The sequence below is a fragment of the Hypanus sabinus genome, chromosome 9, assembly GCF_030144855.1.
Source record: "Hypanus sabinus isolate sHypSab1 chromosome 9, sHypSab1.hap1, whole genome shotgun sequence".
Taxonomy (NCBI): Eukaryota; Metazoa; Chordata; class Chondrichthyes; order Myliobatiformes; family Dasyatidae; genus Hypanus; species Hypanus sabinus.
In genome coordinates, this window is record NC_082714.1 from 76232320 (window position 1) to 76301053 (window position 68734).

At 50.8% G+C, this 68734-nt stretch overlaps 3 protein-coding genes across 4 annotated transcripts; 2 read left to right on the top strand and 1 right to left on the bottom strand.

Annotated features, from left to right (window-relative positions):
- The first annotated feature begins 1697 nt into the window (after nt 1-1697).
- rab25b (RAB25, member RAS oncogene family b) lies at nt 1698-20725 on the top strand. 2 transcript variants are annotated; one of them, XM_059979924.1, is made up of 6 exons: nt 1698-1914; nt 11246-11441; nt 13611-13804; nt 15574-15654; nt 15955-16059; nt 17519-20725. In XM_059979924.1, the coding sequence occupies exons 1-6, from the start codon at nt 1875-1877 to the stop codon at nt 17524-17526; spliced, it is 624 nt and encodes a 207-aa protein (XP_059835907.1). In that variant the 5' UTR covers nt 1698-1874; the 3' UTR covers nt 17527-20725. The 2 variants fall into 2 exon arrangements, with proteins under 2 accessions (XP_059835907.1, XP_059835906.1); XM_059979923.1 differs by lacking the exon at nt 17519-20725 and having other exon boundaries at nt 1701-1914; nt 15955-17491.
- A 7732-nt stretch (nt 20726-28457) lies between these two features.
- LOC132399497 (ras-related protein Rab-11A-like) lies at nt 28458-42204 on the top strand. The gene is made up of 5 exons (XM_059979925.1): nt 28458-28708; nt 34492-34687; nt 38511-38704; nt 41172-41252; nt 41828-42204. The coding sequence occupies exons 1-5, from the start codon at nt 28669-28671 to the stop codon at nt 41965-41967; spliced, it is 651 nt and encodes a 216-aa protein (XP_059835908.1). The 5' UTR covers nt 28458-28668; the 3' UTR covers nt 41968-42204.
- Nucleotides 42205-49687: 7483 nt separating this feature from the next.
- LOC132399498 (platelet endothelial aggregation receptor 1-like) lies at nt 49688-56753 on the bottom strand. Its single transcript, XM_059979926.1, has 5 exons — nt 56579-56753; nt 54224-54347; nt 53482-53544; nt 53106-53315; nt 49688-51236 (listed from the first exon to the last, which is right to left on the bottom strand). Exons 3-5 carry the CDS (start codon nt 53531-53533, stop codon nt 51094-51096), a joined length of 405 nt encoding a protein of 134 aa, XP_059835909.1. The 5' UTR covers nt 53534-53544; nt 54224-54347; nt 56579-56753; the 3' UTR covers nt 49688-51093.
- Nucleotides 56754-68734: the final 11981 nt, after the last annotated feature.

Sequence of the window (68734 nt, forward strand, 5' to 3'; positions counted from 1 at the left end):
TGAGCCTGGTCAGGTGTTAGATCACTTGGTGGGAGAGCATTTTGGAGATAGTGACCACAACTCTATCTCCTTCACCATAGCGCTGGGGAGGGATAGGAGCAGACAATTTGGGAAAACATTTAATTGGGTGGGGGAATATGATGCTATTAGGCAGGAACTTGGGAGGAGATGTTCTCGGGGAAATACAGGGAAGAACACAAGGTGTTCTGCATAGGGGTGTTACATCGAAACGTCAATAGGATGTAGATCTGGGCTGAGAAGAGGCAGATGAAGTTCAACCCAGATAAATGTGAGGTGGTTCATTGCGGTAGGTCAACTTTGAAGGCAGAATATAAAATAAATGTGTGGAGGATCAGTGAGTAGGTTACATGGTCGGCCCAACAAGGCCGAAGGGCCTGTAATGGGTTGTAGATTTTCTGTGTACTCCGACGATGGCCTTGTATAGAGACTGGGTTTTTAAAGCTCTTTGCCGGACCTGCACGGGAACGCTTCTGTTGTGTCTGCGCAGTACTCCAGTCAATGTCTCCCGTCAAAATAATTCCTGCTTTTTAAAGCACTTTGCTGGACCTGTGTGGGAACGCTTGTTGCTGAGAGGGACGGACACAGGGATCATTTTACACTTGTAGTTTCTTAACTCAACCCATAAGGATTCAACATCTTCTGATCGTATGTCACATCTCTGTAATGATTTGATGCCATTCTTTACCAGCAGAGCCATTCCACTCCCCCTGCCTATCTTCCTATCCCCCCCCCCCCCCAATGTGTAACCTTGGACATTCAGCTCCCAAATACCATCATCCTTCAACCACGTTTCCGTGCTGGCCAAAACAACACACCTGACAACAGTGCAACAGCACCATCCACCTTATCTCTTATACTTGCATTGAGATACAACACTTTGAGTACTGTATTTGCTACCCTTTTTGACTCTGCATCCCTAATGCACTGATACTCACCCTGCTGGCTGCAATTTTGCCCTGTCATCTGCTCTTCTGGGCAGTCTGACTATCCGCCCTATCCTGAGTCCCTTCACTCCAGTGCCAAATTAGTTGAAACCCTCCCCAACAGCTGTAACAAACTTGTCCGCGGGAATATTCGCCCCCCCTCGGGTTCAGTTGCAACTCGTCACTTCTGAACAGGTCATACCTCCCCCAGAAGAGATCCCAATGATCCAAGAACCAAGCCCTGCCCTCTGCAGCAGCTTCTCGGCCACGCATTAATCTGATATGGTGGACTCCTACCCATTTCCCAGCACTTTGGCCCGCCTTCTTTTCTGCCTGGGCGAGTCAAGTGCTGTCCAGATAGTTCAACGTTATGAGGGTGTTTGCCTCCACCACCCCCTCAGGCAGTGTGTCCCAGATTCCCTCCCCAATCATTTTCCTCAGGTCCTTTCTCCATCACCCGAGTGAATGTTCTCTTGTAATGAGGCACTGCACAATGCCAGTGCGTGGAGTTTGTACAAGGACGGAACACTACCAATGCCGAATTATATTAAAACGTGCAGTGCAAGTTAAAATAGAATCACCAAGGCAGAGAAGGTTGTGGACCATGTGCTGGGAGATAGAATCGATGTCCCAGTGGGCCGAAGAGCCGGGTACCGCGCCCGCAGCCCCTCTGCGGAGGGCGGGTCCGAGAAGAGCCGAGCGAAGGGGGCGGGGCGGGGCGGGGCAAACCTGGGCTAGGTGGGAGCGGAGCCGGGCGGGGTCAGATGACCGAGGTGTGGGGACGTGGGACGCGGGACCTGGGCGGAGTCAGGTGACCGAGGGCGGTCCCGCTCCACCTGCGTCGGGAACAGGTCGGACCGGAGTTGGAGCCTGAACCAGGAAGTGGCGGCGGGTCTGGCCGCGACTGTCCCGGCACCGAGAGGCTGCAGGATGAGTTCGGCCGAGGACGATTACAGCTTTGTGTTTAAAGGTAAGGGATGGAAAGCGGAAACAGGAAGTCATGGCGGAGGGAGCTGAGCTCTTGATGTTACCTTACCTGGTAACCCCAGGACAACTTAACACTTAACCCACCTCCTTGGCTCCAGTTTAACTATTAACCCCACCCCAGGGCTCTCTTTACCCGGTAGTCCCAGGATCAATTCATTAACTCTACCCCGGGGCTCACCTTCTGTGATAGCCCTGCGATTAACTTAATTTGCTCACTTTAAACAGTAACGCCCAGTCCGCCCAGGGCTCACTTTAATCGAACACTACAAACCTGATCTAACACAGACGATTAATCCATTCACGTTTTGAATTCACCGTAACCTGAATCCAGAGCACTAACCATAACCAATATCCATTAACTAGCACTTTAATCGATAACTCGGCAGAAATTAACCAATAACTGCAGACACTAAACAGCACGCTTCAGCAACATTCGCCACTTACCCTCACCACCAACCTGAATCACATTCACTTCACTTCTAATTATGTTTTTAACCAATAACTTGAATCACTAACCATAAACCAGTCCATAACCAGCTCTCTACTATCCCTGACATGAGCCTGATCCCAAGTCCTGACCAGTAAAAGGTTTATGGGAGACCTGAGGGGCACTTTTTGGTACAGTACTGAGGGTGGTGGGTGTGTGGAATGAGTCTCCAGGTGGGTACAGTCTGGGGATAGGGCAAATGGGTCTAGCCCAGGTGGATGTCTCAATTGCTGCGAGTGGATCATAGATCACTACAACACAAAAACTGGCTCTTTGGCCCATCCAGTCTGTGCCAACCTGTTTTTCTGCTTGGCCCCATTTACCTGCGCCCAAACCGTAGCCCTTCATACCCCTCTTGTTTATGTGCCTATCCGAACTTCTCTTGAATGTTGCAGTTCCACTGGTTTATTCCACGTTCACAGCACCCTCTGAGTAAAGGAGTTCTCCCTCAGGCTCCCCTTAAATAGTTCACCTTTCACCCTAAACCTATGACCTCTAATTCTAGTCTCACCTAACCTCAGGGGTAAAAGCCTGCTTGCGTTTACGCCATCTATACCCCTCATAATTTTGTATACCTCCATCAAATCTCCTCTCACTCTCCTACACTCCAGAGAATAGTCTTTAAAGTATTTAAAAATAGTCTTTAAATTATTTAAAAACAGTATTTAAAACTTTAAATACTTAAAGATAAAGACGGAAGATGAGCTTGATTTGTCACATGTACATTGAAACATGCAGTGAACTGCATTGTTTGCACCGACGACCAACACAGTCTGAGGATGAGCAGGGGGCAGCTCGCAGCAACTGTGCTTCCAGCGCCAGTCTTAGCATGCCCGTGACTTACTAATCTTAACCCATGCACCTGTAATTGCAATGAGGGAGGACCCAGAGGAAATCCATGGAGAAAATGCACAGATTAGCAGAAACAGAGCTCCACTCGCTGGCACTGTAAAACATTACCCTATTGTGCCCTCCCTGTGGTAACCTTTGCCTGTAACTCAGGTCCCAGTATATCGTGTAAAATTTCCCTGCATTCTTCCAACCTTATTGATGTCTTCCCTGTTGGTAAATGACAAGAACTGTACACAATACCCCAACTTCTCACACAACGTCAACATCACGTCCCAACTCCTGTATTCAATGCCCTGATTTATGAAGACCACTGTGGCGAAAGCTCTCTCTATGACCTTAGGCTGAATGACCATTTCCCATGGTTCATCCCAGATCTCCCAACTGCAACCCATCATCCACTTTAGCCAGAACCCCATCACAACTCACAGGGAGTGTCAGGAGTAAGGGTGAATGTCCCACCTGCTGGCTTCACTGGCCTGTCCACCTGCTCTGCCACGTTCTAGGATCTGTGGACTTGTACACCGAGGCACCTCGGTTCCTCAGTACCTGTTGTTCATTCATTGTATAATTCCCCCCCCCCCCCCCCCCCCCAAAGGGCATCAACTCACACTCATCAGGGTGAAACTCTGCACCTTACAGGCAGGTCCATACCAGCCTCGTTACTGCTAGGTCAGTCTCCGTAGGGTTGTTGAGCTCGCTCCTGAATCTCTTCTCCCCCCCAAAGGGCATCAACTCACACTCATCAGGGTGAAACTCTGCACCTTACAGGCAGGTCCATACCAACCTCGTTACTGCTAGGTCAGTCTCCATAGGGTTGTTGAGCTCGCTCCCGAATCTCTTCTCCCCACCCTCCCCCCATGTTGAACTGAAAACCTTTTTCATGCCAGTGCTGGAGATGAAGCATATGTGATTCAGGAGTTGGTGAAAGATCTTGCCCTTCCAGTGTGACCTGGGCCTTGGTGCTGGTGCAGGCTACAGACCCTCTTTCACATATCCCACCAATGTTGTAGAGTCACATAGCTGTGAAACAGGCCCTTCAGCCCAACTCTTCCATGCTAACCATTAGCTTGATCTTGGAGTAGGATATAAGGTTAGTACAATATTGTGGGCCGAAGGGCCTGTAAGTGCCCCATGGTAGCGTAGTGGTTAACTTGATGCCATTACGGCTCAGGGTGTTGGACTTTGGAGTTTAATACCAACATCACCTGCAAGAAGTCCACATGTCCTCCCGTAGAATGCATGGGTTTTCTGTGGTCATCCAGTTTACCCCATGGCCCAAAGGTGATCCAGATAGGTCAACTGGTCATTGTAAATTGGCACATGATAAGGTTAAGGTTAAATAAATTGGTGTTGTGTTAAGGGATACTGGATGCTGTGGCTTGAAGCTGTGTCTCTAATTTAAAAATAAGTAAGTGAATCTTCTAAGGTTTCATTGATTCTATTGTGGTTATTATTCTAATATGGATTTATTGAGTATGCCCACGAGAAAATTAATCACAGCAAATGATTTCGATAACAAATTTACTTCAAACTTCAAGGTCAGGCCCATATCCCTCTGCATCTTTCCTATCCACGTACCTGTCCAAGTCTATTTTAAATATTCTTAATGTTCCTGTACCTCAGCCTCCTCTGCTTTTGGGCTGAAGGTCCCAGCCTATCTGTTCTCTCCTTAAGACTCAAGCCCTGCAGTTCCAGTTACATCCTTGTGAGTTTTTTTTTTCTCTACACCCTCAAGTTTATCATCCTTCCTATAACTGGGTGACCAGAACTAAACACGATATATCGGGAGTGGTCTCATCTTGATCCGCTGAGTAAGTGGGCTCAGGTTTGGCAAATGGCTTTCAAGTCAGGTGAGAGAGTGGTAAGAAGTCAAATCGGGGTGGGACTTTCACTGTGAACAGCAGAGCCCTGAACAATATTGTAGAACCGAGGGACAAATACATAATTCCCTGAAAGTGTGTCACAGGGAGGTAGGGTGGTGAAGAAGGCATATGGAAAAGTAGCTTTCATAAAACATTATGTTGCAATTGTACAAGACATGGGTGTGGACACACCAAGAGTATTGTGTTCGGTTTTGGTTGTCTGGTATAGAGTTGTCAGCAAACTGGAAAAGGTACAGAGAAGAGTTGCAAGTGTGATTCCTGGATTCAAGGGCCTAAGCTTTTGGGGGAGGTCGTGTAGGTTGGTACTTTATTCCTGAAGTGTAGGAGACTGAGGGGTGTGAAATTATGAGAGGGTGAATGCTCAGTTTTTTCCCAAGGCTGGGTGGTTAACAACTAGAAGGCACAGGGTTAAATTGGGATTTAAAAGGAACCTGAGGGGCAACACCTCCATCTACATGGTGGTCAGTGTGTGGAGCGAGCTGCCCATTAACAATGTTTGAAATAGACTCGGACAGGGACGTGGATAGGCAAGGTTCAGAGGAATATGGGTCCAATCTAAAAGTTTGAAGTAGGTTTATTATCTAAGTACATATATGTCGGCATAAGCAATGCTGAGATTAATTTTCTTGCAGCATACTCAATAAATCTGTGATAGAATCCATGAAAGACCACACCAAACAGGCAGACAAACAACAGATGTACAAAAGACAACAATGGTGTCGAGGCAAATACAAAAGAGAAAACTAATAAACAATAAGCATGGAGAACTTGAAATGAAGAGTCCTTGAAAGTGAGTCCATAGGTTGTGGGGACAGTTCACTGATGGGGTGAGTGAAGTTATCCCTCCCAGTGCAAGAACATGTTGGTTGAGGGGTAATAACTGTTCCTGAACCTGGTGGTGTGGTCCTGAGGATCCTGTACCATCTTCCTGGATGATGGGAGTCCTTCATGATGGATGCTGGTTTCCTGCAACAGCGCTCCATGTAGGTGGGGAGCCCTTTACCCATGATGAACTGGGCTGTAACCACTATTTCTAGAAGCATCTTGACAAATAGTACTAATTCATATTTTTTAAATTCATATAATTCATACTATTCATAATTTTGATCAGTAGGGATGAGTTCAGCAGGAAGGGCTTGCTTCCATGCTGTATTACTCTAACTCTCTGTAGTTTTAATGTGACGTTCCCACTCCTGTGCTCACAGGCAGACCGGACACCTCACCCACCACAGTGCATACCTGTGTCAGACAGCAGCACTCTGGTCTGCAATTTGCAGGAAGTTTCTGACAATATCAGCCAGTAATTCCCTCCCAGTGTTTGGTATCACCATTACAAATCATTATAACTCAGTAACCCACTCCTGGCATCTGTTAATATATATATAGAGATCCCAGATTGTAATCCACTCTTTGGGATTGGTTATTCTATATATAAACTCCCCAAACTCCCACATTAGACCCCATCTGTAAACCACTCACAGGGATCTGTTCTATTTATAAACTCCTGAATCCATTGATTAGCTCTCAGCCAGTAACCCACACTCAAAGATCTGTTAATCAATATAACCCCCAGCCCGCCCAACTCAGAAGCCCTGGATTGGATAGCAGGCTTTAACCCGGTGCCAGGGATCTGATGCATCACACACAAGACATGAGGGACTCAGCAAGTCAGGCAGCAGCTATGTGGGGAGGGGAATAAACAGCTGATGTTTCGGGCTGATACCCTTCATCAGAGCTGGAAAGGAAGGGGGAAGAAGCTGGAATAAGAAGGTGGGGTAACAAATCTGTTATTTTACATATGACCGAAGTGTAAACACACTACAGCTAAGCTTCCAATTAACGACAGCATCCTTGGCGTTCCCAATGTTTCTGCACAGCAGCCTTTAGTGTGTTAGGCGCAGATCCCTCTGTACCTCACAGCTCCACAATCCATCACCCTTTGCATTTCATAGATTAAGATTCATAGATTCATACAACAGAGAAATAGGCCAACAGTCCAAATTGTCCACGCTGTCCAAGGTGCCTTTACAAAGGATGTCATTAAGATGGAGAGGGTGCAGAAAAGATTTACGAGGATGTTACCAGGACTGGAGGGCTTGAATTACAAGGAGAGACTGGAGGTATCTGTGCTTGCCTCATTTGCCTGTATTTGGCCCACATCCCTTTAAACCTTTCCTGCACATGCATCTATCCAAGTGCCTTTTAAATGCTGCTGCCTCAAACACTTCCTCTGGCAGCTCATTCCATATGTATGTATGTATAATGAACATGTCCTCAGGTCCCCTTTAAATCTTCTCCCCTCTATCTGTCAACTTGTGCCCTCTTGTCTTAGATTCCCTGGTCCTGGGAAAAAGACTGTGACTACCCACCTTATGATTGCCCCTCACAATTTTGTAACCTCTATAAGGTCACCCTTCAGCCTTCTCTCCAGGGAAAGTGCCCTAGTCTCTCCAGTCCCTCCTTGTAATTCAAGCCCTCCAGTCCTGGTAACATCCTCGTAAATCTTTTCTGCACCCTCTCTAGCTTAATGACATCCTTCGTATAGCTGGGCGACCAGAACTGCACATGGTACTCCAAGTGTGGTCCTGTCAAGGAATTCAGCAGCCAAATGTCATCTTCACCACCCTGTTAACCTGTCTCAGCATCAGAGTTCAACATACCTGAACTCTAGGGTCTTCCTATACCGATCTTCACAGCACACCACTGGATCTGAAAGCCCTCCCCTACCACCCTCTGCCTCCTCTTACTAATTCAAATTTGTAGACACAAGACACAGAGGACTGCAGATGTTAGAATCTAGAACTAAATAAAAAAGGAACAGGAGGCACTCACCCTGGATGAGCGTTCTAACCTTCTGGACCAGCCTACCATGGGGGACTCTGTCAGAAACCCAAGTGGACATAATATATCCACCTACCTGTACTCCGTGCTGTTGTTCATCCCTTCTAATAAAAGTTCAGTCAGGGAACTGTCCCTAGTCCTTGATCACGGAGAGACAATATGCCTCTTTATCTTCTCTGTTAAACGGAAGATTTCACATTTTCCACAGATCATTTTCCATTTGCCAGATCATTGCCCTCTCACTGAACCTGTCTCTATCCCCTTTCTCCTCTTACCTATTGACCTTTGCAAATTTAGCAGCAATACTTTCAGATTCAGATTCAGTTTATTGTCATTCAGAAACCACAGATGCAATGCAGTTTAAAAAATGAGATAATGCTGCTCCAGAACGATATCACAAAAGCACATGACAAAACAGACTACACCAGAAAATCTACATAACATTTGGCAATCCCCAATCCAGAGTCCGGAGAGGCTGCTGTGTATTAATATCGTGCTACCGTCTAGCGCGTTCCCCAGAAAGGTGCTCCAAATCCACCAGACAAACCAGACTTAAAACTAAAGCCACAAGACCTGCACAAAACCACAGAGTTACAACAGTGCAAACAATAGCATAATTGATTTTTTTTTAAAAAACAGACTATGGGCACAGTAAAAATAGTCCAAAGATGTTAAAGGACTATAAGTTCAAAAGAAACCACCACACAGTTTCCACAAGTCCCCAGGGTCCCGACAGACTCGCCATCCCACGCCGGCAGCAGAAGGGAATACCCACACTATGGACTTCCACGGCACCGCCCGACTCAGCCTCGCAGACGCAGCACACAATGTAAGCTCTGTCGAAACCAGCCTCGCAGATGCAGCGCACACCAACAGTGACCTGACCGCAGTGGACTCCAAGTCCGTTGAACCTCTGAGCCTCTGACCATCCCCTCCGGCACAGCTTCTCCGAGCACCATCCTCTGCTGAGCGTATTAAGACGGCCCCGCCAACAGCCACCGGCAACGTGACCCCGAGGACTGGGGGCCTGTTCTTCCCAGCAGAGACCCGGACCTCACAGCAGCACCAGCAGCAGCAGCAACAAAGAAGGTCTTCCTGGAGATTTCCCGATGTTCCTCCATGCTCCCACGTCTGTTTTCAATCGATTATGATTGCGCACGGCACCCCACTTCACAAATAACAGATAATCAGCTCCGGAGTGGCCACTGCAAGCTGCGTCGCGCCGCCATCTTGGATCATTAATCATTGTAATTTGTACTTGTGGTGAGGATTAGAGTGCCACCACTGATCCAAGTGACAGCCCACTCGTTACACCCAGCCAGAACTGGAATTGGTGTATTATTGTCAGATAGGTACAGTGGAAAAACACGTCTGGCATACTATGTCCTCTACTGCCATGATGAAGCAGAATATAGGTTGGAGGAGCAACAACTCATTTCATATGGGTAGCCTCCAACCTGATGGCATGAACATTAATTTCTCCAACTTCTGGTAACCACTACCACCTTCCCCCTGCTCTCTTTTTCCATTTCCCATTCTGGTTATCCAAATCTCCCTTTCTCTTCTCCTCCTCCCTTCCTTTCTTCCATGATCCACTGTCCTCTCCAATTAGATTCCTCTTCCTTTCAGCCCTTCTGCCTGTCACCTCCCAGCTTCTTGCTTCATCCCTACCCACCCACTTTCATTCTCACCTATCAGCTTGTACTCCTTCCTATCTCCCTGCCTTCCTATTCCAGTATTTGCCCCCAGTACTGATAGAGACTTTCCACCCAAAACTATTCCCCTCTGTAAATGATACTTGGCCCTCTGAGTTCCTCCAGCATTTTGTGTTGTTCAAGTTTCCAGCATCTGCACAAACTCTCATTTTTATTGGCATTGCACAGAGCATCGAGGGAGGACAAGGTAAAACTAATGGTGTTACAGAGAAAGTGCAATGGAGGCAGAGGATAAGGTGCAAGGCTGTGACAAGGTAGACTGTGAGGTCAAGAGTCCATCGCATCGTACCAGGGAGCCATTCAGTAGTCATACGACACCAGGGTAAAAGCTGAGCTTGAGCCTGGTTGGTGGTACGTGCTTTAAAGCTTTTATTTCTTTTGCCCAATGGGAGGGGTGAGAAGAGAGAATGTCCAGGCTGAGTGGGGTCTCTGATTATGCTCAGAATTGGAATTACGGTAGGTTTATATTTACTAAAACCCATCACTCCAGTTGGGGCATAGACCACCAAGAGCAGCTCGCCAGAGTCCTGTCATGGGTGATCTTGGTAGTGATCCTGGATGACAGAAGGCTAACTTTCACAGACTTTCAGCTTTCACCACACAGTTTCACGTGTCTCCCAGGTGAAGATCCTTCCCCTCCCAGGAATGAGGTCTTTGGTGTTTCTGTAGCCCTGGGTTTTTACGGGATGGGGTTGCTATCCTCGTGCCCAACCCTCCTCCCCTCTCAGCCAGGCTTGGGACCATGCATGGCAGACTTATTATGTTTATTATTACTGAAATACTTTGTGAAGTTTATTCTTTTCTGACAGCAGTACATGAAAAGTCACTACAAGTTACAGTAAACAGTGCAAAAGCAGAATAGCAAAGTAGTGTTCATGGGTTCATGAGCTGTTCAGAAATCTGACAGCCAAGAGTAGGAAGCTGTTTTCAAGCCATTGAGTGTGTCTCCTCAGGCTCTTGTACCTCCTCCCTGGTGGTAGTAACGTCAAGAAGATGTGCCCTGGATGCTGCCTTTTTGAGGTGCCACCTTTTGAAGATGTCCTAATTGGTGGGAAGGGTTGTGTCTGTGATGGAGCTGGACGCATCTACGATCCTCTGCTGCCTCTCGCAAAGCTGCTTTACTGAGGTTGCACGCATTATATACAGAAAGGCAGGCAAGAGAAAATCTGCAGATACTTTAAATTCAAGCAACACACATAAAAAGCAGGAGGAACTCAGCAGGCCAGGCAGCATCTATGGAAAAGAGTGAACAGTTGACCCTTCATCAGGACTGCCCTTTTTTTTTGCCTCTCCAGTCTCTCAGTAATTCAGTAATTCTGGAAGTATTTCAGTAATCTCTGCCAAGCAATCTCTGATCCACACTAATGTGTTAAACCACCTGCAAAACTGTGCTAACTTCTGTTGTGGCACCTTATCAGATGCCTTCAAATTAACAATGTATAGTCCATCTGGGCCCTTTATCGACCCAGGTGCCTGTCCCACTGAGGACTGATGCTGGCTGCCTGTGGTGACCCTCACCCGTGTTGTTATTTCCAGTGGTGCTGATAGGAGAATCTGGGGTGGGGAAGAGCAACCTACTCTCTCGCTTCACCCGCAACGAGTTCAACCACGACAGCAGGACCACCATCGGGGTGGAGTTTTCCACACGCACCGTCACTGTGGATGGAGTGGCCGTGAAGACACAGATCTGGGACACAGCCGGGCTGGAGCGTTACCGAGCCATTACCTCCGCGTACGTATGCTGCCATGAGTTCTGCCACCATAACATCCCTCCATCACTCCTTCTTCTGGTCTCTCTTCCACCAATCACCTCCCAACTCCTCACATCATTTCCTTTCGTACACTTCCCCACCCACCCACTCACCTTCCTATTCACCAGCTTGTAATCCTTCCCCTCCCACCATCTTCTTATTCTGGCTTCCTATCCCTTCGTTTCCAGTCCTGGTGAATGGTCTTGGCCTGAAACGTTGACTGTTTATTCCTCTGCATAATGCTGCCTGACCTGTTGAGTTACCCCAGCATTTTACTCTGGATTTCCAGCATATGCAGAATCTCTTATGCCTTCATCACCCTGTTCCCTGCTTGCTGACCAATTCCAAGTCCCTGTTTGTCCTCTGTCCCACCTTCTTTAAGATTTCAGTCAGGCCTCTTACCTGGGACCCTCTACACTCCTCCCATCTACTGGATCTGCTCACCATTCATGTGTCACAACCCTAGAGCGCTCCGAGGGCGTAGTTAAGCATGATCTCTATTTTGCTAACCCGTGCAGGCCTCCTGGTCCCACACCATCCAGCCTTGCCCCTCCACAAAGAGGTGTCTTTCCTCTTTAAGAAAGGAGGAAGGCAGCAGAGAGAAAATTATAGACCAGTTAGCCTGACCTCAGTGGTTGGGAAGATATTAGAGTCAATTGTTAAGGATGAAGTCGTGAAGAACCTGGTGACACAGGACAAGATGGGACAAAGTCAGCATGGTTTCCTTCAGGGAAAATCCTGCCTGATGAACCTGTTGGAATTCTTTAAGGAGATTACAAGTAGGATAGATAAGGGGGATATAGTGAATGTTGTATATGTGGACCTTCAGAGGCCTTTGACAAGATGCCACACATGAGGCCGCTCACCAAGTTAAGAGCCCAAGGTATTACAGGAAAATTAATGGCATGGTTAGAGCATTGGCTGATTGGTAGAAGGCAGTGAGTGGGAATAAAAGGATCCTTTTCTGGTTGGCTGCCAGTGACTAGTGGTGTTCCACAGGGGTTGATGTTGGGACTGCTTCTTTTTATGCAATATATCAATGATTTAGATGATAGAGTAGATGGCTTTGTTGCCAAATTTGCAGATGATATGAAGATTGGAGGAGGGGCAGAAGGTGTTGAGGAAATGGGGAGACTGCAGACTGTTTTCTAAATGGAAGAAAATCCAAACATCTGACATGCAAAGGGTTTGGGAGTCCTTGAGCAGAACACCCTAAAGGTTAACTTGCAGGTTGGTAACGAGGAAGGCAAATACAATGTTCATTTCAAGAGGTCAAGAATACGAAGAAGAATGTGATGCTGAGGCTTTATAAGGCACTGGAAAGGCCTCACATTGAGTGTGGTGAACAATTTTGGGCTCCTCATCTAAGAAAAGATGTACTGGCATTGGAGAGGGTCCAGAGGAGATTCACAAGGATGATTCCGGGAATGTAAGAGTTATCATACGAGGAACATTTGATAGCTCTGGGTCTGTACTCACTGGAATTTTGAAGTATGAGGAGGAATGTCATTGAAACCTTTTAAATGTTGAAAGGCCTAGACAGAGTAGATGTGGAAAGGATGTTTCCCATGGTGGGGGAGTCTAGGACAAGAGGGCACAGCCTCAGGGTGGAAGAACATCCATTTAAAACAGATGCAGAGAAATTTCTCTAACCAGAGGGTGGTGAATTTGTGGAATTTGTCAGCACATGCAGCTGTGGAGGCCAGGTTGTTGGGTGTATTTAAAACAGAGCTTGATAGGTTCTTGATTGGACATGGTATCACAGGTTACAGGGAGAAGGCTGGGAGTGGGGCGGAGGATGAGAAAAAGGAATCAGCCATGATTGAATGGCAAAGCAGACTCGATGGGCCAAATGGGCCAATTCCATTCCTATGTCTTACGGTCCTTGGGATGTGGGATGGAATCAGAGCACCCAGGGAAACCCACACTCTTACTCTCTCTTGCAGACACCACACGCTGACTTAATGAATCACTTCACTTGCTCTGTGCCACGTGCTCACTGCCACTCACATTGGTCATATATACACGCTGATTCTATGAATCACTTCACTCACAGACACACAACACCGGAGGCCGGGAACAAACCCAGGTCTGGTGCTGTGAGCCAGTGGCTCTACCCGCTGCATCATTCTCGTCTTTGGGCACTACAGGTACTACCGAGGAGCAGTAGGGGCCCTGCTGGTGTACGACATCTCCAAGCACCAGACGTATGAGAACGTGGAGCGGTGGTTGACCGAGCTCCTGGACAACGCTGACAACAACCTGGTGGTGATGCTGGTGGGCAACAAGAGTGACTTGTCCGACATCCGCACTGTGCCCATCGATGAGGCTATGACCTTCGCAGGTGAGGGGCCTAAAATACTGAGAGGCACAGATCAAGCAACCAGTTCAATCCTTTCCCGAGGCTAGAGATGTCAAATACCAGAGTACCTGCATTTAGGTGAGTGGGAGGGGGGAGGGATTTTAAAGGAGATGTTCAGGACATGCTTTATAATTGCAGTCACTAGAATGCACTGCCAGAGGTAATGGTGAGGCAGATCCGATAGAGACACATAAGAGGCTCTCAGCTAAACACTTGACTGTGCTGGCCTGGCTGAATATGGACACTGGGTAGGCAGAGCGGATTACTTGGCCATTTAATTACTTTGACACTACAGTGTACTACTCTACCTTTGGGCTGGCGGGGACAGAAAGGGTACTCCTAAAAACCACACAATAAAATAGAGGGCCTCCTGTCACCACCTGTCTCTCCCATCCCCCCCACCCTGTCTCTCCCTCTCCCTGGCCGGTCTGTTCCCCACCCCCCCCACCCTGTCTCTCCCCCTCCCTGACCAGTCTTTCCCCCCACCCCCTATACTCCCACCCTGTCTCTCCCCCTCCCTGACCAGTCTTTCCCCCCACCCCCCATACTCCCACCCTGTCTCTCCCCCTCCCTGGCCAGTCTCTTCCCCCCCCCCCATAATCCCAATCTGCCTCTCCCTCTCCCTGACCATTCTCTCCCCCCCCCCAATAATCCCTCCCTGGCCACTCTCTCCCACCCCACCCTGTCTCTCCCTCTCCCTGGCCGGTCTGTTCCCCACCCCCCCCACCCTGTCTCTCCCCCTCCCTGACCAGTCTTCCCCTCTCCCATACTCCCACCCTGTCTCTCCCCCCCAACCCGGTCTCTCCCCCCCACCCTATCTCTCCCCCTCCCTGGCCAGTCTCTCTCTCCCCCTCCCTGGCCAGTCTCTCTCTCCCCCTCCCCGGCCAGTCTATACCTCCCTCCCCCACCCTGTCTCTCCCCTTCCCTGGCCAGTCTCTCTCTCCCCCTCACTGGCCGGTCTCTCTCCCCCTCCCCGGCCAGTCTATACCTCCCCCCCCCACCCTGTCTCTCCCCCTCCCTGACCAGTCTTCCCCTCTCCCATACTCCCACCCTGTCTCTCCCCCCCAACCCGGTCTCTCCCCCCCACCCTATCTCTCCCCCTCCCTGGCCAGTCTCTCTCTCCCCCTCACTGGCCGGTCTCTCTCCCCCTCCCCGGCCAGTCTATACCTCCCTCCCCCACCCTGTCTCTCCCCTTTTGATCCTGTGGTTCCTGGTGAACTCTGACTTGGGTTCAGAATCACAGCGATCGTCACTGTCTGAGATGAGACGATCTGTTGTTTCCTGGGACACGTTACTATAAAACACATGCATTAAAGAAATAAATAGTGCAGGAAGAAGGAATAATGAGGTAGCTTTCATGACCATTTTGGAAGGACACTCCGGGATCGAACTTGAGTCTCTGAACAGCTACTCTGCCCATCTGATGTATTCCAGATGTGGTTACCCAGCACCTACAGCTTCAGAGAATGCCCTGGGATTTGGGTTGGGCTCAAGAATATCCATGGGTTTGGGTCAGGGGTCAGAGTTCGGAACATCCAATAGGTTGGAGTCATGTTGGGGGGAGGGTCAGGAACTCCCATAGGTCAGGGTTGAGCAAAGGCCACTCACTCCACCGATAGTGATCCAGAGGTGGGCGAGGAATTGGCCGTGATGTCAGAGCTTGGGCAGGCAGGGCTGAGTGCATGATTGGCTGCCGACCTTCCTACTGCCACCGGGCACTCGGCTGATTGGCTGCTGCTTTGTCTCGGCAGAGAAACACCAGATGTTGTTCATGGAGACGTCTGCGCTGGACTCGACCAATGTGGAGCCGGCATTCCAGTCTGTTATCACAGGTAGGGTCACCTGGACAACCAGCCCTCATACACTCAAACCCCACCCATTTCCCTCCCCCTCACCCCGTGCCTACTCTTTCCCCTTCACCCACCTTAACTGAAAGGCCGAGGGTCAACGTGGAATTGCCAATGAGTGTGAGGGAGGGCTTGTGACAAAGATCGGCTGGTTATGCTGAATGGCCTCTTCTGGCTCAAGTCGTGAGTTGTGGCACTCGTGAGCTTGTCAGGGGCTTGGGTGGGTCGGGGTGGCCAAGCTGTGAGATCTTGCTATGCCCTAACCTTCCGTTGCCTCCCCCGCAGAGATCTTCCGTCGCCGGGCTGAGGGACGGATGAGCCAGGCATCTCGAACCACAGTCACCCTCAGCCCCAACAGCGTCTCCAACGAGGGGGCCATGGTGACCCCGAGTAAGAAACCCTGCTGTCAGAATATCTGAACTTGCCCCTCATCTCACTCTCAGGACTACACCACGCCCCTCCCCTCCCTAAACCCACACTCCCTCACCACACCACACACCGTTAACCACACCTCTATACCACCCACAGTCTCCATACCCCACAGACCTGTCAGTACTCTCCTGGTTGGGATCTCCTCAAGAATATCAAGCATGTGGTGGGACGGTGTGGAGGGGGTTTCACTCTGTGTCTGACCCTGGGAGTGTGTGATGTGATGGTGTAGAGGGAGCTTCACTCTGTGTCTGACCCTGGGAGTGTGTGATGGGACGGTGTAGAGGGAGTTTCACTCTGTGTCTAACCCTGGGAGTGTGTGATGGGATGGTGTAGAGGGAGCTTCACTGTATATCTGACCCTGGGACTGTGTGGTGGGATGGTGTAGAGGGAGCTTCACTGTGTGTCTGACCCTGGGACTGTGTGGTGGGACGGTGTAGAGGGAGTTTCACTCTGTGTCTAACCCTGGGAGTGTGTGATGGGACGGTGTAGAGGGAGCTTCACTCTGTGTCTGACCCCGGGAGTGTGTGATGGGACGGTGTAGAGGGAGTTTCACTCTGTGTCTAACCCTGGGACTGTGTGGTGGGACGGTGTAGAGGGAGTTTCACTCTGTGTCTGACCCCGGGAGTGTGTGATGGGACGGTGTAGAGGGAGTTTCACTCTGTGTCTGACCCCGGGAGTGTGTGATGGGACGGTGTAGAGGGAGCTTCACTCTGTGTCTGACCCCGGGAGTGTGTGATGGGACGGTGTAGAGGGAGTTTCACTCTGTGTCTGACCCTGGGACTGTGTGGTGGGACGGTGTAGAGGGAGTTTCACTCTGTGTCTAACCCTGGGAGTGTGTGATGGGACGGTGTAGAGGGAGCTTCACTCTGTGTCTGACCCCGGGAGTGTGTGATGTGACGGTGTGGAGGGAGCTTCACTCTGTGTCTGACCCCGGGAGTGTGTGATGGGACGGTGTAGAGGGAGTTTCACTCTGTGTCTAACCCTGGGAGTGTGTGATGGGACGGTGTAGAGGGAGCTTCACTGTATATCTGACCCTGGGACTGTGTGGTGGGATGGTGTAGAGGGAGCTTCACTGTGTGTCTGACCCTGGGACTGTGTGGTGGGACGGTGTAGAGGGAGTTTCACTCTGTGTCTAACCCTGGGAGTGTGTGATGGGACGGTGTAGAGGGAGCTTCACTGTGTGTCTGACCCTGGGAGTGTGTGATGGGACAGTGCAAGGGACCAGCTCTGCTGAAAATCCCAGATGCGAGGTGCAGAGTGAGATGTACTGTCTGGTTTTCTAGTTTTCTATTAAGGCGATGGTCATTTAAACATTAATATATGTATGTTAATATATGTGTAGTAATAAAATTTTGTGTAGCAAATGGAATAAAAACAATTTCTTCTAATTAAAAAATGTGATTTTTTTTGTATCAAGGGATCTGAACACGCCTGCCTTGAACTTGACGTGAGCAAGTGTCAGAGTCATACAGCATGGCCCTTCGACTCAACTGCTTTATGCTGGCCAACATTCCCATCTAAGCTGGTCATTTGACTCATATCTCCCTGACCTTTTGCATTGCTCCCTGTTACTGTTGATGGTGAAGAGGTTGATGTGGTGAGGACCTACCAGTACTGGGGGTGCACTGGGATGACAGACTTGAGTGAGGCACCAACACAAAGGCTGTGTACAAGAAGGGTTAGGGTCACCTCTACTTCCTGAGGAGACTGAGGTCCTTTGGAGTATGCAGGCCTCTCCTTCACATGTTCTACCAGTCTGTTGTTGGCAGTACAATCTTCCATGCTGTGGTGTGCTGGGGCAATGGCATCAACACCAACAATAAACATTAGAAAGGCTGGCTCTGTTATAGGAGTCAAACTGCACACACTGGAGGCCATGTTAGATCAAAAGACCCTAAGGACACACTGCCAATTCTGGATGATGTTTTGCACCCTCTGCATTCTACCTTGGCTGAATGGAGGAGCAATCTTAGTTATAGACTAAGACAATAGCACTGCTCCAAAAAGTGCTATATGAAGTCATTCTTGCCCTTAGCCATTAGGCTTTATAATGAGTCAACCTATATCCAATGATGACCTCCTTCTGGTAGACTGTTTGTGGTAACTTATTTTTTTCTTCTTTCTACTTCTAATATTTATGTCTGTGCACTTGTAATGCTACTGAGACTGTAACCTCCTTTGGGATCAATGTAGTATCTACCTATCTATGTGAAACACTGACCCTTTAAGATCTTGGGATCAATAACATGTCCATCCCAGTCCATCCCGACCTTTTGCTTTTAACCTCGATTTCATTCTCTTGGGAATACCTCCAGCAGTGTGAAATGGATCAGTTAAAAGCTGTGTGTGCCCGAGGGTCAAACTGCTGACTGCCAGTGTGTCTTGCTGTTGTCTGTGCTGAGTGTGTCTACCCCACTCTGAGCTCATGAATTAGAGGGACTCTTTAGTTTGTTCTCAAGTCCTGCAGCACAGGAACAGGCTCTTTGGCTCACTATATCCATTCTGACCCTCCAGTATCCATCTTCAATAATTCCAATCCCCAGCACTAAGTCAATTTCCTTCTCTGCCTCAAGTGCTTGTTCAGATACTTTACTATTGTCAGAGTCTCTGCCTCCACCACCAACTCAGACATTGCGCCCCAGATACCAACTCCAAAGTTCTTTGCATCCACTCTTGACATTGTTCTCCTTCCCCAGATTTCTGTTGGCCTCAGACACCTTAGCTTTGGGGAGGCGTTTTACACTTTGCTGACCATCTCTACTCCTCATAACTCTGTTCACATCCATTGCACCCTCTCCAGTGCAGTCACCTCCGTCCGAGAGCCTGTGACCAGAATTCCACACAGTGCTCCAGATGTGGCCTGCCCAATGGTTTCTAAAGTTGGACCATAACCTCCCTGCTCTTGTATCTTGTGGCTAATGCAGGCAAGTTTCCCGAACACCTTTCTTACCCCCTGATCTGTGCTGCCACCTTCAGGGATCCTTCGACCTGTACACCGAGGCAACTCTGTCCCTCAGTACCTACCGTTCTCAGTGTATCCTACCCTTGTACACCAAGGTCCCTCTGTCCCTCAGTACTCCCTACCATCACAGTGTGTGTCCAAGATGTGTTACAAAAAAATTTCTCTTAGTAATAATGATCAGAGAGGCACAGAGATAATCTGCATTTACCGACAAGTTCCTTTATTGTCTCAACTGAATTTACATGAATTTCCACAACTGAATATCTGTGTTCACATCCAATTTTTCCTGACCCTCTGTGAACAGTTAACAAATACAAAAAGTAAAGGAGTCTATGCTGGCCATGTGTTCCTCATTGTTCCTATCTAATCTCCACATGTCCTTGGTTATTCCCCATCTGTGATGGTTGGTCTCTGGAAAGTTGTCACTCTTTTGAAGCATTTGAAGCTCTTGGTGTTCCTCATCAGTTCAAATGATATATTTCCATCCCGTAGGCTCAAGGTCACCTGGGTTAGGTTGCTCAGTACTCCTCAAGGCCCAGTAACTGTGCATGTCTGGTTGTTATGAAAATCCATAATTGCATCACCTCACATTCATCAGTATTAAACTGCATCTGCCGTCGCTCTGCCCAATACTTTCCTGTCAACACAAGCATCTGTAGAATTGGGAAAACAGATAGTATGGAACCTTCTTCAATCCACAGGATGACAAAAGACTGCAGAAGGTTGAAGCCTGTTACTCGGGCAGAACCCTCACTGCCATCTAACGGTAGTGACTCAAGAAAGTGCCACCCATCACTCCAGTCCCTCAGCATCCACAAGACACCATCATTACTACCAGCAAGGAGGAGGTGCAAGAGGCTGAAGACCCAAACTCAATATTTCAGATTTCTGGACAGCCCATGAACTCAAATTCTCTCTTCCTCATTTTGCACTACTTATTTTTGTGACTTGTACCTGTGATGTTGTGGCTGAGTAAAACTGAGCCATATAGAAGCTGTAACCAGGAAATATGGAAGTCTTTATTCACATTCCAGTCCTTTAGGAGAGAGAAAGGCCAAGAGAGTTTCACTTTCCTGACAGGTTTTATACTTTATAAACAACGATAACAATGAACTAGTTTCACTGTCTGTAATTGCCTGTTGAACTTTAACATTTTGAATATAGTCAACAGCAGATTTCATTGGCTCTGCGCTCAATTCTGGAACATCTGAATAGCAAAGATACATACATCAAGATGGTCTTCATTAAGTCCTGGGTCTCATTACCTCCTTGAGCAACTGGATCCTTAGTTTCCTCACTTGCAGACCCCAGTTTGGATTGGCAGCAACATCTCCTCCACAGCCTCCCTTAGCGTAGAAGCACCACGAGGCTGTGCGTTTAGCCTCCTGCTCTACTTGCTTTACGCTTGTGACTGAAGTTGAACCAGTCGGTGTGGGTCCTGCGGCTCCTGCAGCACTTTATTGGTGGCAGCAGTGAGAAGAGAACATGGTCTGGATTTTGGGTGGATATTGCTTTCCAGTGCCTGCATTCCATGTAGATGTGCTCATTGGAGGGGAGGGCTTTACCCACAGACTGGGTTGTATCCATTACTTTGGTAGAATTTTCTGTACAATCTTAGCAAATTTCTAAGAAAATAAAGGTGCTGCCATGCTTTCTTTGTAATGGACTGATCTTCTGAAATGTTAACACTGAGGAATTTAAAATTGCTGACCCTCTCACCTCTGATACCCCAATGAGGATGGGCTCATCGACCTCTTGTGTCCACCTCCATGAATTAAAAAAATAATCTCCTTGGTCTTGCTGACATTGAGTGAGAGGTTGTTGTTGTGGCACCACTCAGCCAGATTTTCAATCTCCCTCCTCTATGCCGATTCGTCACCACCCTTGATTTGGTCAATGACAGTGATGTCATCAGCAAGCTTAAAATACCTATGATCAGAAGTATAACACGAGCAAAGGGAAGTTAGAAGATTGGGAAACTTACCAAAACCACCAGCAGACAACTAAAAATGCCATGGTGAGAGAAAAGATGAAACCTGAAGGGAAGCTAGCCAACAATATGAGAGCATATCAAATACATAAAGAGTGGATATCTGACCTCTGGAAAATGACATTTTAGACAGAGTATTAGAGGATAAAGAAAAGGTGGAGGAACTTAATAACTATTTGAAACTGCCTGTAAGCAAACAAATTTCAAGATTGTATAATTTATGAATTTTGATGATAAATGCACTTTGAACTATTTTGCATCAGTCTTCGCTATGTGGTATGCCAGAAATTCAAGAGTGTCAGGAGGCAGAAGTGAGTGTTATTGCTATTACTAAGGAGAAGGTGCTTGGGAAGGTGAAAGGTCTGAAGGTAGATAAGTCACCTGGACCAGTTAGACCACATTCAAGGGTTCTGAAAGAGGTAGCTGAAGAGATTGTGGAGATAATAGTAATGATAATTCAAGAATCACTAGACTTTGAGTTTTTTTAAACTTTTAAATGTTTTAATTTAGTTTTTTTTTAACTTTTTAGGTTCTAGAGGACTGGCAAACTGCAAATGTCACTCCACTCTTAAGAAGTGGGGGATTGGGGGGACAGAAGAAAGGAAATTATAGGTCAGTTAGCCTGACTTCAGCATTCAGAAAGATGTTGGAGTTGGTTAGTGAGGATGAGGTTTCCGGGTATTTGGAGGCACGTGATAAAATAGGCCAAAGTCAGCATAGTTTCTTTAAAGAGTAATCTTGTCTATTGGAACTGTTTGGGGAACCAACAAGCCAGATAGGTGAAAGGGAGTGATTGGATGTTGTTTATTTGGATTTTCAGAAGGCTTTTGACAATGTGCCACACATGAGGCTGCTTAACAGGATGAGAGCCCATGGTATTATAGGAAAGATAGCAGTACGGTTAGAAGATTCGTTTATTGGCAGGAGTCAAAGAGAGAGAATAAAGAGGGCATTTTTTGGTCAGCTGCAGTGACCAGTGGTGTTCATTATACATTATATGCCAATGACTTGGATGGTGGCTTTGTGGCCATGCTGGCTAGCTGGAGGGGCAATTAGTGTTGAGGACTCGGGGAGTCTGCAGATAGACATAGATTGGGAGAAGGGTCAGATGGAATATACTGTCAGGAAGGGTATGGTCGTGCACTTTTAGAAGGATTAGAAGCAGAGACTATTTTCTAATCGGAGAAAATTCAAAAATCAAAGGTGCACAGGAACTTGGGAGTCCTCGTGCAAGATTCCCTATAGGTTACTTAGATTAAGATTTAGATTAGTAAGGAAGGCAAATGCAGTGTTAGCAGCCCTCTTGAGAGGAAGAGAATGTAAGAGCAAGGATGTAATGCTGTGGTGTAATAAGGCAAAGGTCAGAATGCACTTGAGTATTGTGAGCAGTTTTGGGCCCCTCATCTAAGAAAGGATGTGCTGGCATTGGAGAGGGTCCAGAGGAGGTTCATGAGTTTGGCTAGCTTTGTTTGGCCAAATGGCCTTGTCAAAAAAAAAATTAACGTTCTAATGAGAATGTTTCTGGGAATGAAAGAGTTAAAGTATAAGGTGCATTTCATGACTCTGGGCCTGTACTTAAGGGAGTTTAGAAGAATGAAGGGCTCTTGTTGAAACCTATTAAATATCGAAAGGTCTGGATGTAGGGAGGATGTCTCCTGTAGTGGCTGAGTCTAGGACCAAATGTTATGGAGAGAAGGCAGGAGAATGGGGTTGAGAGGAATAATAAATCAACCATGATGAAATGGCAGACCAGACTCGATGGGCCAAATGGTCTAATTCTGCTCCTATGTCTTGTGGTCTCATGGAGTAGAGCAGGGAGCTAAGCACAAAGCCTTGTGGTGCATCTGTGCTGAGGAAGATTGTTGAGGACACACACACACACATTCTCTCTCACACACACACTCTCTCTCTCTCTCACACACACACACACACTCACACACACACTGTCTCTCACACTCTCACACACACACTCTCTCTCTCTCACACTCTCTCACACACACACACACACACACATGACTGTGTGGCTGAGCACATCTCCAATGCCATCTACAAATTCACTGACAACAGCTCTGTTGCTGGATGAACCACAAGGTGGTGATGAGTCAGGTGACCAGAGTGAGATAGGGCACTTGATTCATTGGTGAGGCAACTCTGGCTCGAGTTTGTCGTTAGTAAAACTAAGAGCTGACTTCAGCAAGGGGGAGGGAAAGCGTGCAATAGCCTACGTTGCTGCTTTAAATTGCTGGGTGTTAAGATATTGGATGACCTGTTCTGGGCACATGGATGCAACCACATGGAAGGCACACCAGCATATTTACCTTCTGAGGAGGTTAAGGAGATTCAGCTTGTTTCTGTCCACTCTAACAAACCTACAAGTGTACTAGTATCCTGACTGGTTCCATCCTACAGCAACTCGAATGCATAAGAAGCTGCAGACAGTAGAGGATTCTACCCAATACACCACGGGCTCTCCACTATTGGTTGTATCTACATCAATGATCAAGATCCTCACCATCCAGGCCAGGTCATCTTCTTGCAGATCCCATCAGGCAGAAGCTGTAACTTCCTTCCCTTCGACCATGCGGTCGTTGGGCCAGCCAGCCAGCACAACCACAACACTGACTCAGTGTGGCAACACCACGCGCACTGCAACGGAGACACATCTCTTTTGTTCTACGGGTTCCTCTTTGCATAATTTTGCGTAGCTGATGTTGTTTATAGTTTTCCTGTGATGTTGCATATCTGATCCTGTGCACCTTTGATTCTACTGCAATACACTTTAAAATCAGAATCAGGTTTATTATGTGTCATGAAATTTGTTAACTTAGCAATGCAATACATAATATAGAAAAAGCAAACTAAAAGGTGCTTGGAAGTAGGTACAGAGGAGATGTCAGGAGTGGTGAGAGTGTGGAATGGGCTACTGGCAATGCTGGTGGAGGTGGAAACGATAGGGTCTTTTAAGAAACTCCTGGATGGATTCACGGAGCTTAGAAAAATAGAGGGCTGTGGGTAAGCCTAGGTAGGGACATGTTCGGCACAGCTTTGTGGGCCGAGGGGCCTGCATTGTGCTGTAGGGTTTCTATGTTTCTAAAAATAAATAAATAAATAAACAAATAAATCGATTTCAGTATGTGTATTGAATAGATTAAAAATTGTGCAAGAATGAAATAATATATGTTAAAAATGAGGTAGTGTCAATGGGTTCAATGTCCGTTTAGCAATCAGATGGCAGAGGGGATGAAGCTGTTCCTGAATCACTGAGTGTACCTTTAGGCTTCACCTCAATAATAAGCAAACGCTTCGAGAGGCTGTTCAGAGAGCATGCTACAATCCAAACTGGACCCCCTATCGACACAACCGATTGACAGTTGACGCCATAGCCCCAGCTCTACACATCTGGAGAAGAAGGTTGCTTACGTGAGAATGCTGTTCTTGGACTACAGTTCAGTATTCAACACCATAATTCCCTCCAGGCTCGACAAGAAACTCAGAGACCTCGGCCTTCACCCTGCCTTGTGCAACTTCCTGTCAGATTGCCAGCAGCTGGTAAGTGGGCTCCCTCACTTCCAACCCTCTGACCCTCAACTCAGGAGCCCCTCAGGGCTGTGTACTAAACCCCTTCCTTTACTCTCTGTATACCGATGACTGTGTGGCCACCCACAGCTCCAATCTGCTAATTAAATTTAATGATGACACTACATTGATTGGCCTAATCTCAAGCAATAACGAGGTGGCCTACAGGGAAGAAGTCATCTCTCTGACACAGTGGTGTCCAGAAAACAACCTCTCCCTCAATGTCGCAAAAACAAAAGAGCTGGTTCTGGATTAGAGGAGGAATGGAGACAGGCTAACCCCTATTGATATCAATGGATCTGGGGTTGAGAGGGTAAACAGCTTCAAATTCCTCAGCATCCACATCACCAATGACACCATGTGGTCTGTACACACCAGCTGTGTGGTGAAAATGGCACAACAGCACCTCTTTCACCTCAGACATTTGAGGAAGTTTGGTATGGGCCCCCAAATCCTAAAAACTTTCTACAGGGGCACAATTGAGAGCATCCTGACCGGCTGCATCACTGCCTGGTATGGGAATTGTACCTCCCTCAATCGCAGGACTCTGCAGAGAGTGGTCGCACAGCCCAGCGCATCTGGAGATGTGAACTTCTCATGATTCAGGACATTTACAAGGACAGGTGTGTAAAAAGGGCCTGTAGCATAATTGGGGACCTGAGTCACCCCAACTACAGTCTATTCCAGCTGCTAACATCCAGGAAACGGTGCTGCAGCATAATGGCCAGGCTTAATAGGCTCCGGGACAGCTTCTTCCACCAGGCCATCAGACTGATTAATTCATGCTGATACAATTGTATTTCTATGTTATATTGACAGTCCTGTTGTACATATTATTTATTATAAATTACTATAAATTGCACATTGCACATTTAGACGGAGACATAATGTAAAGATCTTTACTCCTCATGTATATGAAGGATGTAAGAAATAAAATCGATACAATTCAATTCTCCTACCTGATGGTAACAGTGAGAAAAGGGCATGCCCTGGTTGCTGGGGGTCCTTAATAATGGACGCTGTTTTTCTGAGACACCACTCCCTGAAGATGTCCTGGGTACTTTGTAGGCCAGTACCCAAGAAGGAGCCGAGTAAACCTTCAACCCTTAGCAGCTTCTTCTGGTCCTGTGCAGTAGCCCTCCCCCCCCCCCCCCCCCCCACCAATACCACACGGTGATGCAGCCTCTCAGAATGCTCTCCACACTACAGCTTTGAGTGTGTTTGTTATTACGTACAATTAATCCATATATATAAGCTAGCTTATGGATTTATATTGTGCTTTTTACATTATTATTTGTTCTTTACCTCACTGCGTTGAAATGGAAGGGGGCAGAGGCCACAATAAGGTGTGGGTGGGATGAGGGGAAGTAGTACAAGCTGGCAGGTGACAGGTGAGACCAGGTAAGGGGGAAGGGGGATGAAGTGTGAAGCTGAAAGGAATGCTTTCTGGGCCATGCTACCTTCTCACAGCTCCCATCAGGCAGGAGGTACAGAAGCCTAAAGTTTTGTGCACTTTACACAGTCCTGTGTAGGTCTGTAGTTTAGTGTAGCTTTCTCTGTGTTGTTTTTTATGTAGTTCAGTCTAGTTTTTGTACTGTGTCATGTAACACCATGGTCCTGAAAAACGTTGTCTCATTTTTACTATGTACTGTACCAGCAGATATGGTTGAAATGACAATAAAAGTCACTTGACTTGACTTGACCCACACTACCAGGTTCAGGAACAGCGACCTCCCTTCAATCATTTGGTTCCTGAACCGACCGGTACAACCCCAATCACTACCTCAGTATATGCACTTTGTTTTTGTTCTAGTCCTGTTCTTTCTTGTAAAGATTGCGTATGATTTATGTTTAATTTATAGTTTTCTTATGAATGTTGTGTATTTGACACACTTTGCTTGTGATGGTGCTGCAAATAAGTTTTTCATTGCAATACACACACACCAAATGCTGGAGGGACTCAGTGGGTCAGGCAGTACCTATGGAAGGAGGTGGACAGTTGATATTTTGGGTCAGGACACTATGAGGATCCAGGTGAGGGGTTTATAGGAAAATGGGGTGGGGGGGCAGTGACAGAGGCTGGGAGGTGATTAGTGGAACTAGGTGGGAGGGGAATGGGGGGGGAACAGTGACAGGCTGGGAGGTGATTGGTGGAATATTGGGAGGGGGATGGGGGGAACAGTGACAGGCTGGGAGGTGATTGGTGGAACCAGGTGGGAGGGAGATGGGGGGACAGTGACAGGCTGGGAGGTGATTGGTGGAACAGGTGGGGGGGGGAATGAGGGAACAGTGACAGGCTGGGAGGTGATTGGGGGAACAGTGACAGGCTGGGAGGTGATTGGTGGAACAGGTGGGAGGGGGATGGGGGAACAGTGACAGGCTGGGAGGTGATTGGTGGAACAGGTGGGGGGATGGGGGAACAGTGACAGGCTGGGAGGTGATTGGTGGAACAGGTGGGGGGATGGGGGAACAGTGACAGGCTGGGAGGTGATTGGTGGAACAGGTGGGGGGATGGGGGAACAGTGACAGGCTGGGAGGTGATTGGGGAAACAGGTGGGAGGGGGATGGGGAACAGTGACAGGCTGGGAGATGATTGGTGGAAGTGATGAAGGACTGAAGATGGTGAAATCTGACAGGAAGGGAAGGAAAACACGAGGAAATCTGCAGATGCTGGAAATACAAGCAACACACACAAAATGCTGGTGGAACACAGCAGGCCAGGCAGCATCTATGGGAGGAGGTGGTGACGAGGGAGTTATTCAGCCTGGTTTGTCCAGCATTTAATGTGTAAGTGTAACTTCTCTCCTTTCATACCCATCTCCCAGTTGAGTTCTGTTCCTTAACCTAACGGTGTTGCCACAATAATTGAACAGACCTTTTAGTAATGGCTTTCACTTCGGTCTTATGCCAAGGCGCCACCACATTTATATCCTTAATTTTAAGTGATTGTTTGGCAGGAATGTCTGTCACCGCATCTTCCTTCCACCCCAGCGTGGGCAGGAACCCCTGTGAAATTTATAAGCAGGCCGGACCCTGCAGCCTCAACAGATGTTTTCCAATCTCAAGAAGACTGGCCTACAATTTCAAGTAGCTGTTTTAATTGGGAACCAATCAAAGCACTGAAGTACGTCATCAGGAGGCGCTTTCCAAGGTTAAAATGATAGCAACCATCTCAGACACCAATACTGATACTTTGATCATCTTATTAGTCACCTGAAACTTGAGAATATAAAGAGAAACACTTGAAAGACCCGTCACGGGACCTTTTCAAACACCGTGTAGATATGCAAGAATCTGCCTTGTTGCGCTTCCGGTGCCACTGAGGAACGCTCACTCCTCACCGTGACCTTTTCCCGCAGAACCAACTCAGCCACAGCGGAGAGCCGTGGGTGATTGATAGAAAGGGAACACAGTCCACATTAAACTATGCTTATTCATTTGTAATCCATCCCAAACTGGAGACTTCACCAATTCCGTCCTCCCAATTGATGACCAATTTTATAACCGGCCTCTGACTTTCAGAGTGTCTGACTACCTACGCACTTCTGTCAGTATCTTGTCCCGGGATTTGTCTGTTCTGGATTTGGTCTGTCCAAGGACTGAGTCCGGAACTGGTTGATCTCTTGCCTGCTTGTTTCCCGGATTGTACTGAGGCATTTTGTCCCGGGAAGGTTTAGACTCCAAATTTGGCACACGCCGGATTGGTTAGTCTGAGACGTTCTGTCGCGGGATTGGTCAATCAGTCCCGGGACCTCCCTCTGCACCCCCCCCCCCCCAGCTCAGGAGCACCTTCCCAACTAGTTTCGCCACCTGGTTGGGTCACGTGCCCCGGCTCCATGTCCTGGGGGGGTTTCACACCGGTTGGTCCGCTAGGCGTGTCTGAAGTGGCCGGGGCAGATTCCATATCTCGGATTGTTCACTCCGAGATGCCCGACTTCCATTGGTCGTTCGATCCAGGTCTCCGCTCATTGGTAGAGTGGAGCAGCGAGGAGAGGAGAAATTGGAGCGGAGCCTGACGGGGTGAGTCTGAGTGGCGACGATGGGAGGCAAGGAGGACGAGTATGACTACCTGTTTAAGGGTGAGTCTGTGCTCACCTGCCTATTATCAATGTCGGGATAGGGTCCCTCCCTCATCCACCGGGATAGATGCCCGCCCCAGCCATGACCAGCTTTAAGGGTAAATCACAATTCCCTCCCCGTGAGCATCTGTTCACGAGTGAGTCCCAGGACCACCTCCACCCAGACACAGGTATCCATCCTCTCGGCCATCACCCTCTTCGTGACTCCTGTTCAAGGGCGAGGAGTGGGAAGGCTGTCCCCTTTCCCGTTCGTTACCTGTTTAAGGATGAATCGGCCCGGTATGTCCCTACCTCCTGGCCCCACCCCAGGAGCAACGTACCGTCCCCCTCCTCTCCTTACTCCCACCCCGACCCCCTCTCCCAGTCACTAACTGTTCAAGGATGAGTCCGCTCGGTTTGTCCCTACCTCTTTCACCCCCCCCCCCCCCGGTTTGTTCCTATATGCTTACACCCATCTCCCGGGAAAACGTCCTGTCCCCTCACTGTTCTTAACTCTATCTCCCTCTCTCTACTCTACCCCACCATCTCTTCCCTCAGGGTTTACGGGTAAGTTTTCCCGGTCCGTCCTTACCGGTGTGTGTGTGTACACAACGACCGTAGGGTCCGAACCTCTGCCTCACTCTTCTCTTTATAGAGCTTTAGTGCGCTATAAAACAGCGAGACCCGCCCACCCCACGCTTTGCTGGTCACGGAGCCTCCGGTTGGGGAGATGGTGTAAGCGTGCGGCTGACTTTCGGGCCGTCTGCCGTACCAAGTGTGTGTTGCTCCGGCCTAACGTGTGCTGCCGTCTCCACATCCAGGATTCTCCTGCAGAGGGACTACACACCCGCTCTTCGTCTGACTTTGGCTCCCGTCGCGCCTCACCTTTCCAAGCTCCTGTCCAAGTGCCTTTAAATGTTATCATTACTACATTATCTTTCTCCCCTCCACTTACTCTGGCAATTGGATCCATGCATCCATCACCCAGTGTATGAAACCTCTCCCCTCTCACCGTAAACCTGCGGCGGTTAGTTCCAGACTCCAGTGTCCCGGGAAAGAGACTGTATGTGGAGTCAGAAAGCGCGGCTGCACAGAAACGGGTCCACTTAGTTCATACCGAACTGTTACTCTGCCTAGTCCCATCGACCCACACCTGGACCGAAAAGTTGAAATTGAATCCGCATCTCCGCATCCACCGCCCGCACCACCCTCTGAGTTCCCCTTAAATATTTCACCTTTTACCCTTAATCTATGGACCCTAGTTCTCGTCTCACCCAATCTTAGTGGCAAGACCCTACCTGTATCCCTCATGATTTTAAATCTCCCCGCAGTCTCCTCTGCTCCAGGGAATAAAGCCTGAACCTGTTCAACCTTTCTCTGCAAGACCATTAAAGATAAATATCAGTATTGTGGGCCAAAGGGCCTGTAATGTGCTGTAGACCTCCAATTCACCCCCTCTGACAGCAAACCCTGCCTGTCCAGTCTCTCTGATCAGCAAAGACATGGTGAATCTCTCCTGCTCCCATATTCTGCAGAGTGGTAACCAGAATTGCAGAGTGCTCCATGTGTTTTTGTGACTGGGGTGTCCCAGAGTGATCAGTTTCTTGGGGGGGGGGGGGTCTCGCTGTTTTGTAGAGCACTAAAGCACAGAAATATGGTCCATGCCCAATTATTATCTGCCTGGTCCCATCTACCTGCACCTAGACAACAGCCCTCCATATCACTCCCATCCATATACCTATCTAAACTTCTGTTAACTGAACCACCTCTACCACCTCCATTGGCACCTTATTCCATGCTTGCACCTCCCTCCAAGTCAGGGCTTCTCAACTTGCAGCCCACTCTGTAGGAAGAATATGGGAGTGATAGAGTGTGGGACAGATTCATGGGGGTCTTTCCTGGAATGGACGGCAGTGGTTATAAGGAGAGACTGGACAGTCTGGGTTTGTTCTCAGTGGCACATAGTGAAAGGTTGAGTAGGTTAGGACTTTGTTCCCTGCACCAGAGGTCCTCAGTTAATGGTAGGGGTCCATAGCATAAAGGTTGGGAACTCCTGCTCTAAGTGGAGAAATTCTCCCTCAGGTTCCCCCTAATTAATTCACCTCACACTCTAAGCCTATGATGATTAGGTACTATTTTCATCCAATTTGAGGGGAGGGGTGAAAGTCTGCTTGCATGACCCCTCATGATTTTGTACACCTCTATAAGAAACCCTTTCCTTCAGTCCCCTGATCTCCAAGGAATAAAGTCCTGACCTATTCAATGTTTCCCTGTATCTCCATGTCTTTGAGTCCCATCAACATCCTTGTAAATTTTATTATTAATATCTTTCCTACAGGAAGGTGATCAGATCTACACACAATACTCTTAAATTTGTCCCCAGCAATGTCTTCCACAGCTGCAAAGTAACAGTCCATCTCCTGTACTAAATGCCCTGGTTCAGGAAGGCCAATGTTAGATCCATCTGTGATCCCACTTGCAAGTAATTATGGATCCATATTCCCAAATTGTTTAGTTCTATTGTGGCCCTCAGAGTTGCATCGTTCACTGTCTTGCCCTGGTTTGCCCTACCAAAGTGCAACACCTCACTCTTTGATTCCACCTTCCATTTCTTAGCCCATTTTTCCATCTGGTCTAGATCACTTTGCAAAATTTGATAGCATTCCTTGACACCTTCAGTCTTGGTGTCTTCCACAAACTTGCTCATCTAGTTTACCACGTTATTAATATTGACAACAAACAATGATAGACCCAGCACTGATCCCTGCCACACACCAGTAGACATTGGCCTCCAGTCAGGGTAATAATCGTCTGGTACCATTCTCTGAAGCCAATGTTGAATCAAATATGGTGAATGTGATTTGGAAGTTTGCAGGTGATGTGAAAGTTAGTGTTGGGAGTTGGGGGGGGGGGTGCAGTGCAGTGCAGGTTATTGCAGTTTATAGGGCATTAATAATGGAGAACGATTGAGAAAGTTTGCCTAAGAACAGGCCCCTCATCACACACAGTCCGTGCTGACCCCAAACCACCTATTTACACCGATTCCCTTATTCCCACTAATTCCTCAAGATTCTCCACCTCACCCTCGCACCAAGGGGGAGGAGGCATTTTACAGCAGCCAATTTACCTACTGACCCTGCACATCTTTGGGATGTGCGAGGGAACTGGAGCACCCTGGGAGAAACCCACATGGCCACAAGGAGAAGGTGCAAAGTCCACACACAGAGTAGCAGAGGTCAGGATTGAACCATCTCTCTGAGCGGTGATGCAGCGGCATTACCTGCCGTGTCACTGACCAGATTAGTCAGCAGAGCAATGCCGGGTTGAATCTGTACTGGCAAAGTGATGCACTGAGTAAAATTATGGGTGGGACTCACAATGAGGTGTTCTGAGAAATAGGGAGATCTTCTGTTCAATTCTACGGATCCTTGAAAATGGTGATACAGGTAGACAACAGCGAAGCTGGCATTTGGTATCATCAGTCAAGGCACTGAGTACAAGAGTGGGAGTTGGGATGCCATGTTATGAGTGTAGAAAACTTTTGCGTAGCTTGGGTCACCCGACTAGAGAAAGGATGTGACGCAGCTGGAGGAAAGATTCGCAAGGATGTTACTGGGGCTGGAGGTCTTCAGTTGTAAAGAAAAACTGAGACTGTGTTCCTTGGAGCGAAGGAGGCTGAGGGGTGACATTGCAGAATTCAAGATTGTTTCATGTACATGATCCAATGCAGCACAATAAAACACAATACTAACAAAAACATAATAAGTGGATACATAAGGGAGCTGATGTAAATTGATTGTATGCCCAGAAAGTGATGCTAGGCACAGGAGTGTCTGTACATGACGTGACTCTGACAGGAAATGGTAAAGTAGTGGTTGTGGATGGGTTGGTGAGGGGGTGTGGAGAGGTGGGTTGCTGGGTGGAGGTATTAATCAGCCTTACTGGGGAAAGTAACTGTTTTTGAGTCTGGTGATCCTGGTGGATCCTACGTAGCCTCCTCCCCGATGGGAGTGGGTCAAACAAATGAGAAGTTTCCCCTCATGTTCCCTTAAACTTTTCACCTTTCACCTTTATCCATTGTGGTCCCACCCAACCTTAGTGGAAAAAGTCTGTTTGCATTTACCCTATCTATACCCCCCCAAAGTTTTGTATACCTCCGTTAAACCTCCTCTCAATCTTCTCTGTTCTAAGGAATGAAGTCCTATCCTATTCAATCTTTCAGGTCCTCTAGTCCCAGCAACGTCCTTGTAAATTTTCTGGGCACTTTTTCAACCTTGTTTACATCCTTCCTCTGGGTAGGTGACCAAAACTGCACACAATTAGGCCTCAACAATGTCTTGGACAACTTCAACATGACATCCTGTACTCAATACTTAGATTTATGAAAGCCGAATGTGCCAAAAGTTTTCTTTATGACACTATCTACCCATGCCACAACTTTCAAGGAATTATTCCCAGATCCCTTTATTCTACCACACTCCTCAGTGCAAGGCCTGCTCTGGATGGTCCATTCAAAGTGCAACACCTCACACTTGTCTGCATTAAATTCCATCTGCCATTTTCAGCCCATTCAGATCCTGCTATAAACTCTGATGGTCACTTCATCACTGGTGGCATCCACAAATTTGCTAATCCAGTTAACTACCTTATCATCCAGATCATTGATATAGATGACAATCAGTATTGGACCCAGCCACTTACTACACTCTCTGGCTTCTCCCACAAAGCCGATGTCTAATCCAATTTACTACCCCATCTTGAATGCCAAGCAACTGAACCTTCTTGACCAGCCTCCCATGTGGAACCTTGTCAAGTGCCTTGCTAAAGTCCATGTAGGCAATATCCATTGCCTTGCCTTCATCCACTTTCCTGGTAACTTCCTTGGAAAACTCTGTAAGATTGGTTACACACAATTTGCCACAAACAAAGCCTTGTTGATTATTCCTAATCACTCCATGTCTATCGAAGTTTGAAAGGGGATGGAAGGGGTAAGTGTTACAGGGGATGTGGGGGACAAATTTTTCACCCAGAAGTTGTCGAGGCAAGTACATTAACAGCATTCAAAAGGCATTCGGTCAAATGCATGGAAAGATTGAGATGAACATGAACCAAGTGCAGGCAAATGGGACGAGTCCAGATGGGTCAGTACGTTGGACTGAAGGGCCTGTTCCTCCGAAACTGAGACGGTTCTGGGCCCCATCCTGTAGCTGCTGACCTGGCCCAGAATGTGCAGTGGGGACCCTACTCTGGTGAAGCCCAGTGTCTGAGAGCCACACCATGCCCTGTGGGACGTGGGCCTGACCCCAGCTTCTGGGGGATTGCACCGCTGATCTGGCCTGCCGCTGGGGGAGGGCACGCTCTCTGGGGTCAGGATACTGAGGGGGCGGAGAGGGTGGCATTCTGCGCACACACACCCAAGTGGACGGTGACCATAAGGTCCTCTCCCCATTTTGCACCCCCCCCCCCCCACCCAAATCCCCCACAGCAGCCAATCGAATTGCAGGCCAGCTTGGCATGGCCAGACCACACAAGCAGCCCATCAGTGTCTGGGGGAGGTAAGGGTGTTTTGGGCTATGGGAACAGGCAAACCTGCTGTTAGCGTTGGGCCTACTAGTACTAGAAAGTTGAAGAGGGTAAGGGGTTTCTCCCTCGAGGCTGAGGTCTGTGGTGGGCATTCCTCCCACTGTGGAGGGGCGGTTTCCCTTGATGGGCACACCTCTCAGGGTGAAGGTCCGGAGTGGCTGAGGGGGTGGAGGGTTGTCTGAGTGCAGCCAAGTTCCTGACCTCTTGCCCATCCACTGTAGTGGTGCTGATCGGCGATTCCGGGGTAGGGAAGAGCAACCTACTGTCCCGCTTCACCCGCAATGAGTTCAGCCTGGAGACCAAGAGCACCATCGGCGTGGAGTTCGCCACCCGCAGTGTCCGGCTCCAAAACCGGACCATCAAGGCTCAGATCTGGGACACAGCAGGGCAGGAGCGGTATCGAGCCATCACCTCAGCGTGAGTGAACAACAGAACTGCCCTCCACAAAACCAGCCCCTCCACTCTGCCTCACCCCCTCACCACAAGCCCTCGCCCCGGTCCCTCCACTCTGCCTCAGCACCACTCTCTGCCTTATCCCCAGATGGTCACAGTCATACAGCACAAAAACGTGCTCTTCAGTCCAACAGGTCCATGCTGACAAAGATTTCCATCCAGGCCAGTCCCAATGCCCACATTTAGCCCATATCCCTCTGAACCTTTCCTATCCGTGTACCCATCCGTATCCCTCTAAACCTTTCCCATCTGTGTACCTGTCCGTATCCCTCTAAACCTTTCCTATCCGTTTACCTGTCCATATCCCTCTAAACCTTTCCCATCCGTGTACCTGTCCGTATCCCTCTAAACCGTTCCTATCCGTGTACCTGTCCGTATCCCTCTGAACCTTTCCTATCCGTGTACCCATCCGTATCCCTCTAAACCTTTCCCATCTGTGTACCTGTCCGTATCCCTCTAAACCTTTCCTATCCGTGTACCTGTCCATATCCCTCTAAACCTTTCCCATCCGTGTACCTGTCCGTATCCCTCTAAACCTTTCCTATCCGTGTACCCATCCGTATCCCTCTAAACCTTTCCTATCTGTGTACCTGTCCGTATCCCTCTAAACCTTTCCTATCCGTGTACCTGTCCATATCCCTCTAAACCTTTCCTATCTGTGTACCTGTCCGTATCCCTCTAAACCTTTCCTATCTGTGTACCTGTCCAGGTGTCTTTTAAATGTGTTAATGTAGCTGCTTCAACCACTTCCCCTGGGAACTCCTTTTGGGTGAAGACATTGCCTCTTTGGGCCCCTTTCAAACCTTCCCTCTCACCTTAACCCTGTGCCCTATAGTTCTTGATTTCCGAACCCTGCAAGAACGTCTGTGTGTATCCACCCTGTCTAATCCCCTCATGAATATGTACATCACTATAAATTAACCCCTCATACAGCTGTGAGAGTGGGGTCTCTGGTAAACTGTGGCCCTCTCTCTCCCACCCTCCCCGATCAGTGCAGAATGCCAGGGTCACCTGGAGGCAGGGTTGCACACGCGGGTGTGTTCTCCCCGTATCCTGTTACTGGGCGCGGTGACAAGGGGCTCGGGTTACCTGTAGGTATCCATGGTGACCCAGTTTTCCCAGCGACAGGTTATGATGGAATAAAATTTCAACATGTCTGAGGAGATCGACTGTTCAACCCAAGTCCTTAATTCTCCTCCGTTCGTGCTCCTGATGCCCAACTCCCTCCATTCACCCTCACCGCCCTCCACTGCTCACTGGCAAGCTGAACCAGAACACGCCAGAAACACTCAGTAGGTGATACTGTGACAGGGGAGGGGGGATAAACACCAAACACTTTGGTTTGGAGGGTCTCAGCCAATGTGGAGATGCCAAGGATTGGCGAGGAAGTAGGGGGAGTCCCTGACCCCGTTGTCAGAGCTGGTGAAATGAGTGGGTTACTCGGGGGGTCCCTTTTGAGGCATCGCCTTGAAGGTGACCTTGATGGAGGGAGAGGGTTGAGCCCGCGATGGGGCTCATTGAGTCTACATCACTCTGATCCCGTTCATTGGCGCCTCCTTACCAGACAGTGATGCAACCTGTCAGAATCACCTGCCCTCTGTCACTGCTCCCCCTCTCTCCTCCCCATGAGGATCCACACGTCACTTGCCCCGTTTGCATCATCTAACTCCCCTCTTACCCTTGCAGCCTGGATGAAGCAACTTGGCCAGAAAGGATGACTTTCCATTTCCCCCTCGCAGACGCTGTCTGAGCTCCAGGTTCCAGCATGAGCACTCTCCTGCGCCTCTCAATCTGTCCCACAATCTTGCCTTGAGGAGGCATGGGGGGGTGAGGGAGGAGGGGGTGGAGACATGGGAAGTTCAGGACTGACCATGCTGTCTGCGCTGGGAGCACCGGCTGCAGTTCTGGGGCTGTGTGAACTACAAGTCCATCACTCTCAGCTCTTTGGGTCCCCGTGAGCTGACCGGCACTCTTCTCCCCCCCCCCCCCCCAATACACTCCCCCTCACTGGATGGGAAGTTTCCGAAGGGAGGTGTAGGGCGAAGCGGTCAGTGGGGATTGAAGAGCAAGTTGCCAAGACAACGGCCCTTTCACAACATAAAGGTGGTGGAGATGCCTTTCAATGTTCATCAAATTCCATTGTCTCCATTGGACAACCATTCTTTCAGCGGGTCAATCTCTTGGACAAGGGGTCTCTGCTGTGAGGGAGACCATGAGCTTAGAATGAGAGGACCCAATGGAACAGGGTAGTTGTCGCAGAAGAGCTGAGACATCCGCATCTGGACCGGGACACTGGATGTCCCAGCAGGCCAAGCAGTATTTGGGGAGTGGGGGTGTGGAGGAATATTGCTGTGTTAGTTTGGTGGTGATGTTTCCTCTGGTTGGGGTGGGAGGGGAAGGGGAGGGCAGAAGGTGATGGACCTATAGTGCTGCCTACCCTAGGTGCTCTGGGCACAGGTCACCCACTGCTTCCAAGAGGGTTGGTGGGAGACATGGTGGGGGGGGGGGGGTGGCGTGCATCGGAGGGAGGTGTCATGGAGCATTTGGGTCACAAAGCAAAACAATAGGCCCTTTGGTCCAACTGGTCCATTCTGGCCGGTACCACAGTGTCCTCCCTGCTAGTTCTGGTTGCCTGTATGTGGCCCATAAGCCTGCAAGCCCCTCCCCTCCAAATACCTATCCAAATGCCTCTTAAATGTTGCATTTGTACCCACCTCAACCTCTTCCTCTGGCAGCTCATTCCAGTACTGGAAGGAGTCGGTGCAGGGTGCTGAGGTCAAACCGTTCTCTGATTGGTCATTCTCTGGCCAATCAGAACAGCAGATGGGAGGGTCAGGTAACGAATAAGGGGCAGCAGGGAAGGATGAGAAGGCGGTCAGTCCAGCTCCTGGTGGAGTGAGAGCAGGTCGGTGGGGGACATGGTAGACATCCTTCCCAGCTGGGTAAGCCTCTGCAGCACAGAAACGGCCTCTATCCCATTGCCCACCACGATCAATCCGCCCTCTCTGTCTTGCTGAGTCAAACACTCATGCAGATACTACATTACTGTGAGCGTCGCTGCTCCCCCCCACCCTTTCAGACAGTGCATCCCAGATTCCAAACACCCTCCCCTGGGGAAAAATTCACCCTCCAGATCCCTTCCACTCTCCCCCACCTTTACCTTGCTGTCTTATCTCCTTCAGTTTCGGACCTCTCTGCAACAAGGAATCTCCTCCTCCTCCCCTTCAGGCAGCGATTCCAGATTCCACGCCCCTCTGGGGGAGAGATACAATCTTTCTTGGATCCCCACTAAAATCTCATTCCCCTTCTCTCAAAACACTGCCTGGGGAAACATTTCCCACTCTCCACCATGTCTTCTCCCCTTGTAACTCTGTCCACCTCCCTCATCAGCCTCCTCTCCAGGGAGAATGGTCCCAATTCCTCCCATTTCCACCTTCTATCGGAAACACTCTGTCCCATGCAAAGTCCTGAGGAATGTCCTCTGCACACCCTTCCTATCGTGTGGACGGGATTCAGCAAGCAGCACGAACACAGATGGCAGCAGGTGGAGGCTGTACCACCCTGTGAGCCTAGCCCAGCACTTGACTCTGCTGATTCAGTCCCTTCAATCCAGTTGTCTCCCCTCATTCCCCTGTCCCCAGGAGTGACTCCACCTCCACCCCCCCACCATAATCTCAAATAGTTTGGCTTCAGCTTCTTTGCCTGATTCCCCCGGGTTCACAGACCTCAGGAGGAAATATCTCGTGCCCTTCTTGTTCGTGATGTCTCTTCCCCCTGTCTCCACCAGATATTACCGGGGGGCAGTGGGGGCACTCCTGGTGTACGATATTGCAAAGCACCTGACGTACGAGAACATGGAGCGGTGGCTGTGGGAGCTGCGAGACCACGCTGACCCCAGCATTGTGGTCATGTTGGTCGGCAACAAGAGTGACCTGAGGCACATGCGGGCGGTGCCCACTGAGGAGGCCAGGACATTCGCAGGTGCTGTGGGCAAAGGGGGCATCATCAGAGGCAATGAGGAAGGGATGAAGGGGATGTCATCAGAGGGTATGATGAAGAGGAGGGAGGGGAGGGAGGGGATGTCATCAGAGGGAGGGATGAAGAGGAGGGAGGGGAGGGAGGGGATGTCATCGGAGGGAGGGATGAAGGGGAGGGAGGGGATGTCATCAGAGGGAATGATGAAGGGATGAAGGGGAGGGAGGGAATGTCATCAGAGGGAGGGATGAAGAGGAGGGAGGGGATGTCATCAGAGGGAATGATGAAGGGGAGGGAGGGGATGTCATCGGAGGGAATGATGAAGGGATGAAGGGGAGGGAGGGGATGTCATCAGAGGGAATGATGAAGGGGAGGGAGGGGATGTCATCGGAGGGAATGATGAAGGGATGAAGGGGAGGGAGGGGATGTCATCAGAGGGAATGATGAAGGGATGAAGGGGAGGGAGGGGATGTCATCGGAGGGAATGATGAAGGGATGAAGGGGAGAGAGGGGATGTCATCAAAGGGAATGATGAAGGGATGAAGGGGAGGGAGGGGATGTCATCAGAGGGAATGATGAAGGGAGGGAGGGGAGGGAGGGGATGTCATCAGAGGGAATGATGAAGGGATGAAGGGGAGGGAGGGGATGTCATCAGAGGGAATGATGAAGGGATGAAGGGGAGGGAGGGGATGTCATCAGAGGGAATGATGAAGGGATGAAGGGGAGGGAGGGGATGTCATCGGAGGGAGGGATGAAGGGGAGGGAGGGGATGTCATCAGAGGGAGGGATGAAGGGGAGGGAGGGGATGTCATCAGAGGGAATGATGAAGGGATGAAGGGGAGGGAGGGGATGTCATCGGAGGGAATGATGAAGGGATGAAGGGGAGGGAGGGGATGTCATCGGAGGGAATGATGAAGGGATGAAGGGGAGGGAGGGGATGTCATCAGAGGGAGGGATGAAGAGGAGGGAGGGGATGTCATCAGAGGGAATGATGAAGGGAGGGAGGGGAGGGAGGGGATGTCATCGGAGGGAGGGATGAAGGGATGAAGGGGAGGGAGGGGATGTCATCAGAGGGAATGATGAAGGGATGAAGGGGAGGGAGGGGATGTCATCAGAGGGAATGATGAAGGGATGAAGGGGAGGGAGGGGATGTCATCAGAGGGAATGATGAAGGGATGAAGGGGAGGGAGGGGATGTCATCAGAGGGAATGATGAAGGGGAGGGAGGGGATGTCATCGGAGGGAATGATGAAGGGATGAAGGGGAGGGAGGGGATGTCATCAGAGGGAATGATGAAGGGGAGGGAGGGGATGTCATCGGAGGGAATGATGAAGGGGAGGGAGGGGATGTCATCGGAGGGAATGATGAAGGGATGAAGGGGAGGGAGGGGATGTCATCAGAGGGAATGATGAAGGGATGAAGGGGAGGGAGGGGATGTCATCAGAGGGAATGATGAAGGGATGAAGGGGAGGGAGGGGATGTCATCGGAGGGAATGATGAAGGGATGAAGGGGAGAGAGGGGATGTCATCAAAGGGAATGATGAAGGGATGAAGGGGAGGGAGGGGATGTCATCAGAGGGAATGATGAAGGGATGAAGGGGAGGGAGGGGATGTCATCAGAGGGAGGGATGAAGGGGAGGGAGGGGATGTCATCGGAGGAAATGATGAAGGGATGAAGGGGAGGGAGGGGATGTCATCAGAGGGAATGATGAAGGGATGAAGGGGAGGGAGGGGATGTCTTCAGAGGGAGGGATGAAGGGGAGGGAGGGGATGTCATCAGAGGGAATGATGAAGGGATGAAGAGGAGGGAGGGGATGTCATCAGAGGGAGGGATGAAGGGGAGGGAGGGGATGTCATCAGAGGGAGGGATGAAGGGGAGGGAGTGGATGTCATCAGAGGGAGGGATGAAGGGGAGAGAGGGGATGTCATCAGAGTTAGGGATGGATGAAGTGGAGGGAGGGGATGTCATCAGAGGGAGGGATGAAGGGGAGGGAGGGGATGTCATCGGAGGGAATGATGAAGGGGAGGGAGGGGATGTCATCGGAGGCAATGATGAAGGGATGTACAGGGGAGTGGGCTCTTTGGCCCTCCCAGTTTATACCTGAACCCCCCCCATTTCAGTCCCCAGTTTCTACCTTTATGCAGGGGGAGGGACGTGATTAACCACTGACTTGGCATGTCATTGGGATGTGGGAGGGAACTGCAGCACCCCAGGGGAAATGCACGTGGTGTGGTTATCGGGAGAATGTGCGGACTCCGCATGTCACCTCTACCCTCTGCCTTGAGTCTGATCTTGGGAAATCAGCCTTGGAGTGACAGCCCAGGTCATCTAGTCTGCCCATCGTGTCTCTGCTAGCCTCCAGAAGCCCAGCACCCTGAGTGTGTGAGAGTGAGGTGGGGAGGTGGTTGTGGGAGGGGTCCTGGAGGAATGACAGCGGACTTGCAGGGCCACTAACACTTCCCCTCTCCTGCAGAGAAGAGCCGCGTGTTGTTCATTGAGACCTCGGCCCTGGATTCCACCAATGTGGAGATAGCCTTCCACACCCTTCTCAACGGTAGGAACCCTCCATTACTCCCTCTCCTCAAGACTCTTTGGCCCATCACATGTATGCTAACTCTGATCACCCGCTTAACATCCCACCCCACTTTCCTCCTTCATGTCCCCATCTGTCATCCATTTACCGTTTGACAGTTCACTGAGGCCAATTAACGCATTAACCCCAACACATTATTGGGAGGCAACTGGACACCTGGGGGCAGTCTGGCATGGTCTCAGACATGCTGCATCAGTGGTGGGGGGTTGAACCCTTGTAATCTCTTCTATCTGATGAAGGCAAGTATTCCATATGCCTTCTTTTCCATTCTGTCTACTTGTTGTTTGATGCCAGAGGGAAGAGGTGGTAAGGGGTCCACTTGTCATTTTGCCGCCTTGTCTCTGAGGCCATACTGCCCACTGATCCCCTGCTATCACCATTTGTCCCCACTACCCTGCAGTTTGCCCTGTTGATATGTCCCCCCACCCCACCAGCTGTGACTGTTAGTGAGACTGTCTTCCGGAAACCCCGGGTGGGTGGCTTGGTGGTGGAAGGGAAGCACCTGGATTAACTGACCTCCTCCTCCCTCTTCCCAGAAATCTACCGGATTGTGTCTCAGCGCCAGTTCTCCGCGGACCCAGAAGAATGGAAGTTGGGTCCCAGCCGGGACATCGTGGCCATCTCCCCACCCCCTGTGGACAAGAGTCGCAGAGTCCAGTGCTGCCAGGACATATAGATCCATGCCCTCTGCCAATCGCTCTGTTCCCTCCCTGCCTGTTCACCCCCACCTGTCTGCACTGTGGGACCACTGGGCCTAGGGAAGGATATATGATTCCAGTCGAAGAACAGGATGGGGTGGGGGTTACCATGGAAACTGGCCATCTTTAACCCAGGTCATGGCAGGAGGACCCACTGAGACCACAGGTTTACTTCCCATCATCTACCATTTTGCCACCCCCTGCCCCACCCACCCTTCTTTCTGCCTTGGATATTTTCCTTACCTCTCTGCTCTTCATGCCCGCCTCGCTCTCTGCCCTTTTTGTTTCCTCCCTCCCTCTCAACTGTAATCTCTACCTGTATCTACATGCCTCCTCTGCCCCGCTTCCCTCTCACTCTCCACTGTGATGTGTCCCTTCAGTTTCACACTCCAGTCATGCTCCTGGGGTTCGGACAATGAGCCAGAGCCAGGGTGCAGGGTTCTTGTTCCGTCAGCTGTTTCTTCTGTGCAGTACCTGTCCTGTTTGTAAAAGATGTTTATTTTATTGTAAGTAAATTATATCACATTAAAATCCAATGCAAGCAGTTCTCTCTTGGTTAGTGTGTCTGCCTGTGGGGATAGAGTTGCGAGGACATTAACTCTTTGCGTTGGAGTTTGGACAGGTTGTAAGGTTCAAGAGGGGAGGGTTCCCTTGGGTTTGATTATTGAGCTGGAAAAGGGGTAGAGAGAGAATCTGCTTCCCCTCTCTGAGGGTGAGGTGTTGGAACAGAAGGGAGGGCTAAATCCTCAATGACAAAATCCAAACCAAATGTTGGAAACACTCAGCAGGTCAGTCAGCATCTATGGAGAGAGAAATGGTTCATGTTTGTCTGACAACCTTTCCCAAAACTGGGTTGGATTTCGGTATTGAAGCAGTAATGGGGGAGGGAGACAATAGGAGAAAATATCTGCGGTATGGTGAGACCAGCTGGATTAATGTGGCCGCGAAGAGAGGATATTGCTCCCTGTGTTGCTAACAGCAGATTCTGCTGTCCTTGTTGGGGAAACAGCTTGATGATTATCAATGTGCTAGGAGGCAAAGGGGTGTGAGTATTGGAAGGGTGTGGAACTAATTAAACCAATAATCTAATCTCTCATCCCTGAATGTTAGCCATGACCTCCCCACTCTCAGCTGCCTCCCAAAGCTTCTCTTGCACACTCCTGTGCTGCTAGTTTCCACCACCTCTCCTGGCAGCACATTCCAGGCACCCACCACTGTGTAATTAAAGAAAATTTGCCCTACATATCTCCATTGAACTTTAACCCTCTCTTTTTGAATCTGATGGAGATTGTGAAAATTGCTTGGTTTATTGTGGGAGGTGAGGAGCTGGGGGACTCACCCCAAAGAGAGAAAGGAGTGACAATGGAGGAGATACAGGCCAAGGTATGGTAAAGGAACACACAGTCAATTCTGGAGGAACTCAGCAGTTTAGGCAGCATCTATGGAAGCAAATAACTATGTGAAGAGGACAGTTGTGTGCTCTTCATGCCGGATGTTGGAGACCCAGCATCTCCCAGAGAACTACATCTGCGTGAAGTACCGCAACCATGGAAAGTACCCTAACCCTAACCGCAACCATGGAAAGTACCCTAACCCTAACCCTAACCGCAACCATGGAAAGTACCCTAACCCTAACCCTAACCCTAATGCGGGGCATCTCCCAGAGAACTACATCTGCGTGAAGTACCGCAACCATGGAAAGTACCCTAACCCTAACCCTAACCCTAACCGCAACCATGGAAAGTACCCTAACCCTAACCCTAACCCTAACCCTAACAACCTAACCCTAACCCTAATGCGTGAAGTACCGCTCCTTGAAGACCCAGTTAAGGAACTGGAGCAGCTGCTGGATGACCTTCAGCTTGTACGGCTTCAGAGTTACAGGGAAGAAGTCATCCCTAAGTTGCAGGAGGAGAGTAGCTGGGGGAGTAGGAGACTCAATAGTCAGAGGAACAGACAGGAGATTCTGTGCACATGAACGGGACACCTAGATAGTATGTGACCTCCCAAGTGCCAGGGACAAAGAAGTCTAGGATTACATCCACAGCATTTTGGGTGGGGAGGGACAGCAGTCAGATTCTCAGTATATATTGGTACCAATGGCATAGGAAGGGAAAGAAAGAAGTCCTGAAGAGGGAATTTAGAGAGCTATTCAGAAAGCCGAGAAGCAGGACCTCCAGGGTAGTAATTTCTGGATTGCTGCCTGTGCCATGTGCCAGTGAGGGTAGAAACAGGATGTTTTGGCAGATGAATGTGTGGCTGAGAAGCTGGTGCAGGGGCAGGGCTTTGGTTTCTTGTGTCATTGGGATGGGGGAGTGTGACCTATACAAAAGGGACAGGTTGCACCTGAACCCCAGGGGAACCCATATTCTTGCGGGCAAGTTTGTCAGAGCTGTTGGGGAGGGTTTAAAACTCATTTTTCAGGGAGATGGGAACTGGAGTGAAGAGACTCAGGATAGGTCAGATGCTTTTTTAAAAAAAAACATAGCGTACAGCCAGGAAGGGCAGGCAGATGATAGGACAAAATTGTAGCCAACAGGGTGAGTATCAGTGCATTAGGGATGCAGAATCCAAAAGGGTGGCAAATGCAGCATTCAAAGTGTTTTATTTCAATACACAGAGAATGAGAGAGAAGGTGGATGATCTTGTTCGCCTTTACAGATTGTCAGGTATGATGTTGTGGCCATCACTGAATCATAGCTGAAGGATGGTTGTAGTTAGGAGCTGAAAGTTTAAGATTACACATCACATCGAAGGAATGTGAGGATGGGCAGAGGGGGTGGTGTGGCTCTGCTGGTAAAGAATGGCATCAAATCATCAGAAAGCTGTGACATAGGACTGGAAGATGTTGAATCATTGTGGATTGAGTTAACAAACTGCAAGGGTAAGAGAATCCTAATGGCAGTTATACACAGATCTCCAAACAGTAGCTGGGATGTGGACTACAGATTACAATGGTAAATAGTCCTATCAAAAGGGCACAATGATAGCCATGGAGATCTCAACGTGCAGGTAGATTGGGTTGGTAAAGGATCTCAAGAGTGAATTTGTTGAACGCCTATGAAATGGCTTGTTGGAGCGGTTTGTCACTGAGCCTACTGATCAGCTATTGGGTGTTATGTAGTGAACCTGGAGATGATTAAGCAACTTAAGGTGAAGGAACCCTTAAGAGGTAATAATTACAATATGGTTAAAATTTGACAGAGAGAAAGTAAAGTCTGATGTGGCAGTATTTCAGTGGAGTAAGGGAAATGACAGTGGTATGAGAGAAGCTGGCCAAAGTAAGCTAGAAGGAGCTGCTGGCAGGGATGACAGCAGAGCAGCAATGGCGTGAGTTTCTGGGAAAAATATGGAAGTGCAGGATTGATGTACTCAAAAAACAAAGATGGATGTATTACAACGTAAATGACAAAATAGTACAACCGTAACTGACAAGGGAAGTAAAAGCAAGAGAGGGCATACAACAAAGCAAAAGTTAGCAGGAAGATGGATGGTTGGGAAGCATTTTAAAAACCTATAGAAAGTAACTAAAAGAATCAGGAGGGAAAATATGAAATACAAAAGCAAGCTAGTAAATGATATCAAGGTGGATGGAAAAAGATTTTGCAAGAATATAGAAATAAGAGATGAGAGTGGATACAGGATCTCTAGAAAATGAGGCTGAAGAAATAATAGGGGACAAAGAGATAGCAGATGAACTAAATGAGTATTTTGCATCAGTCTTCACTGTGGAAGACACAAGCAGTGTGCCAGATGTTGAAGGGTGCAAGGGAAGAGAAGTGAGTGAAGTTGCTATTATAAGGGAGTAGGTGCTCAAAAAGCTGAAAGAACTAAAGATGCGTAAGTTACCCAGACCAGATGAACTGCACCCTAGGGCTCTGAAAGAGGTTGTGTTAGAGATTATGGTGGCATTTGAAGAATCTTTGGGCTCTGGCATGATGCCAGATGACTGAAAAATTGCAAATGTCACTCCACTATTTTAAGAAAGGAGGAGGGTAGCAGAAAGGAAATTGCAGACTAGTTAACCTCAGTGGTTGGAGACAAGGATGAGGTTGTGGAGTACTTGGGAACATAGGACAAGATAGGATAAAGTCAACTTGGTTTCCTTAAGGGAAAATCTTGCCTAACGAACTTGTTGTAACCTCCTCAAATAATTCCAAGTAGGATAGATAAAGGGGATGTAGTAGATGTTGTATATTTGGACTTTAAGAAGGCCTTTGAAATGGTGCCACTCAAGAAGCTGCTTACCAAGTTAAGAGCCCATGGTATTACAGGAAAGTTGCTAGCATGGTTAGAGTATTGGCTGATTGATAGGAGGCAGTGAGTGGGAATAAAAGGATCCTTTTCTGATTTGCTGCCAGTGACTAGAGGTGTTCGCAGGTGTCAGTGTTGAGAACACTTGTTTTTGTGCATATGATTTAGATGATGGAATAGATGGCTTTGTTGCAAATGATATGAAGATTAGTGGAAGGGCAGGTAGTGTTGAGGAAACAAGTAGGCTGCAGAAGGACTTGGATTAGGAGAATGGGCAAGAAAGTGGCAAATGAAATACAATTGTAAAAGGGGTTTCTTCTTTTTCTCTTTGTTACTGTGTATGTAATCAAAAGGGCTTCTTTGTTATGTTAACTAGCAGGAATGCTTCTTTGTTGCGAGAGAGTGCTGGAAGCTTGTTTGGGTTAAAATTTACTGATAACGAAAATTGTATTCCTTTGTAAACCAAATGCGGATTAATGTTGTTCTTTCTTCTGAGTCTGTAAGCGATTGTTGACGGGCTTTTGGGCAGATCGGCGTGAGGGGGTGAGAGAGAGAGGACGCAATGCTGTAAGCTGGGCGAGGAACGGACCCCAAGCAGGGGTCCGAGGCCAGGAGGTATTCCGAGGAGGGGGGGATGAAGCTAGATGTGCTTGGTTGACCACTTCGGAGGGTCCTGAGCTGAGAGTCGAGGAGTTCGGAGGGGATCGAATGGTGGCCAGAAGACTTCAGTAGTTGAGCTCCAACGGTTGTGCACGAAGTGGTTTGGACTTTGATAAGTTTGGCGCCTTTTCTTTATTTTTTTCTTCATATATACTGTATCGTTATTAATCACTTAGTTATAGTAACCTTTATAAATTGTACTGATTTAATCGCATATGGTGTACTGTCTGTTTGTGGGCGAGGCGGGGACATCACACAGCACCCACACCAGCTGATTACCCAGTTTGGCGGGGCCGAAGGCTGCTCCCCCTAGACAAGATTGAGCTGAGTGAGCCTGAGGCGACCCAGGGGGTTACACAATGTTAGAGAATGCATGGTCATGCACTTTGGTAGTAGAAATAAATGGGCTGACCATAATCTAAATGGGGAGAAAAATCAAACAGAAATGAGATGCAAAGGCACTTAGGGTTCCCTGAAGGTTAACTTACAGGTTGTGTTGGTGGTGAGGAAGGCAAATGCAATGTTGGCATTCATTTCAAGAGGTTCTGGTGAGGCCTCACCTTCAGAATAATTTTCTACTCCTTATCTAAGAAAGGATGTGTTGGCATTGCAGAGGGTTCAGAGGAGGTTCACAAGGATGATTCCGGGAATGAAAGGATTATTATCTGAGGAATGGTTGATGGCTCTGGTTCTGGACTCGCTGGAATTTAGATCTCATTGAAACCTTTCGAATGTTGAAAGGCTTAGACAGAGTAGATGCAGAAAGGATGGTTCCCATGGTGGGAGTGTCTAGTCCAAGAGGGCTCAGCCTTGGGGTAGAGGGGTGTCCATTTAAAATAGAGATGCAGAGAAATTTCTTTAGCTAACGGGTGGTGAACTTGTGGAATTTGTTACCACAGGCAGCTAGGGAGGCTAGGTCGTTGGGTGTATTTAAGGTAGAGCTTGATAAGTTCTTGATTGGGTGTAGTGTCAAAGGTTATAGAGAGAAGGCCGGGGAATGGGGCTGAGGAGGGGAAAAAAGGATCAGCCATGATTGAGTGGCAGAACAAACTCAATGGGCCAAATGGCCTAATCCTGCTCCTAAGTCTTATGGTCTTGCAAACAGTCAATGTTTCAGGCCATGACCCTTCTACAGGACTGGAAAGGAAGGGAAAGAGGCCAGAATAAAAAAAGGTTGGGTGGGGGCAGAAGGAGGATAGCAAGGTGATAGATGAAGCCAGGTGGGTGGGAAAGGTAAAAGGCTGGAGAAGAAGGAATCTGATAGAGGAGAGTGGACTGTGGGAGAAAGGGAAGAAGGAAAGGCAACAGGGAGGTGATAGGCAGTTGAGGAGGTAAGTGAGCAGAGTGGAAAATAAGAAGGAAGGGGAGGGGGAAACAATGAGGAATCAACATTCATGTCATCAGTTTGGAGGTTACCCAGACGAGTATAGGGTATTACTCCTCCTTGAGAGTAGCCTGATTGTGGCAGAAGAGGAGGCTAAGGACTGACATGCCAACGCACAAATAGGGATAGGAATTAAAATATTTGGCCACCGGGAAATTCCGATCTTAGCCGATGGAGCAGAGGTGCTCAACAAAGCAGAGTCCCCAGTTACGTCAGGTCTCACTAATAGACGACCCTGACTGATTTGCAGGTTAAGTGTTGCCTCAGCTGGAAAGATTGTTTGGGGCCCTGAATTGGGGCGAGGGAAGGGGTGAATGGGCAGGATGTCTTTTGTTGAGATTCAGTGGAGAGCCTTAAGGTCTCCTTGATGGTGCCTATAAGTGTATAGGGACTGGACATCCACGGTCAGGGCTAGGAAATTGAAAGTCATTGAGGAGGGCGAGCATGAGAAGTGTTGTGGATGTAAGTTGGAAGGGATTGAAGCAAGAGGGAAAGAATGGAGTCGGGGTATGCACACACGAGTCCCGTGGGGCAGGAGGTAGAAACGAGCAGTTTGTGGTAAGGACACTCGGAGACGAGGCAACTGAAGAGTTTGGCATCGTAGGACTCTGAGGTACGGGAGAAGCGGGGGGACAAAGGTGAGGGTTGGGGTACTCAGGGAAAAGAGGATGGGAGGAAGGTGTATGGTCCGACTACCCAAGAGATGACAGGGCAGCCTGAGAGACCAGCATTGCAGAGTGCTTGTCCGGGGGCCCAGCGGCAGCGAGGAGGTTCTCAGCCGGGACGTGGTGACGGCCGAGTCCGAGCTGGACCCGGAGCTAGAGGCCTAAGGCGTCCGGGGTCGTTGGACCCGGAGTTCGGGACGGTGGGATCCATGGTCTGGAGCCGCCCGCCAAAAGACCACATTTCCCAGGATATTCTCCAGGTTGGAATAAATACGACAGAGTTGTTGTGTTCCGAAGAATGCTGGAGGAACGCAGATCAGGCAGCATCTGTGGAGGGAATAAACAGTCGAAGTTTCGGGCTTTGAAAGGAAGAGAACAAGATAGAAACTGATCGGAGAAGCCCACCTGGGTAAGAGGGAATGAAGTGAGAAGCTATGCTGTGACAGGTAGGAAAGGTAAAGGGCTGAAGGGGAAGGAATCTAATTGGAGAGAACAGTGGACCACGCGAGAAGGGGAAGGGGAAGGGACAGGTGAGGTGAAAAGAAAGGGTAAGAAGAAAGCAAGGATGGTTTTAAACTGCTCCAAAGCTGTTTTCCAGCTGGGAAGTTCGCCATCTTCGTGAAGGCGATTTCTGAAGAACCCCAGCCACTGGGGACATGCCCACTTTGGGAGGAGATACAGGAGCCTCAACGATTCTTCCCCTCGGCCACCAGTTTTCCACACGGTCCATGAACACAGGAACATTACCCAGTTATTCTATTTTTTTCTCGCACTATTTATTCATTTTCGGTAATTTTGACATATACGTCCGTGCTTATAAACCTTATTGTGAGAGTTGGGATCGAGGCCGCAGGCCGGACCACACCTCATCCCATCACACAGGAATCGAGAAGCAGGCTGGAAGCGTTTAATTACATACTGTCACGGTTCCAACTCGAGTCAGGGCTCGGAGCAGTAACAGAAGGAAAATCGCTAGTGTGGTGGCATCAGCACTGACAATAATTCAATACACCACGGAAGATGACAATTCAGCCCCTCTCACGGTGCGATGTTCCCTCCCTCAGTACCGCCCCTCCCGCGCTGTGACGTTCCCCAGTATTGCCCCTCAGCGAGACGCTCCCTCAGTACCGCTCCTCCCGCGCTGTGACGTTTCCCAGTATTGCCCCTCTCACGGTGCGATGTTCCCTCCCTCAGTACCACCCCTCCCACGCTGTGACGTTTCCCGTATTGCCCCCCATAGCGAGACGCTCCCTCAGTACCGCCCCTCCCACGCTGTGACTTTTCCCCAGTATTGCCCCACAGCGAGACGCTCCCTCAGTACCGCCCCTCCCGCGCTGTGACGTTTCCCCAGTATTGCCCCTCCCATAGCGAGACGCTCCCTCAGTACCGCCCCTCCCACGCTGTGACTTTTCCCCAGTATTGCCCCACAGCGAGACGCTCCCTCAGTACCGCCCCTCCCACGCTGTGACTTTTCCCCAGTATTGCCCCACAGCGAGACGCTCCCTCAGTACCTCCCCTCCCACGAAGTGACGATACTATTCAATGGGAGCCAAGCAAGCGTACCTTCCCATCCCCGCGCAACAATAAACCCGCAATTGACGAGCGGAATCAAACATCTGTACTTGGGCCGCTCAGGGTTGCGTGCCCTGTTTCCCCGTGATCTATGTTGCAGCCTGCGTTTTCCGTCATCTCCACCGCCCCCACCCCACACAGTCTGCATGCTTGCGGGGGCGGGGGGCATTTGAATTGCTCTCTGTCCCCGCTGGCTGTTCGCGTTACCCAGTGGCCGGTGTTTTCTTCTGTCTTGTGTTAGTTACCCAGTGGCCCGCATTCCCCAGTGTCCTGCATTTCCTTATGACGTGCGTTTGTCCCGTTCTCCGTTGAATGGAAATGCCATCCGCAACCCAAGGGAATTCCCCACAATTCCAGCCGTTGGGTCACCCCTCGCTGCGACATTGGACAGCAGCCTAGTAACCAGCTCGGGAATATTTGGCAGATATTTGGGGAGATAGGTCCGTCGGCGGCTCCTCAGATCCAGGGAACAGTGGCCGGCAAATGATGGTTTCAATATTTGAGTGACGCGGCCGAGGGGCAATCAGCAGGTAGCGCTGGGGTTGCCCCAGTCCGTCCCCTCCCAGACTCTACCTCTGCTGACGTGGGGAGGGGCAATGGGGGTGGCTGTTGGGAAGGTCGTAGTGGCTGGGGATGTGGCTGTTCCTGGGCCAGGAGTAGTGGCCGGGATTGTCCCGGGACACCGGAACGATCTCTCCTCGCACAGATGGCCCTGAGCGGAGAAAAGGGAAAACGCGGGTCAAGGAAAGATTTCCGATCGAATCCCACCTGCCCGTGGAGGGGTAGGGGTAGGGTGAAGACAGAGGGAGCAGACGGGGATAGTGGATGAAGAAGAATGGGGTAGGGATTTAGGAAGGCGGGAGAGGGAGATGGGGACAAGGAGAAAGGGATTTTGAGGGGGATAGAGAGGGGTGATAGGGAGACAGCAAGGGGACAGAATATGGGAGGGAGGGTTCAGGGTGAGGTGAGGGAAAGGGAATGAGGTGAGTGAAGAGGCAGAAGAGGTTGGACAGGAGACTGGGAGGATGGGAGGGGTGAGGTTAAAAGTGGAGAAGTTGAAGGGGAGTGGGTGAAGTGGAGGGGACAAGGGGAAGAAAGGAAGTTAGGACTGGAGAGGAGGGAGAAGGAAGGAGGGTATGGATGGGGAAGCGGAGGAGTGAGAGGGGTTAGAAGAGGGAAGGGAGAGTGGGTGGGGGAGTAGTGTGGTTGTAAGGGCAAGGGCAAAAAGAGGAAGGGAAGGGAAAAAGAAGGGAGAGGGGAAGGAGGAGGGAGAGAGATGTGTTAGGGGAGGGTTAAGCATAGAGGATTGGTTTGGGAGGAGTTACAATGGTTGCAGGAGAAGGGAGAGGGACCAAGGGAGGGGGTGAAGACAGAAGGGTGAGGAAAGAAGAGATTAGAAAGTGAGTGGGGAGGAGAGGAGGTGGTGAAGGAGAAGGGAGGGGAAATGGGAGGAGGGGAGAAGGGGTCAGAGAGGGGAGGGTGGAGAAGGAAAATGGGCTAGAAGGGGAGAGGTGCTGGTTGGGATGGGGTGAAGGGTGTAGAAGGGGTGGCAAGAAGTGGTAGGGAGGGGTGGGGAGAAGGGATCAGAGAGGAAGGGAGGATGAAGTGTAGCGGCAGAAGAGGTGAAAAGGGGTGGGGAGAGGTTAGAAGAGAAGGTGGAAGTAGGGTAGTTGAGTGGAGAAGGGGTTGTAGAGGAGAAAGGGGGATAGAGAAGGGAGAGGAAAGGGAGGAAAGGGGATGGAGTGGGGTGGTGGGATAGGGGAAGGGTGGAGTGGATTGGTGGGGGAGGGTGGAATGGGGTGGTGGGATAGGGGAGGGGTGGAGTGGATTGGTGGGATGGGGAAGGGTGGAGTGGATTGGTGGTGGGGAGGGGTGGAGTGGGGTGGTGGGATAGGGGAAGGGTGGAGTGGATTGGTGGGGGAGGGTGGAATGGGGTGGTGGGATAGGGGAGGGGTGGAGTGGATTGGTGGTGGGGAGGGGTGGAATGGGGTGGTGGGATAGGGGAGGGGTGGAGTGGATTGGTGGTGGGGGAAGGGTGGAGTGGATTGGTGGTGGGGAGGGGTGGAGTGGGGTGGTGGGATAGGGGAGGGGTGGAGTGGATTGGTGGTGGGGAGGGGTGGAGTGGATTGGTGGTGGGGGAGGGGTGGAGTGGTGGTGTGGGAGGGGTGGTTGTGGGGGAGGGGTGGAGTGGATTGGTGATGGGGGAGGGGTGGTGGGGGGAGTGAGATGGAGTAGGGGAGGGGATAGGACGGGTGTGTTGGAATGGGAAGGGGAGCAAGGGAGAGGTAATATGAAGGGAACAATGAGAGAAGGAGGTCTCCAGTTGTGCATACAGTGGTGAGACCAGTTCTCTCCCACTCCCCCATCATCGCTTACCCTGCTCCATCATAGTTCCCTATTTCCTGTCCCAACTCCCTCCTCTTTCCCCTTCCTCTCTCTCCCATCTTCCTTTCTTCTTCCTCTCCCTCTTTCTCCCCCTCCCCTTCCTCCTCCCCACTTTCCACTCCCCCTCCCGGTCACCATTCCCCCCTCCCCCTTCCCTTTCACTTTCCACCATCTCTGCTCACTCCATTCCCCTCACCTCCGCTGGCCTTCTCCCTTCCATCCTCAGCGTTGGCTCGGTTCTCAACGAATGACTCATCATGTCCACCTCGCGACCCCATCTCCACGTAGCTGCACTCGGGGAGTTTCCCCTCCAGCGAGGGCAGGTCCTGGATGGTGGCGTAGACATTCTCCCCACTGCTCACTGACCCATCGTTGGAGCCGACGTCGGGCCCAGAAGCTGAGAGTACTGGGGGTACAGGGCAGGGTCACCAACACCGAGTGGGAGAGGACGAGTCCAGAAAAGTTCTGGGAGGAAGTGCTGGGTGGATGGGGAGGTGGTGGGGGGGAACTAAGCGGGTGGGCAGGGGACGAGCGGGTGAGATGGTGAAGGGGGTGCGGGGGAATGTCACTACCTGTGTTGCTGTACTTGGGGAGACTGTTGCTGCAACTGTAGCTCCTGTCCATTGGACGCACACCTGTGGTCAGAGTACAGAGAGAGGGGATGGGGACGGGGCGGAGGGCAGATTGAGTGGGAGTGGACAGTGGTGTAGCGAGGAGGGGACGGTAGAGAGAACAAACTCAGCAAGGAAGCAGATAGAGGAGTAAAGAACATGGGTAGAGAGTCGAGGGATTGAGGGGTTTGGGAGGGAGAAAAGAGTCTGTAAGTACAGTCTTCCATCTCTGAGCTGCAACTCTGACCTCCTTACAAAGCGTGACACATCAACCCACAGCTTGCAGACTAAACATCCTGCTGGCACACCGCCCCAGCTCCAGAAACACCGGTTCCGTTCCGATCTTTGACACTGTGCAGGAGACTGGGGAACAGGAAAATAATGGAGGGCAGAGTAGGGATGGGTTATGGACAGATGGAGGGTTTATACTGGTGGGAGAGGGGGTGTGGGACAGAGGGAAGAGAAGGCAGAAATTCGGAAGGGTGGGGATTCAACTCTGCTCAGACCAGAACGAGGACCATTGGCCCACCCCAACTACGTTCTCCTTGAGGGCACAGACCCACTGAACCCACAACCCACCCTCAGCACAGATCGGCCAGCAGAACCTTTGTGGGTCAGTGGTGTGTGTGCTTGGCCGCAGACAGGGAGGGGTAAGGATGCTGGACGTAGACTCGGGCACGGTGATTTCACTTCGTGGCCTTACCCAGCTCCTTGTGTTTGGGACTGTGCTTCCAGTCAGCGGGCAAGGTGGCGTTACAGTCCGGCAGTGGCCCAGGACCCTCCACCTCCAGGTTGTTCTTGCTCCGGAACAGCTGGTTGTTGGTCTTCTGTTGGGGGTTGGGAAGCAGGCAGGACAGTGAGTAGGTGGGGCATACCAAGCACACAGAGTTGTGGTGAAAAAGTCCAGCGACTGTCAGTGTTAGACCCAATCTCTTCTACTCTGTCCCAGCTCTATCCCTTGGGAACAGCCCGACCCATTTCCCCTCCCAAAGTATTTCACTGAAACCATTGGTTAACAAACAAGAAACAACCTAACCTGATGCCTTTCACATCCTTTGCTGAAGGCTTTCATCGGGCTGCCTTGAAGAAATCTTTGCCAACTATCATCAGCTGCAGACCCAATACACTTGACACTACCATCAAGAATTCCTGCCTGAGGTAAGGACAACAAAGAGGTGTCCTGGGAGGCAGGGGAACAGCTATGGGACAGCCTTGAGCCAGTGAACTGGACAATGTTCAAGGACTCCGAGGATCTGAATGAATACATCACAGTTGTGAAGGATTTTATAAATGGACTTGTGTATGACTGTGTCACCACAAAATCATTCCGTCTTCCTCAACCCAAAGACCTGGATTCACAGTCTAGATTGAGGGCTTCAGGTCTGACAATTACGGAAATTATGAGAGGTCCAGGTATGATCTCCAAAAGTCATCTCACATGCAAAGTGGCAATTCTGCACAAAACTTGAATCACAGAAGGATGTTTGACAGCTGTGAATGGCATCAGCTCCTACAAAGTAAAACCAAGTGACATAAAGGATAAATTTTGCTCCCAGATGTGTTCATTGTATTCTATGCTCACTTTGACTGACCATGGAGGCACCCTCAGTAATTACCGCAGCCCGCGATGAACCTGTGATTTGAATCTCTGAGGCCAATGTGAGAGCACCCTTCAATCATACCAGCACCCAAGATGAAATGGTAACGTGTCATCCAGTAGCACGTTTGTCCACTGTGATGAAGTGCTTTGAGAGATCGGTCATGAAGCATATCAACTCCTGGTGTGGCCTGGGTCTGCTTCAATTTGCCTACCATCACAGCAGGTCAATGTCATTTCATTGGCTCTTCAGTCAGGTCTGGAACAACTGGACAATGAAGATGCATACATCAGGATGCTCTTCACTGACTACAGCTCAGCATTCAATACTATCATCCCCTGGAAACTCATCACTGAGCTCCAAGAGCTGGGCCTCGATACCTGCCTGTGCAACTGGATCCTTGATTTTGTCACTGATAGCACCAGTTAGTATGAAATGGAAACAACATCTTCACCATCAGCATCAGTACTGTTGCTCCAGTGGCTCTATATGCTTTATATTCATGAAGGTGTGACCAAGTTGGCGCCAAAGCCGTATTTAAGTTTGCTGATGTCATCATTGTTGCTGGCTGAATCGGCATATAGGAGGGAGATTGAAAATCTGGCTGAGTGGTGCCACAACAGCAACTTCTCACACAATGTCAGCAAGACCAAAGCTGATTATTGACTTAGAAAGATGAAGAAACTGGAGCTCCATGAGCCAGTCCTCATTAGGGGATCGAAGTTGGAGAGGGCCAGGACCTTTGGTGTTATCTGTCCTGGGACCAGCACACAGAAGGCAAGACTTTATTAGACTTCCTACTTTCTTAGTAATTTGCATAGATGCAGCATGTCGTCTGGAACTTTAATAAACTTCTATAAATGCACAGTGGAAGTGCCATGATTTGTTGGAAACTGAGAAACTATTGAGCTCACTTACAAGGAGCGCTGCCTCAAGAAAACGGCGTTCATCATCAAAACCCCTACCACCCAGCCCATTGCTGTTATCGTCAAGGATGTCCTACAACCATGAGGCTCCTGAAACAACGTGGACAACTTCACTCATGCCAAAACTGATGCCACAACTTATAGACTCACCTTCAAGGACTCAACAACTTATGTTCTCATTATTAATTTACACTATTTGTCCTCATTTGCACATTGGCTAACATCAGTCTTTGTTTACATACAAGCACTTTGATAATAAATTTACTTTGACTGCCCCTGGAAATGAGGGGTCCTGATGACCCATGAAGAGGCGGTGTGGAAGCCCAAGCCCCAGGATTTGACAGGGTGTGTTGACTGAGTTTTGGTCTGTTCAGCTCAGCCGGGATTTGCTCTTGTGGAAGTTTCCGCTCTACTCTCAGTGTGTCACAACTGACCACCCTGGCTCCTACCAATGGACCATCTAATCAGAACACAGTGACTCTGATCTTCTCAGCAGTCCCACTGGCCCAGTCCAGCCAGTGAGGGAGATCTTACCTTTATGGTGCCGTTCCTGTTGTTGGGTAGCTCAGGGAGGGGTGGTCGCTGTGGCAGGGTGTGGTAGCTGGGGTTGGCGTAGTAATGGATGTTACTTTGTGGCACGTCTAAGGAGAGAGGGGAACAATGTTCATTTAGATCAGGGCAAGGCACAGCACACCACAAAACAGGCCATTCAGCCCATCATTCGCTAATTCTAACTAAACTTACCCTTTCTGGCTACACAATGTCCCATTCCCTGCATATCTATCTGTCTAAGAGACTCTTGATTGCCTCTATCTTCCCCTTAGCTGCACATTCCAGCCACCCACCACTCTGCTTAACAAAAAACTTGCCCCACACATTTCTCTTAAGTCTTCTGCCTCTCACCTACTCTGGTTTTTACATTCCTACCATGGAAAATAGACTGACTCACTAGTCTATGTGTACCTCTCATAATATTAAGATACTCTCCTCTCAGCCTACACCACTGCAAAGGAAACTCTCTCTCACTCCCTGCAGCTCATCCTGGTGAACCTCCTCTGCTCCTAAAGCTTCCCCATCCTTCCTCTAATGGGGCAACCCAAACTGAATGTAATTCTCCACATGCAATGCAACCAGAGTTTTATAAAACTGCAACTTTACTTCTTGACTCTTGCGCTGAGTTCCTTGACTAATAATGGCAAGCAAAGCCATATGCCTCCTTTACCACCCAATGAACTTGTGCAGCCACTTTCAGGGAGCTATAGGATTGGAGCCCCAAGATCCTGACAAGAGACGCTACCTCACGGGGGCAATGCCCACCTTCAAAGACCCCCTCCATCTGGGCCATGCCATCTTCTCACAGCTACCATTGGGTAAGAAGTACAGAGCCCCCAGGTCCCACCCCACCAGGTTCAGGAACAGCTACCATTCAGTTCTTGAGCCAGTTAGCAATCACTGCCACAGTACAGTAATACTCTGACCACTTAAAACAATGCCAGTTTCATTGATAAGTGGCTCTCTCTTGGAAATTTCAGTATATTTTATGTTTAAAATATGTTTTTCTTGTGAACGCTGCTTATCCAAACAATGCTTTATGTGCCTTTGATGCTATTGCAAACAAGTTTTTCTTTGGACCTGTATGTAAATGGACCTGTACATATGACAATAAACTCAACCTTATATTAACTCACTTTGGATACCCTTTGCATCCTCCCCAATGGAGACATTCTCCCGGCCCCAGAGCCCAGGCTCTGTGAAAGACGTTATATATAGCTCCCCCTCAGCCATATTATCGATGTTGATAGTTTCAACACAGATCCCACGGGTGACCACGTCACCAAAAGGTCTGTTTCCTGTCCTTGTCAGTATGTTGCAACCCAGTCCCTCCTATATTAGCCCTCCATATGGCCCTGACGCCTGGGTCCTTATCGAAACTCTCTGGATAGCCACATATTTCTCAACTTCTGGTGCTCCCTTATCACTGATGTGTCCCATCCCCAGACAACCCCAGGAGGGGGGTTAAATGCCACCTCCATCTCACTAACCCACACTGACCTTTCCAGTCTCCTGCTAACGGCTCCCTAATGTTGCAACTCTTGTGTCTGGCCCCGGGAGTGGGTGATGGGACGGTGTGGAGGGAGCTTCACTCTGTGTCTGACCCTGGGAGTGGGTGGTGGGACGGTGTGGAAGGAGTTTCACTCCGTGTCTGACCCTGGGAGTGGGTGGTGGGACGGTGTGGAAGGAGTTTCACTCTGTGTCTGACCCCGGGAGTGTGTGATGGGACGGTGTGGAGGGAGTTTCACTCTGTGTCTGACCCCAGGAGTGTGTGATGGGACAGTGTGGAGGGAGTATCATTCTGTCTGACCCTGGGAGTGTGTGATGGGATAGTGTGGAGGGAGCTTCACTCTGTGTCTGACCCTGGGAGTGGGTGGTGGGACGGTGTGGAAGGAGTTTCAATCTGTGTCTGACCCCGGGAGTGTGTGATGGGACAGTGTGGAGGGAGTATCATTCTGTCTGACCCTGGGAGTGTGTGATGGGATGGTGTAGAGGGAGTTTCACTCTGTGTCTGACCCTGGGAGTGTGTGATGGGACGGTGTAGAGGGAGTTTCACTCTGTGTCTGACCCTGGGAGTGTGTGATGGGACGGTGTGGAGGGAGTTTCACTCTGTGTCTGACCCCGGGAGTGGGTGATGGGACGGTGTGGAGGGAGTTTCACTCTGTGTCTGACCCCGGGAGTGGGTGATGGGACGGTGTGGAGAGAGTTTCACTCTGTGTCTGACCCCAGGAGTGTGTGATGGGACGGTGTGGAGGGAGTTTCACTCTGTGTCTGACCCCGGGAGTGTGTGATGGGACGGTGTGGAGGGAGTTTCACTCTGTGTCTGACCCCGGGAGTGTGTGATGGGACGGTGTGGAGGGAGTTTCACTCTGTGTCTGACCCCGGGAGTAGGTGATGGGTCAGTGTGGAGGGAGTTTCACTCTGTGTCTGACCCCGGGAGTGTGTGATGGGACGGTGTAGAGGGAGCTTCACTCTGTGTCTGACCCCGGGAGTGTGTGATGGGATGGTGTGGAGGGAGTTTCACTCTGTGTCTGACCCCGGGAGTGGGTGATGGGTCAGTGTGGAGGGAGTTTCACTCTGTGTCTGATCCCGGGAGTGTGTGATGGGACGGTGTGGAGGGAGTTTCACTCTGTGTCTGACCCCGGGAGTGTGTGATGGGACAGTGTAGAGGGAGTTTCACTCTGTGTCTGACCCCAGGAGTGTGTGATGGGACGGTGTGGAGGGAGTTTCACTCTGTGTCTGACCCCAGGAGTGGGTGATGGGTCAGTGTGGAGGGAGTTTCACTCTGTGTCTGACCCCGGGAGTGTGTGATGGGACGGTGTGGAGGGAGCTTCACTCTGTGTCTGACCCTGGGAGTGGGTGGTGGGACGGTGTGGAAGGAGTTTCACTCTGTGTCTGACCCCGGGAGTGTGTGATGGGACAGTGTGGAGGGAGTATCATTCTGTCTGACCCTGGGAGTGTGTGATGGGACGGTGTAGAGGGAGTTTCACTCTGTCTGACCCTGGGATTGTGTGATGGGACGGTGTAGAGGGAGTTTCACTCTGTGTCTGACCCTGGGAGTGTGTGATGGGACGGTGTGGAGGAAGTTTCACTCTGTGTCTGACCCCGGGAGTGGGTGATGGGACGGTGTGGAGGGAGTTTCACTCTGTGTCTGACCCCAGGAGTGTGTGATGGGACGGTGTGGAGGGAGTTTCACTCTGTGTCTGACCCCGGGAGTGTGTGATGGGACGGTGTGGAGGGAGTTTCACTCTGTGTCTGACCCCGGGAGTGTGTGATGGGACGGTGTGGAGGGAGTTTCACTCTGTGTCTGACCCCGGGAGTAGGTGATGGGTCAGTGTGGAGGGAGTTTCACTCTGTGTCTGACCCCGGGAGTGTGTGATGGGACGGTGTAGAGGGAGCGTCACTCTGTGTCTGACCCCGGGAGTGTGTGATGGGATGGTGTGGAGGGAGTTTCACTCTGTGTCTGACCCTGGGAGTGGGTGATGGGTCAGTGTGGAGGGAGTTTCACTCTGTGTCTGATCCCGGGAGTGTGTGATGGGACGGTGTGGAGGGAGTTTCACTCTGTGTCTGACCCCGGAGTGTGTGATGGGACAGTGTAGAGGGAGTTTCACTCTGTGTCTGACACCAGGAGTGTGTGATGGGACGGTGTGGAGGGAGTTTCACTCTATGTCTGACCCCAGGAGTGGGTGATGGGTCAGTGTGGAGGGAGTTTCACTCTGTGTCTGACCCCGGGAGTGTGTGATGGGACGGTGTGGAGGGAGCTTCACTCTGTGTCTGACCCTGGGAGTGGGTGGTGGGACGGTGTGGAAGGAGTTTCACTCTGTGTCTGACCCCGGGAGTGTGTGATGGGACAGTGTGGAGGAGTATCATTCTGTCTGACCCTGGAGTGTGTGATGGGACGGTGTAGAGGGAGTTTCACTCTGTCTGACCCTGGGATTGTGTGATGGGACGGTGTAGAGGGAGTTTCACTCTGTGTCTGACCCTGGGAGTGTGTGATGGGACGGTGTGGAGGAAGTTTCACTCTGTGTCTGACCCCGGGAGTGGGTGATGGGACGGTGTGGAGGGAGTTTCACTCTGTGTCTGACCCCAGGAGTGTGTGATGGGACGGTGTGGAGGGAGTTTCACTCTGTGTCTGACCCCGGGAGTGTGTGATGGGACGGTGTGGAGGGAGTTTCACTCTGTGTCTGACCCGGGAGTGTGTGATGGGACGGTGTGGAGGGAGTTTCACTCTGTGTCTGACCCCGGGAGTAGGTGATGGGTCAGTGTGGAGGGAGTTTCACTCTGTGTCTGACCCCGGGAGTGTGTGATGGGACGGTGTAGAGGGAGCTTCACTCTGTGTCTGACCCCGGGAGTGTGTGATGGGATGGTGTGGAGGGAGTTTCACTCTGTGTCTGACCTGGGAGTGGGTGATGGGTCAGTGTGGAGGGAGTTTCTCACTCTGTGTCTGATCCCGGGAGTGTGTGATGGGACGGTGTGGAGGGAGTTTCACTCTGTGTCTGACCCCGGGAGTGTGTGATGGGACAGTGTAGAGGGAGTTTCACTCTGTGTCTGACCCCAGGAGTGTGTGATGGGACGGTGTGGAGGGAGTTTCACTCTGTGTCTGACCCCAGGAGTGGGTGATGGGTCAGTGTGGAGGGAGTTTCACTCTGTGTCTGACCCCGGGAGTGTGTGATGGACGGTGTGGAGGGAGTTTCACTCTGTGTCTGACCCCGGGAGTGTGTGATGGGGCAGTGTGGAGGGAGTTTCACTCTGTGTCTGACCCCAGGAGTGTGTGATGGGGCAGTGTGGAGGGAGTTTCACTCGGTGTCTGACCCCGGGAGTGTGTGATGGGACAGTGTAGAGGGAGCATCACTCTGTGTCTGACCCCGGGAGTGTGTGATGGGACAGTGTAGAGGGAGCTTCACTCTGTGTCTGACCACGGGAGTGTGTGATGGGACAGTGTGGAGGGAGTTTCACTCTGTGTCTGACCCCAGGAGTGTGTGATGGGACGGTGTGGAGGGAGTTTGACTCTGTGTCTGACCCCGGGAGTGTGTGATGGGTCAGTGTGGAGGGAGTTTCACTCGGTGTCTGACCCCGGGAGTGTGTGATGGGACAGTGTGGAGGGAGTATCATTCTGTCTGACCCTGGGAGTGTGTGATGGGACGGTGTAGAGGGAGTTTCACTCTGTCTGACCCTGGGAGTGTGTGATGGGACGGTGTAGAGGGAGTTTCACTCTGTGTCTGACTCTGGGAGTGTGTGATGGGACGGTGTGGAGGGAGTTTCACTCTGTGTCTGACCCCGGGAGTGGGTGATGGGACGGTGTGGAGGGAGTTTCACTCTGTGTCTGACCCCGGGAGTGTGTGATTGGACTGTGTGGAGAGAGTTTCACTCTGTGTCTGACCCCGGGAGTGTGTGATGGGACAGTGTGGAGGGAGTATCATTCTGTCTGACCCTGGGAGTGTGTGATGGGACGGTGTAGAGGGAGTTTCACTCTGTCTGACCCTGGGAGTGTGTGATGGGACGGTGTAGAGGGAGTTTCACTCTGTGTCTGACCCTGGGAGTGTGTGATGGGACGGTGTGGAGGGAGTTTCACTCTGTGTCTGACCCCGGGAGTGGGTGATGGGACGGTGTGGAGGGAGTTTCACTCTGTGTCTGACCCCGGGAGTGGGTGATGGGACGGTGTGGAGAGAGTTTCACTCTGTGTCTGACCCCCGGAGTGTGTGATGGGACGGTGTGGAGGGAGTTTCACTCTGTGTCTGACCCCGGGAGTGTGTGATGGGACGGTGTGGAGGGAGTTTCACTCTGTGTCTGACCCCGGGAGTGTGTGATGGGACGGTGTGGAGGGAGTTTCACTCTGTGTCTGACCCCGGGAGTAGGTGATGGGTCAGTGTGGAGGGAGTTTCACTCTGTGTCTGACCCCGGGAGTGTGTGATGGGACGGTGTAGAGGGAGCTTCACTCTGTGTCTGACCCCGGGAGTGTGTGATGGGACGGTGTGGAGGGAGTTTCACTCTGTGTCTGACCCCGGGAGTAGGTGATGGGTCAGTGTGGAGGGAGTTTCACTCTGTGTCTGACCCCGGGAGTGTGTGATGGGACGGTGTAGAGGGAGCTTCACTCTGTGTCTGACCCCGGGAGTGTGTGATGGGATGGTGTGGAGGGAGTTTCACTCTGTGTCTGACCCTGGGAGTGGGTGATGGGTCAGTGTGGAGGGAGTTTCACTCTGTGTCTGATCCCGGGAGTGTGTGATGGGACGGTGTGGAGGGAGTTTCACTCTGTGTCTGACCCCGGGAGTGTGTGATGGGACAGTGTAGAGGGAGTTTCACTCTGTGTCTGACCCCAGGAGTGTGTGATGGGACGGTGTGGAGGGAGTTTCACTCTGTGTCTGACCCCAGGAGTGGGTGATGGGTCAGTGTGGAGGGAGTTTCACTCTGTGTCTGACCCCGGGAGTGTGTGATGGGACGGTGTGGAGGGAGTTTCACTCTGTGTCTGACCCCGGGAGTGTGTGATTGGGCAGTGTGGAGGGAGTTTCACTCTGTGTCTGACCCCAGGAGTGTGTGATGGGGCAGTGTGGAGGGAGTTTCACTCGGTGTCTGACCCCGGGAGTGTGTGATGGGACAGTGTAGAGGGAGCATCACTCTGTGTCTGACCCCGGGAGTGTGTGATGGGACAGTGTAGAGGGAGCTTCACTCTGTGTCTGACCACGGGAGTGTGTGATGGGACAGTGTGGAGGGAGTTTCACTCTGTGTCTGACCCCAGGAGTGTGTGATGGGACGGTGTGGAGGGAGTTTGACTCTGTGTCTGACCCCGGGAGTGTGTGATGGGTCAGTGTGGAGGGAGTTTCACTCGGTGTCTGACCCCGGGAGTGTGTGATGGGACAGTGTGGAGGGAGTATCATTCTGTCTGACCCTGGGAGTGTGTGATGGGACGGTGTAGAGGGAGTTTCACTCTGTCTGACCCTGGGAGTGTGTGATGGACGGTGTAGAGGGAGTTTCACTCTGTGTCTGACCCTGGAGTGTGTGATGGGACGGTGTGGAGGGAGTTTCACTCTGTGTCTGACCCCGGAGTGTGTGATGGGACTGTGTGGAGAGAGTTTCACTCTGTGTCTGACCCCGGAGTGTGTAATGGGACAGTGTGGAGGAGTATCATTCTGTCTGACCTGGAGTGTGTGATGGGACGTGTAGAGGGAGTTTTCACTCTGTCTGACCCTGGAGTGTGATGGGACGGTGTAGAGGGAGTTTCACTCCTGTGTCTGACCCTGGAGTGTTTGATGGGACGGTGTGGAGGGAGTTTCACTCTGTGTCTGACCCGGGAGTGGGTGATGGGACGGTGTGGAGGGAGTTTCACTCTGTGTCTGACCCGGGAGTGGGTGATGGGACGGTGTGGAGAGAGTTTCACTCTGTGTCTGACCCCAGGAGTGTGTGATGGGACGGTGTGGAGGGAGTTTCACTCTGTGTCTGACCCCGGGAGTGTGTGATGGGACGGTGTGGAGGGAGTTTCACTCTGTGTCTGACCCCGGGAGTGTGTGATGGGACGGTGTGGAGGGAGTTTCACTCTGTGTCTGACCCCGGAGTAGGTGATGGGTCAGTGTGGAGGGAGTTCACTCTGTGTCTGACCCCGGGAGTGTGTGATGGGACGGTGTAGAGGGAGCTTCACTCTGTGTCTGACCCCGGGAGTGTGTGATGGGATGGTGTAGAGGGAGTTTCACTCTGTGTCTGACCCCGGGGAGTGGGTGATGGGTCAGTGTGGAGGGAGTTTCACTCTGTGTCTGATCCCGGGAGTGTGTGATAGGACGGTGTGGAGGGAGTTTCACTCTGTGTCCTGACCCCAGGAGTGGGTGATGGGTCAGTGTGGAGGGAGTTTCACTCTGTGTCTGACCCCGGGAGTGTGTGATGGGACGGTGTGGAGGGAGTTTCACTCTGTGTCTGACCCCGGGAGTGTGTGATGGGGCCGTGTGGAGGGAGTTTCACTCTGTGTCCTGACCCCGGGAGTGTGTGATGGGACAGTGTAAGAGGAGTTTCACTCTGTGTCTGACCCCAGGAGTGTGTGATGGGACGGTGTGGAGGGAGTTTCACTCTGTGTCTGACCCCAGGAGTGGGTGATGTGTCAGTGTGGAGGGAGTTTCACTCTGTGTCTGACCCCGGGAGTGTGTGATGGGACGGTGTGGAGGGAGTTTCACTCTGTGTCTGACCCCGGGAGTGTTTGATGGGGCAGTGTGGAGGGAGTTTCACTCTGTGTCTGCCCCCAGGAGTGTGTGATGGGCAGTGTGGAGGGAGTTTCACTCGGTGTCTGACCCCGGGAGTGTGTGATGGGACAGTGTAGAGGGAGCATCACTCTGTGTCTGACCCCGGGAGTGTGTGATGGGACAGTGTAGAGGAGCTTCACTCTGTGTCTGACCATGGGAGTGTGTGATGGGACAGTGTGGAGGGAGTTTCACTCTGTGTCTGACCCAGGAGTGTGTGATGGGACGGTGTGGAGGGAGTTTGACTCTGTGTCTGACCCCGGGAGTGTGTGATGGGTCAGTGTGGAGGGAGTTTCACTCGGTGTCTGACCCCGGGAGTGTGTGATGGGACACTGTGGAGGGAGTATCATTCTGTCTGACCCTGGGAGTGTGTGACTGGGACGGTGTAGAGGAGTTTCACTCTGTCTGACCCTGGGAGTGTGTGATGGGACGGTGTAGAGGGAGTTTCACTCTGTGTCTGACCCTGGAGTGTGTGATGGGACCGGTGTGGAGGGAGTTTCACTCTGTGTCTGACCCCGGGAGTGGGTGATGGGACGGTGTGGAGGGAGTTTCACTCTGTGTCTGACCCCGGGAGTGGGTGATGGGACGGTGTGGAGAGAGTTTCACTCTGTGTCTGACCCAGAGTGTGTGATGGGACGGTGTGGAGGGAGTTTCACTCGGTGTCTGACCCCGGGAGTGTGTGATGGGACGGTGTGGAGGGAGTTTCACTCTGTGTCTGACCCCGGGAGTGTGTGATGGGGCGGTGTGGAGGGAGTTTCACTCTGTGTCTGACCCCGGGAGCAGGTGATGGGTCAGTGTGGAGGGAGTTTCACTCTGTGTCTGACCCCGGGAGTGTGTGATGGGACGGTGTAGAGGGAGCTTCACTCTGTGTCTGACCCCGGGAGTGTGTGATGGGATGGTGTGGAGGGAGTTTCACTCTGTGTCTGACCCCGGGAGTGGGTGATGGGTCAGTGTGGAGGGAGTTTCACTCTGTGTCTGATCCCGGGAGTGTGTGATGGGACGGTGTGGAGGGAGTTTCACTCTGTGTCTGACCCCGGGAGTGTGTGATGGGACAGTGTAGAGGGAGTTTCACTCTGTGTCTGACCCCAGGAGTGTGTGAAGGGACGGTGTGGAGGGAGTTTCACTCTGTGTCTGACCCCAGGAGTGGGTGATGGGTCAGTGTGGAGGGAGTTTCACTCTGTGTCTGACCCCGGGAGTGTGTGATGGGACGGTGTGGAGGGAGTTTCACTCTGTGTCTGACCCCGGGAGTGGGTGATGGGTCAGTGTGGAGGGAGTTTCACAATGTGTCTGACCCCGGGAGTGTGTGATGGGACGGTGTGGAGGGAGTTTCACTCTGTGTCTGACCCCAGGAGTGTGTGATGGGACAGTGTAGAGGAGCTTCACTCTGTGTCTGACCCCGGGAGTGTGTGATGGGACGGTGTGGAAGGAGTTCACTCTGTGTCTGACCCCAGGAGTGTGTGATGGGACGGTGTGGAGGGAGTTTCACTCTGTGTCAGACCCCGGGAGTGTGTGATGGGTCAGTGTGGAGGGAGTTCACTCGGTGTCTGACCCCGGGAGTGTGTGATGGGACGGTGTGGAGGGAGTTTCACTCTGTGTCTGACCCCGGGTGTGTGTGATGGGACAGTGTGGAGGGAGTGTCACTCTGTGTCTGACCCTGGGAGTGTGTGATGGGACGCTGTGGAAGGAGTTCACTCTGTGTCTGACCCTGGGAGTGGGTGGTGGGACGGTGTGGAAGGAGTTTCACTCCGTGTCTGACCCTGGGAGTGGGTGGTGGGACGGTGTGGAAGGAGTTTCACTCTGTGTCTGACCCCGGGAGTGTGTGATGGGACGGTGTGGAGGGAGTTTCACTCTGTGTCTGACCCCAGGAGTGTGTGATGGGACAGTGTGGAGGGAGTATCATTCTGTCTGACCCTGGGAGTGTGTGATGGGATAGTGTGGAGGAGCTTCACTCTGTGTCTGACCCTGGGAGTGGGTGGTGGGACGGTGTGGAAGGAGTTTCAATCTGTGTCTGACCCCGGGAGTGTGTGATGGGACAGTGTGGAGGGAGTATCATTCTGTCTGACCCTGGGAGTGTGTGATGGGATGGTGTAGAGGGAGTTTCACTCTGTGTCTGACCCTGGGAGTGTGTGATGGGACGGTGTAGAGGGAGTTTCACTCTGTGTCTGACCCTGGAGTGTGTGATGGACGGTGTGGAGGGAGTTTCACTCTGTGTCTGACCCCGGGAGTGGGTGATGGACGGTGTGGAGGGAGTTTCACTCTGTGTCTGACCCCGGGAGTGGGTGATGGGACGGTGTGGAGAGAGTTTCACTCTGTGTCTGACCCCAGGAGTGTGTGATGGGACGGTGTGGAGGGAGTTTCACTCTGTGTCTGACCCCGGGAGTGTGTGATGGGACGGTGTGGAGGGAGTTTCACTCTGTGTCTGACCCGGGAGTGTGTGATGGGACGGTGTGGAGGGAGTTTCACTCTGTGTCTGACCCCGGGAGTAGGTGATGGGTCAGTGTGGAGGGAGTTTCACTCCTGTGTCTGACCCCGGGAGTGTGTGATGGGACGGTGTAGAGGGAGCTTCACTCTGTGTCTGACCCCGGAGTGTGTGATGGGATGGTGTGGAGGAGTTTCACTCTGTGTCTGACCCCGGGAGTGGGTGATGGGTCAGTGTGGAGGGAGTTTCACTCTGTGTCTGATCCCGGGAGTGTGTGATGGGACGGTGTGGAGGGAGTTTCACTCTGTGTCTGACCCCGGGAGTGTGTGATGGGACAGTGTAGAGGGAGTTTCACTCTGTGTCTGACCCCAGGAGTGTGTGATGGGACGGTGTGGAGGGGGTTTCACTCTGTGTCTGACCCCAGGAGTGGGTGATGGGTCAGTGTGGAGGGAGTTTCACTCTGTGTCTGACCCCGGGAGTGTGTGATGGGACGGTGTGGAGGGAGCTTCACTCTGTGTCTGACCCTGGGAGTGGGTGGTGGGACGGTGTGGAAGGAGTTTCACTCTGTGTCTGACCCCGGGAGTGTGTGATGGGACAGTGTGGAGGGAGTATCATTCTGTCTGACCCTGGGAGTGTGTGATGGGACGGTGTAGAGGAGTTTCACTCTGTCTGACCCTGGGATTGTGTGATGGGACGGTGTAGAGGGAGTTTCACTCTGTGTCTGACCCTGGGAGTGTGTGATGGGACGGTGTGGAGGAAGTTTCACTCTGTGTCTGACCCCGGGAGTGGGTGATGGGACGGTGTGGAGGGAGTTTCACTCTGTGTCTGACCCCAGAGTGTGTGATGGGACGGTGTGGAGGGAGTTTCACTCTGTGTCTGACCCCGGGAGTGTGTGATGGGACGGTGTGGAGGAGTTTCACTCTGTGTCTGACCCCGGGAGTGTGTGATGGGACGGTGTGGAGGGAGTTTCACTCTGTGTCTGACCCCGGGAGTAGGTGATGGGTCAGTGTGGAGGAGTTTCACTCTGTGTCTGACCCCGGGAGTGTGTGATGGGACGGTGTAGAGGGAGCTTCACTCTGTGTCTGACCCCGGAGTGTGTGATGGGATGGTGTGGAGGGAGTTTCACTCTGTGTCTGACCCTGGGAGTGGGTGATGGGTCAGTGTGGAGGGAGTTTCACTCTGTGTCTGATCCGGGAGTGTGTGATGGGACGGTGTGGAGGGAGTTTCACTCTGTGTCTGACCCCGGGAGTGTGTGATGGGACAGTGTAGAGGGAGTTTCACTCTGTGTCTGACCCCAGGAGTGTGTGATGGGACGGTGTGGAGGGAGTTTCACTCTATGTCTGACCCCAGGAGTGGGTGATGGGTCAGTGTGGAGGGAGTTTCACTCTGTGTCTGACCCCGGGAGTGTGTGATGGGACGGTGTGGAGGGAGCTTCACTCTGTGTCTGACCCTGGGAGTGGGTGGTGGGACGGTGTGGAAGGAGTTTCACTCTGTGTCTGACCC

Bases quoted from the DNA above. Each gene is read 5' to 3' on its own strand.
- LOC132399497 (XM_059979925.1), top strand. From the start codon at position 28,669: ATGGGAGGCAAGGAGGACGAGTATGACTACCTGTTTAAGG. The intron at 34,688-38,510 runs GTGAGTGAACAA...TGTCTCCACCAG, and splicing joins TATCGAGCCATCACCTCAGC to ATATTACCGGGGGGCAGTGG. The intron at 38,705-41,171 runs GTGCTGTGGGCA...CCTCTCCTGCAG, and splicing joins GGAGGCCAGGACATTCGCAG to AGAAGAGCCGCGTGTTGTTC.
- rab25b (XM_059979923.1), top strand. From the start codon at position 1,875: ATGAGTTCGGCCGAGGACGATTACAGCTTTGTGTTTAAAG. The intron at 11,442-13,610 runs GTACGTATGCTG...TGGGCACTACAG, and splicing joins TACCGAGCCATTACCTCCGC to GTACTACCGAGGAGCAGTAG. The intron at 13,805-15,573 runs GTGAGGGGCCTA...TTGTCTCGGCAG, and splicing joins TGAGGCTATGACCTTCGCAG to AGAAACACCAGATGTTGTTC.
- LOC132399498 (XM_059979926.1), bottom strand. From the start codon at position 53,533: ATGGACAGGAGCTACAGTTGCAGCAACAGTCTCCCCAAGTACAGCAAC. The intron at 53,316-53,481 runs GTAGTGACATTC...CTGTACCCCCAG, and splicing joins CCCCAAGTACAGCAACACAG to TACTCTCAGCTTCTGGGCCC. The intron at 51,237-53,105 runs GTGAGGGGAATG...TTCTCCGCTCAG, and splicing joins AAGGGAGAAGGCCAGCGGAG to GGCCATCTGTGCGAGGAGAG.